Source organism: Benincasa hispida, chromosome 12, assembly GCF_027475165.1.
Source record: "Benincasa hispida cultivar pf3 chromosome 12, pf3_genome.v1.1, whole genome shotgun sequence".
Classification (NCBI taxonomy): Eukaryota; Viridiplantae; Streptophyta; class Magnoliopsida; order Cucurbitales; family Cucurbitaceae; genus Benincasa; species Benincasa hispida.
Window position 1 is genome coordinate 87,179,188 of NC_143489.1, and position 72,089 is coordinate 87,251,276.

Consider the following 72,089-nt stretch of genomic DNA (forward strand, 5'->3'; position numbering starts at 1 on the left):
GGTCTGTAGTAGATGGATAATGTTGGGTACCTTATCCTAGTGATACTACGAGTATAGCTTGCTTTGTAGGTGTTACAATTGTTGTAAAGTGCTACAAATGATCTGATCCTGATCATTCATGTATTAGACATGCGAGCGAGGATATTCTATACAAAGGAGTATGTATAAGACCAGACCACGAAATATTTAGTCTCATTATATAACACCATTCATAAAAGAAACTTATATTTCACCAGCATGACCATAGGTAACATGACCTGAATCCTGAGTGAGTTGTGAACTCCTGTCTATGAGGGTTGTCCTTTGATTTGTATGGGTGAGAGTGGCCAGATCGTCAACTCAACAAGCCTACCATTTTGGGGATTCGTTTGATTGGGGAGTTGGGAACACAACTACACAAGATGGAATTCACTCCTTCCCCGAAGTAGTGGTAAGTAGATAAATTGCTCCCTTAAGGGCTGATTCCAGGTCTTGAACAATGTGGCGTTACATCCTCTCCTGGCCCGAAAGGGGTTGTTGATGCAGCTAGTCCTTCATCAAGAGTTAATGAAGAAGCCAGTACTTCAGGTCTGTCTCGTCCTTTTCAATCGTTGAGAGTGCCTCGACGCAATGGAAGGATTGTTATACAACTTGAGCGTTACTTGGGTTTAACAAAAACTCAAGTTTCCATACCAGATGATGGAGTTAAGGATCCATTGTCCTATAAACAGACAATGAATGATGTAAACAAGGACCAATGGATCAAAGCCATGGATCTTGAAATGGAGTCTATGTACTCCAAATCAGTATGGGAGCTTGTAGATCGACCTGAATGGGTCAAACCCATAGGGTGTAAATGGATCTACAAAAGAAAGAGTGATGTAATTAGAAAGGTATAGACCTTCAAGCTAGACTTATAGTAAAGAGTTATACCCAGAGGGAAATGGTTATCTATCAGGAAGCTTTTTCCCTTGTTGCTATACAAGTCTATAAGAATTCTCTTGTCCATAGCCACATATTATGACTATGAGATATGACAAATAGATGTCAAGACTGCTTTTCTAAATGGAAATCTTAAAGATAACATCTTTATGTCTCAGCCCGAGGGGTTCATAGCCCAAGGTCATGAGCAAAACGTTTGCAAGCTAAATCGATCCATTTATAGGTTGAAACAGGCATACAGATTTTAGAACATTAGAATTTATATAACGATCAAATATTTTGGTTCTGATCAAAACTTTGATGAACCTTGAATCAACAAGAAAATCATCAACGATAAAGTATCTTTCTTAGTACTTTATATAGACGATATTCTACTCATTAGGAATGATGTAGGGTACCTAACTGACATTAAGAAATGGCTAGTAACCCAATTCCAAATGAAATATTTGGGAGAGGCGCAATATGTACTTAGGATCCAAATCATTAGAGATAGCAAGAACAGAACGTTGGCTTTGTCTCAAGCAGCTTATATCGACTAAATGTTTACTCAATATTCGATGCATAACTCTAAGAAGGATTTGTTACCTTTCAGGCATGAGGTTCACTTGTCTAAGGAACAAAGTCCTAAGACACCTCAAGAAGTTGAGGATATGAGACGTATTCCCTATGCCTCAACTGTGGGTAGTTTACTGTACGCTATGCTTTGCACTAGGCCAGACATTTGTTATGCAGTGAGAATAGTCAGTAGGTACCAGTTCAATCAAGAGTTAGACAACTGGACTGCAGTTAAGAACATCCTCAAGTATCTTAGGAGAACGAGGGACTACAAGCTGGTGTATAGAGCTAAGGATTTGATCCTTAGGGGATACACTTTCTCTAATTTCCAAATTGACAAGGATTCTAGGAAATCCACGTCAGGATCAATGTTTACTCTGAATAGGGGAGCTATAGTATGGTGGAGTATCAAGCAAAAATGCACTGTAGATTCCACTATGGAGGCTAAATATACAGTTGCTCGCGAAGCAACAAAGGAAGCAGTTTGGTTCAGGAAGTTCCTAAGCGATTTGGAAAAAGTTTCAAATATGTACTTGTCCATCACCTTATACTATGACAACAATGGAGAAGTAGCCAACTCTAAAGAACCTTGCAGTCACAAACAAAGAAAGCATATTGAGAGGAAATATCACCTGATACAAGAGATTGTGCAATGATGAGATGTGATCGTTATAAAGATCGTCTCAAAGCAAAACATTGTTGATCCATTTACAAAGGCTCTTTCGGCTAAAGTGTTCGAGGGTCATCTAAAGAATCTAGGTCTACAAGACATGTACGTTATATAATCTAAGTCATGTGGGAAATGTGTAATGGGTATATGGATGCCCTAGGTCTACGAGGGATTTTCCTTTGATTTGTAAGAGCAAGAGTAACCTGTTTGCTGACTCAATATGCCTACCATTTTGGGAAAAGACCGAGTGAGAAGCTGGAAACATAATAATATAAGATGGAATTCGCTCTTTCCCAATTTCAGGTAAAGTAGATAAGTGTTCCCTTAAGTGATGTTTTCGAGACTTGAACAAAGGGTCATACCCACTCATTGGCATGAGAGAGGTTTCTTTTTATTGGTTGGACCATAAATAGGTTATTCATTAGAGAAGCACTGGTACTTAAAGATACAGGGGTAACCCAAGGGTAAAATAGTAATTTGATCCAGTTGGTGTTATGGACACTTGTAAAGGACTAACTTGCGATTATTGGTCTATATTAGTAGACACAAAAATATATTTGCAGTGAGAAGAATGTAGCTGTGGGTCTTTAGTGGAGTGTACACATAGTTAATGAATATTGATTAATTTGGTTAATGAGTTTAGCCAATTAATCTTATATCGTTGAAGCTTATGATCCGCAGGTCTATCAAATCTCCTTGTTAGCTCATTAAAGGATATTAAAGAGGAATGATTTGAATTGCTCAAATCAATTTGAGGAAATTGTATATTAATGTGATTAATATGTAATTGATTATGGATGTCATCTATAATTTAAATTAAGTTGGAGAGAAATATTTGAATGAGATTCAAATATTAAATTCAAGTGAATTAAATTCATAAAGAATTAATTAATTAAATTAATAGAGGGGTGATGCACATAAATATACGATGTTTATTTAATATATACGTTAAATTGAATTTAATATACAGATGATTATTTAATTAATGTGCTAATTAATTAAATAAACGTTATTTAATTAACTGAACACAAGGAAAAATTGGGAAAGACTTGGAAAAAGGGTTATCCCTTCTCCATGTAAATTCTTCTTTATGGCCCTTTTAAGGCAATAATTCATTTTGGTGAGATTTACCCTAACCACCAAAAAACAACTCTCTCTAAAGAGAAATTTCTCTACCTCTTCCTCTTCCAATTAGTTGGATACCACATATCCATCTATTGGAATCCTTGAGAATAACAAGGTTATTCTCGTGGTCGTGTTCAAGTTTGATTTAGAAGAAGTTCGTGCCAAGATCGAGAGGATTTTTCTTGGGACTAGAAAATCTTCAAAGGTGAGAATGGTTCTTTCTTAGTTTCCCTTCTCCAAAGCATGCTATTTCATATGTTTATCCTTCATATGTTTTATTTTAGAATATTTTTTTTATTTAAAAAAATCGTTTTTTCGAGATGTAAGGCATTTACATGTTTTTGCTCAAGATTCGATCCTTACAAAAACTACCACATTTTTCTAAATATTTTCAAACCCAATATATTGTCCTAATTATTTTTCTAAAGTACAATATTAAAATAAAAGATCCAATTAAGACTATGAAACTAAATAAAAGAAATTTTCTATACTAAACTTATCATTATTATTTTCTTGTTGAGTATATGGTAATAGGAGGTAGGAGAATTCAAATCATATACTTCTGGATTGCTTACACATTCAGTTGAGTTTTGCTCTGGCAATTCACATGAGATTGTTAAACATGTTTAAATAAAACTATGTATAATTAAAAGTATGGGCTATGTATGTGGATTAATATTTTATCACATTAGGTTACTTTATTAGATTGCACTCTATTATGTGATCTAATTAAATAAGTCCCTAGATTCTTAATGGGTAGAAGCCCATTCCTAGTTGATTAGGGTTTAATGAGAACCTAATTGAACTAGTATATAAAGATATCTTAGGGCTATGATTCCCAATATACTAAAACAATACACGTTTAGTCTTTCTTGAATCCTATCTAGAGAGATCCTACTAAGTGCATTTGGAGTTTTGGTTGAGGAAGACTATAGACGTTTTAAAGTTATCATCAGCCTCTTAATGAATTCGGTATGTTATTTAATCTTTGACAATTTGGCAAAATGATCCTAGAGTTGATCTGTTCAATATAGATTTAAAGTAATTTTGTTAACAAGTGGTATTAGAGCATAAATTTCATGTTAAATAGTTGGTTTTCTTTTATTCTCCATTGGGCGTGAGATTTAACCCTTAATTTCGATAAAGTTGATTAAAAAGAAAAAAAGAGAAGGAGTGATTAATTATCATATAGGATCCTGGGCGACTAAGAATTATGATCCCACCAAAACCACTGATATGAAACGTTCATCGGCCATAGGATTTTGTTTGCTTCTTTCCGTGAGTTTATGTTGCAGATCTTGTTGGAAGATTTTATTTATTTATTATTTTTTCTTCTTAATTTCGATGTATCCGATAAAGTGGGGCTTATTAGTTGAGTTTTACCTAGTGTACAATTCGAGAATGATTACATCTTAAGGGGCTTTTTGGGGCGCAAAATTGAGATAGGATGTCTGGAGTTCATATGTTTGTATTTGGAGTGCAAAGTTATTTAGTCTGAATTCATATGACATACTCTAAAAGGGAGCAAGGAGGAGGGGGTTTGTATTTGGGGTGTAGAGTTCATATATCTGGGTACTGATACAGTTTTTTTTTTTTGAAACTTTTTTATTCAATAATATGCTTTTATGGTTACTATTTTTGTTTTGAAATTTTTTTATTCAATAATTCTACCCATCTTTGTTGAATAAAATATGGATTACAATTTTTTCTTTTAATTTTTAAATTTTTTCTTTTTTTCTTTCTTTCTTTTTTGGGCAATGAACAACAATCAACCCAATACATTTCTTGTAGAAATATATTTAAATAAAATAACAAACCATAGTGAAATTAAAATTTTTTATTCTAGCTAATTTTTCTCCATGAATTTCATTATCATCTTCTTCTTTTTCTTCTTCTTCCTATTGTTACTCTATAGGAAGAAGAAGAAAAAGAAAGATTAGCAGGATGGGGTAAAATCTATTGGTTCTAAATGGATCTACAAAAGGAAACAAGACCAAGTTGGTAAGGTGCAGATCTTTAAAGCTTGACTGGTGGAAAAGGGTTATACCCAGAGAGAGGGGGTGGACTATGAAGACATCTTCTCCCCTGTTGCCATGCTAAATTCGATTAGAATAATCTTGTCCATTGCGACATTTTATGATTATGAAATTTGACAAATGGATGTCAAGACAGCCTTTCTAAATGGCAATCTTGATGAGAGTATCTATATGGCTCAACCAGAAGGGTTCATTGAACAAGATCAAAAGCAAAAGGTTTGCAAGGTTAAATGATCCATTTATGGGTTAAAAAAAGCATTTAGCTCTTGGAACATAATATTTGACACTACGATCAAATCTTATGGATTTGAATAGAATATTGACGAACCTTGTGTCACAAGAAAATTGTCAAAACCATTGTAGTCTTCCTAGTATTGTATGTAGATGATATCCTACTTATTAGGAATGATGTAGGATTTCTGACTGACATTAAGCAATGGCTAGCAACCTAATCCCAAATGAAAGATTTGGGAGGGGCTCAGTATGTTCTTGGAATCCAAATCATTCAGATTTGTAAAAACAGAACGTTAGCGCTATCTCAAGCATTGTATATAGACAAGATGTTGCCTAGATATAAGATGCAAAATTCCAAGAGGGGTTTGTTGCCTTTCAGGCACAGAGTTCATCTATCAAAGGAACAGTGTCCTAAGACACCTCAAGAAGTTGAGGATATGAGATGATTCCTTATGCATCAGTAGTTGGTAGTCTGATGTATGCCATGTTATGTACACGACCTGACATATCTATGTAGTGGGAATAGTCAGCAGGTATTAGTCTAATCCAGGATATGATCCTTGGACTATCGTTAAAAATATCCTCAAGTATCTTAGGAGAATGAGGGACTATATGCTTGTGTATGATGCTAAGGATCTGATCCTTACAGGGTACACTGACTCTGATTTTCAGACCAATAAAGATTCAAGAAAATCTACATCGGGATCAGCATTCACTCGAAACAAAGGAGCAGTTGTTTGGAGCAGTATAAAGCAAGGTTGTATTGCGGACTCCACCATGGAGATGGTGTACGTAGCTGCATGTGAAACAGAAAAGGAGGTTGTATGGCTTAAGAGATTCTTAACAGATTTGTAAGTGGTTCCAAATATGCATCTGCCCATCACCCTCTATTATGATAATAGTGGCGCAGTTGCAGGTTCTAAATAACCCAGAAGCCATAAGCGCGAGAAGCACATTGAGCGCAAATATCATCTCATCTAGGAGATTGTGTAATGAGAAGATTTGATTCGTCAGACAGATAGCCTCGGAGCACAACACTGTTGACCGTTTACATAGACCCTCATGGCTAAAGTGTTTGAAGGACATCTAGTGAGTCTAGGACAACGAGTTATGTAAATCTAGGGCAAGTGGGAAAAACCATGGGTATATGATGCCCTAGTTTATTATATTTATGTTTTTCTCTCAGATTCAACATGATATGTATATGACCCCACTGGAGTTTTAGTCCATGTGGGAGTTTTTTGGGTTTTATATCTTAAAACTCGTGGTTTGTAAACAATAAACGAATTCTATTTTACAATAAAGTTGTTATTGAGGTGTATTCAGTAAACATGTTATTGAATATGTGAATTGTATTTAAGAACCCTATATTTAATAAACTAAAAACACAAGGCTATAGCATGAATACTTGGACTATATGTGGAGACTTAAAAGTAGATTAAGTTTGAGTAAATAGCCAAAACAATCAATAGTATATGGATAAGGTTGGGCACCTTATCCTAAGAACATTATCGATATGACCCACTTTGTATTTGATACAAACGATCTGATCTTGAATCGTTTATATGAAGATATGCGAGTGGGGGCGTCCTATGCAATGAGTTTTCATAAGACCAGACCGAAAAATAGTCACTTTTATTTTATAATGTTGTTTACTGTTAAGATTGACTATTTTAATACGATTCCCCAGGTAACTCGATCTTAATTCTAAGCTAACTACGAACTTCTGTTTATACGGGATTATCCTTTAATTTTCATGGATGAGAATGGCCTGAGTTTGGGACTCAATAAGCATACCGTTTTAGGGATAAGAACGGGTAGATAGCTTGGGACATAGTCTTGAAAGATGGAACTCACTCCTACCCGATTTTAGGGATAGTAGATAGGTTGTTCTCTTAACTGTTGACTTTGGATCTTCAACAAGGGGCCCACTCTCTCATTGGTCCGAGAGGGACTCAGTTTGGTGGTTGGACCACGAACCAATTGTTCATTAAAGGATCAGTGGGCTTAAGGAACAAGTTGTAATTACAAAGATAAAACAGTAATTTTTACCGAACTGTAATTACGAACAACATATGAAAGATCGACTTACTAATCATGGTTATGTTGAGTGAGCTATAGTAGAGTGTCTCGGTAGTTAACGAATGTTGGTTAATAAAGACTTCCTCGACTAAAGTGTTCGAGAGTCATCTAAAGAATCTAGGTCTATGGGATATGTACATTGTGTAATCTAGGGCAAGTGGGAGATGTGTAATAGGTATGAGATTCCCTAGTTTATTGTATTTTACTTTGTATTTGTAACATCCTCATTGTTCCATGTAATGTACAACTCACTAACTAGAGTTTTAGTTCAAGTGGAGTTTGTTGGGTTTTATGCCCTAAAACTTGTAGATAGTGAATGTAATTAAATGTCTGTCATTAATAAATAGTTATTAATCTTTTTATCAATAAGTGTTATTGATGTTTTATTTAATTTTGTCTTATTAACCTTAAAATTCAATAAACTAACATCCTAGGTTGTCTTATGAGTCTTGAACTATATGTAGAGACATATAAGGATCAATATTCAAGATACAGCCTAAAACATCTATAGTATAGGGATAAAGTTGGATACCTTATCTTGGTAACACTATGGATACATGATAATGGGCAGAAATGCACGTTATTACAGCGCAAAGTCATAAAACAATGCAGGATTGCGATGATAAAAATATACAATATTGCGTCCGAGAGCATTAATTTACAACATTACGACCGCATGCGTCCATCGCATTAAAACAATTAACTTATGTATTTTTGTGCAGGAAAATACGTTGACGCAAGGCGAAAATGTGATCCGAAGAAATTAACGTTCGAACGCATAAGAGATTACGACCGCAAGGCTATACGATCGTTTGTGTTCGAAAATCTGCTCGAGAAGGTGGCCGCATAGAGCCGACGCATCATGGTGGGCGCATTTGGGTGAAAAGCTTAATAAATCACGATGGGACAGAAAGCTCATGACGGTCGATTATGAATTAAGTTGACAAGCCATTAACAACCTACTGTAGCAAGTACACTCAACTTTTTGATGACAAATATTTGGCACATCTGATAGAGAATTAATGCCATCCCATAAGTACAATAATAAGAGAGAAGAAGCCTTTCATCCCGAAGCTCTATAAATACCAAAGGCCACCTTCAGTGAAGAAGTTCGTTCAGTTTAGAGAATTTTCCCTATAGATAGAAGTAGCCTTGTTCATAGTTTTCTTTTACTTAGAAGGCGGAAGCGAGTGAAAGGAGATTATACTAAGAGATCGTTCCGGTGAACTTGGAAGAGTGCCGGGAAGTGTTGAAACCAGAGAGAGGGCCGACACTTGCAGAAGCAAGAATATCTTTTGGGTTGAATAGAGATAACACAATGTAAAAGCCCTGGGAAGCAAGAAATTGCTACCAGGCTCTCTACCGTTATTTCCATTGTCATTTTGTACTCTGAACTCATTTATAGAAATGAAAATTTCATCTTTATATCTGTTCACTCTCTGTATATTACGCATGAGAAGCTAAGTCTGTCCAATAGGTTGAAAAGCACTTAGCTAGCATAACCTGAGATCTTCATTCTATGCGATTATCTTGTATTATGTATGCGTCATTTGTCCATAAAAGATACTCGAGAGGGTAGTCTAATGATAAAATCTAGGCTTGGAAAAGTCAGATTAGAGTCTAGGCTCGAGAGATCAGATTAGAAACGCATAATCAAGAGATAGAAGCTTAGGAATAAGTTCTGTTTGCTATTAACGCATCGCATGCACCCTAGAGATAGGTTATGATTGTATGTAGTCACCTTGTCCTTGTGTGCATCTTGTATCATCGCATAGGCAAAAAGTAGAGACTTAGGAATAAGCTCTATAGACATTATCGCATTTATCGCATGCGTCGTAAAATTAGGAGTCATCGCATTTGCATTCGAAAATGAGTGCGGTCGCATGAGTGTAGCATGATCGCATAGCTTGAACGAATTCTCAGGAAACGCTAGCTAAAGACCTTCTCAACCCGTTCCTCCTCATAGTTAGTGTATCTGTCGCATAATTACTCTTTTCTCAAATCCGCCGTATACTTTTTATACTGTAAATAACAAACCAACCAACTCCTTGATTTATTTGTTACCGCAGAGTGATCTAAAAATTACCACCGCATATTGTTTTTCTTAGTCCCTGAGTTCGACCCTGGGCTTACCAGGCAACTCAGTAGGATTTATACTTGGATCTTACTGAGAAAACTTGCATGCTCAACACATTTTCCACCAACGCAATCCTTACCATTATTTCATCGCATAAAATAACGCATCAATACAACCCACTTTGTATTTGATATAAACACAGTGATCTTGTGCAATGAGTTTGCACAAGACTGGACCACGAAATATTAACCACTAGATGTAACTTCATTGACTAGTTTGGTTTCTATTTCAACAAGATGACCTAAGGAACTTAGTCTTACTCCTGAGTATATTATGAACATTCAAGAGGGATTTTTCTTTGATTTGTATGGGTGAGAACGTCCAGTTTGCTGACTCAATATGCCTACCATTTTAGGGATAAGACTGTGTGGGTAGTTGGGAACATAATCATATAAGATGGATTTCACTCCTTCCCGACTTCAGGGTAAGTAGATGAGTGTTCCCTTAAGTGGTGTCTTTGGGACTTGATCAAAGGACCCCACCCTCTCACTGGTCCAAGAGAGTTTTTATTTAATGGTTGGACCATAAACAGGTTGTTCATTAGAGAAGCTTTGGTACTTAAGGATGTAGAGGTAACCTGGGATAAAACAGTAATTTGACCAGCTGGTGTTATGAACATTCATTAAGGAGTAACTTGTTGTTATTGGTCTATATTCATGGACATAGAAACATATCTGTAGTGAGAAGAGTGCAGCTGTGGATTTTTAGTGGAGTGTACCCACAGTTAACGAATATTAATTAATTTGGTTAATGAGTTTAGCTAATTAATCTCACATCGTTGGAGCTTCTGATCTGCAGGTTCGTGAGGTCCCTTTTCTATCTTGTAAAGGGTATTGGGGTAATTTGTCATTAAATTGAATTTGAAATGTTCAAAGTCATAATTGGGAATTTTTTTAATGTATGTTGATACATTTTAATATAAAGTTAGAATTTATTATTACTTTTGGATATGATTCAAAATTAATAAATGAAAGAACGAAATATTTAAAATGAATTCAAATATAAATTTAATATGAATAAGATTCATATTGAAAACTACAGGTTAAAAATAATGTACATTAGATGTGCATTAAAACTATAGATTAAATGAGATAAATGTTTTGAATATGATTCAAATTGGAAATTAAATTAAATATATGATATTTAATTGGATGATTAATTAATTGAAGAATTAATTAGTTATTTGATTTAATTTAATTTTAAATTTCATTAAATTGATTAAATCAAAATTATAGGTTAAATTTGATGTACATTAGATGTACATTAAAACTATAGGTTATGTGAGAGGAAATCATTTAAATATTTAGTTTAATTTAAATTAAAAAATTAACTCCCCATTTTAGGGAAGTTCGAGAAAACGTGGGATCAATCCCACGTTTTTCTCTTCTAATTTCACCATCCCTCTCTCCAACAAAAAGGTTTTGCTTTTGTAGGAGGATGAGGCCCTCAAGCTGTGTGTTTTTCTTCTTCCTAAGAAAAGAAAGAAAAAATCGTTCTCTGATATTCCCAAATCCCAAAAAGAGAGAATCCCACAATTCTCCATAGTCTCAATTCCCTGCAAGAATAAGGAGGTTACAAGTGGGGGTGCCCAATCCTAATTCAACAGAGAAATTCTACATAATTGTCAAAAGGTTTGCAAGATAGGGTTTATTCCCCTTTGTAATTAGTCTTTTTTAGAATAGCACGCTTAATCTTTATTACCTTTTATTCCAATGCAAAACTTGTTTTGAATTTAAATGCCAAATTGAAAAAAAAAAAAGAAAAAGAAATGGTTAAGTGTTTTGGCTTCCACTGTGCCTTAGGGATTTCATCTCTTCACTTTAAACACCTCAAATCCCACTTACGGTTGATTAATTTGGTGTCGTTTTGAGATGGATTTAATTTTGCATAATTTCTTCTTTAAATAGAAGAAATAATTGCTGGGAATTAAGTGATGAAGGTTGGTTTTTAAAGTTGATTCTTTCCTATCAAAACCATAGCTCTAACCTCTCTTAAACACTATTTTCCTTAAAATTCATCACGTTTTTGGATCCCACAATCCGTTTTAAGATTGAAAAATAGTGGAGAAGATTCTAGTAGTGGTCTATGAAGTGTTTGTGATAAAAAACAGTCAAAGGATTGCTTCAATATTGAGTTGCATCAAGGTTCATTCTTCAACTGTTTTTATAGTTTTGAACAAGCATGCTTAATTCATAAAATTGATGTAATTAGAGTGCTTTAGAACCAAATTTCTTCTGTTTGCATGTTCTTTACTCCTACAATTGGTATCAAAGCATGTTTTAAGCACTCAATTTGCATTAATTTAAGCTTGATAGGTGAAACTTCATGAGATGAATGTTATTGGTTGCTAAAGTTGGATATATTACGATTTTGGCATCAAATTGAGCTTCAATTTGTTGTAATTATTGTGATTGCCCACTTGTATATGGACTTTAATGTGTGAGGAAGGATATGTCATTTGTTAGAGTCATTAGAGTTGAAATTAAGTTGTAATTTGAAGAAATTTGGAGCAAATCTGAAATAGGGAGCTGGAACCCAAGAGTGTTGCGACGCTGATAATCTTTTTTTCAGAAATGCACGCACGAGGAAGAACACTCCAATAGGACAGGTTCAGTCCGATTCAACTCAATTCCAAACAGTTCTGCCCTATTTGAAGCCTCGGAGGTTCAGTTCTAGCTATTTTCACTTGGTTCAGGCTAGTTCGAAGTGTTCAGGAGTGGTTCAAGATGGTTTTCAATTATTATTGTAATAATTTAGTTGTTTGATAGCCTAGGATGCCAAGACCGATCCACTTTAGTGTGTTCAATTAATTATGCATTATGAATATATGTTTTAATTAAATTAAATTTTTTTGTGCACAAAGTATGTCATATAGATTTTTAGTTTGAATTTCAGGTTCAACAATGGGGACTTCAATGTTTTCTTGTTCTATAATTGGTTTAATAGAGAAGTTAGGAATTGGAGCCTAAACATCATCTATAACCACATTAGGAAAAGAATCTAATTCCTCTTCAAAGACAACTTTTCTTATGTTATCTTCCTCTCCAAACTTAACATCCTCAAGAAATCTGGCATTTCCTGTCTCAAACAATGATCTAGAAGTGGGATCGTAAAACTTGAAACCTCGAGAGCACTCAAAATACTCAACAAAATTGCAGCTAATAATTATTGAGTCCAATTTTCTTCCGTTAGGCCTGTAAGGCCTACTTTCAACTGGACAACCCCAGATGTGAAGATGCCTAATACTGGACTTCTTTCCTATTCATAAATCATAAGGGATTTTAGCTATCGCTTTACTAGGTACCCTATTGAGGATATATGTTGTAGTCTTTAGTGCCTCACCTAGAGAGATTATGGTAAAAAAGAATGACTAACTATGCTTCTTAGCATATCCTTAAGTGTTCTATTTCGCATTTTCGCTACACCATTCATACTAGGCTTGCCCGGCATAATGTATTGAGGGACGATTCCACATTCCTCTAGGTATTTGGCAAAAGGCCCTAGATGTTGTTCACCTAATCCATCATATCTACCATAGTATTCACCACCACGATTAGACTTGACAACCTTAATTTTCTTTCCAAGTTGATGTTCAACTTCAACTTTGAAAGATTTGAAAATGTCTAAAGATTAAGATTTCTCATAAATTAAATATAGCTGCCCATATCTTGAATAGTCGTCTATGAACGTAATGAAATATTGTTATCCATTCCAAAAAGCTGTAGGGAATGGGCCACAAATGTCTATATGTATTAGTTCTAAGAGACTGAGCTTCTGTTGGTACCTAATTTTCTTATGTTGTTTTCCTTTAATACATTCCACACAAACTTCAAAGATACTTAAATAAAATGAATAAAAAATTCCATCTGATACAAGTCTCTGAATTCTATAAACATTCATTCCATAAAATAGCAGACTAACAAAAACCAATAACAATATCTTGTTAGATGAAGCAAAGAAATCAAACATATATAGATTACCAATAAAAGAACCAGTACTAATAAGCTTGGAATTTAAAAGAGACTAACTTTGTCATTTCCAAAAGAACAAGAAAAAACCAAATTTGTTCAAACTAGAAAAAACTAAATTCCATCTAAATGACGGTATAAAAAAAGTCTCATTGAAATCCAAATAACAACCAGTTTTTTAAAGTAATTTAAGATTCTCAATAGCTTCAACTGGAATTACTTTGTCATCGCCCATAGATGAACCTTTCAGCATCACTTGGCAATAGGCTCCACAAGCAACCCTGCATAGATATACTTATGTGAGTAGTAGCACTAAAATCTATCCACCAAGTATCTGTAGGTATAGGAGCTAAATTAACTTTGGAACAAACTAAAGTTAGAAGTTTATCCTTCTTTACATGCCACTTGGCGTATTTGAGATAATATATCTTGAAGTGGCCTTCCTTTTTATAGAAAAAATAAGGATTTTCAATAGCCTGCTTCTTGTTTCTATTCTGCTGAGAAGTCCTTTCTGCCTTAACTTTAGATTTTATTTTTCATCTTATCACGAGAGTCAGTTGCCAAGTGAGCACTTTTCGTCCGGTCTCTCTTGATTTTATCTTCTTCTTACATATTGTGAGATAAACTCATTGGTATTCTATTTATTCTTCTAAGTATTATAATTTATCTTAAATTGAGTGAATTGTGCAGGAAAAGAGATAAGTACAGAATGTATGAGTAAATTTTCATTTATCTGGATATCAAGTACCTTTAATTTACCTATGAGATTGGACATTTCCATAATGTATTCCCGTATGTTTCCATTGCCCTATACCTCATGGAAGTTAAAGAAGCCGAAAGACTACTTGCTTCTTCTTTTCATTTTTTAGCAAAATATTTCTCAATTTGAGCAAGGAACTTATTGGCATTTTCACTTTCTGTGATAGAATTTCGAAAAGACTCCAGAATGGAGTGCCTAATGATAATCAGACACATGCGATTTGACCATTTTCACTTCTCAATATTAACCGTACTCGACTATTCCTCAGTAGAAGTAGGTTTAACAGTTCTTAATGCAAGGTCCAGATCCATACACCCAAGAAGTATCTCTGAACTTTCCTTCCAAATCTTGAAGTTTGATCCATTCAAGTTAGGGATTGAACTTAGATTTCCAAATATTTTAGTAAGATCGACTGAAACAATAAACAATAAAACATATACTCATAACTAAAATATGACAAAATAATTTCACATGTATGGTGGTCCTCTTTTATAAGATACCTAGCACAACATTGATATCTATCCTTTGGGCAAAAACACCAATTGTAAATGGTAATCTCAACGTAGTAATCAAAATACTGACAATAAACTCTATAAAAAAATAACGTTTCTTTGGACCAACTATTTTTTCACTGAGCAATCTTTATAATTGTCACATATTCATTACCACATACGTATCCATAATTTGGCCAAATAATTATCTTTCTTTAGGCCATTAATCATCAGCATAAATCAATGAATATGCACATCTTATATTTTAGAATTAAACTAATCTAGATAACAGATACTACTTTGGTAATATATTATTTTGACCAGTTCAATCTAAAAAATAAGACAGATAATATAATAATATTATTGTAAAAAAATAATAGAAGAATAACACCAAATAGTCCTTACTAAAATTTACCTGATAATTGCATACGTAGAATACAATAATACAACATAAACATGTGAATATCACACAAATTATCAATAAATTTAAATTTAATTTTAGGAAATTATCAATTAAATTTAAATTTAAATCACCAAATTATCAATCAAAATTAAATTTGAACTTAAATTTATTGAATTTTTCGAATAAAACCCCTTTATCCCTATCCTAATTTTCAACCAACTTCCACAACAATTGAGTCCAGAAAAATGGATTGAGTTCCAGGGAATCCATGACACATAAACAATGACATACAGACAATCAGAAGCTTTTAATGATGGACAAAATATGACAATAGAAGTGTCTTGCATAGAAACCTCTCGGGTCCACACTCCAAATTCCATTTTTCACCTCTGTTTTGAGCCTTTCTCACAGTAAAAAATTTCCACAAATGACACTGGCTTACATGACTTGATTTACAAATAAATTGCCCAAAGCAACGGGTTTGGACAATGATCAAATCAAGATTAAACTGTATATCTAAGATGTTAAAAAACCAAAAACATCTATTATACAAACCTCAAACTTTTTTTTTTTTTTTTTTTTTATCGAAAATTGAATAAAAAACAATACTAAATGATAAAATTAACATGAAATTCTGCTCTGATACCACTTATTAGCATAACTACTTTAAATCTGTATTGAATAGACTAACCCTAAGATCATTTATGCCAAATTGTCAAGAATAATTAACCTATCAGATTCCTTTGAGAGATTGATGATAGCTTCAAAATAATAATAACTTTAAGATGACTATTGTCTTCCTCAATCAAACTTCAAATGCCCTTAGTGGGATCTCTCTAGATGAGATTCAAGAAAGACTGACTACTTATTGTTTTGGTATATTAGGGACCATAACCTTAAGATCTTTTTATATATTAGTTCAATTAGGGTTCCCATTAAACCCTAATTAACTAGGAATGAGTTTCTAACCATTAAGTCCATACTCAATTAAGAATCTAGAGCTTTGATTAATTAGATCACATAATAGGGTCCAATTTAATAAAATAACCCAATGTGATAAAATATTAATCCATATACGTAACTCATATTTTAATTATATGTATTATTATTTAAAATACGTCTAAAAAGATCCAGTAGTAATAAATTCAAAGAAGCACTATTTTAAAGGGATAAAAAAAATGAAGGTTTGTTTATCTAATTATAGAAAAAGGGTGTATATGCTACTATTTCATTAATCCTTTGGTAGTAAGCCGAAAAAAAAATTAAGATGTCATTCAAATTTTAATGTTTTTCTATTTTCTATTCCAACATTAATTTAATGGTTAATATGTTTATTGAACGTTTAAATTTATTCCTTTTTTCCCTTTAACTTTAAAATGTTTGTTTTAATTTTTGAGCTTTAAAAAGTAACAACATTTCAAAATTTAGAAGAAAGTCAAAAGACTTGAGAAGAAGAATAATACCATGAACTATACAAAAAAATTAATGGAAGGAAGATAAAATTCACTCGAATGCTTAATTATTGATGGTGTATCTGGAAAATAATTTTGAAGTTAACTAGAACAGAATAAATAATTATACCGATTAAATATAAAAAACAAAAGATATGTTAGAACATGCATAATTCAACTAATGAAAATATAAGTCATCAATGGATGAAGAAATTAGAGATTCTGTTCCACCTTTATTTTAAATGGAGATGGTTAAAATCAAAAGAGAGAGAGAAAAAACGGAAATGATTAGATGATATATATATATATATATATATATGTATGTATGTATATGTCACCATTTTATTATGAAGAATGAATACTTATATAGCCTAAAGGAACTCAAAATAATAATAATAGAAAAGAAAACTAAAAGAATCACATTTTAACTTATAGCAAGAAGGTTAGAAAAAAAAACTTATAGCAAAAGAAATGACAACCTCCTCTATATACAAACGACAACATATATAAATATATATATGATATATCAAGCGATATATTTCATGTTGTGCAAATTCTGCTTAGAGATTTTTTCCTTTATATGTTGAAGTGTGTAGCATAGATGTCTTGCTTTTCTATTCTTATGGATAATGCTTTCCTTCCATTTTTTCAAGGTTAAGTCATATATATTGTGAGTCTTATTTATTTTTAGGGTTATCCCTTTCGAAAATAATGTGTGTAGTTAGAATTTTGGGAGATTATCTAAACTTTAATATTTATGCATTGTTCGTAATATTTATAAATTTGTAATATATAGAGAATCCAAAGTTAAAAAGTTGAGCATACATATTTAGCACATGGGTTTTGTTTATTAAAAAAACGAGAATTTGCTAAACTCATGCTTTTGAAAAATTCAAATTTTATGCTATATACTATGTACGAACTAATCGTCTAATTACACAACTTCAAATTTTTACAACTCATTCCTTTAATTTGTATAATCCAAACACAAAATTATACGAAATTATAAATTCATGAGTCAAAACGTACGACCTCTAATATTAAAGACAACCACAGGGGAAATGACCAAAATATTCTTGGGATTATATAAAGGATGCTTGCGTTGCAAAACACCAAATAAAAATTGAAAAGGGATATGAAAAAGGAAATGAAGAAGGGTGCAAAAATTTAATAGGAGAAAGAGAATGGGCAATTGGGGAAAGACATCAATGAATGCATAAGGTAGCAAAAACCCTCTCCCTCTCACACTCTCTATGCATAGACTAAAGTTGAGAAGCAACCCAAAGAAAATAACATTTTGTATGACTCATAAAAGGCCACCATAACTCACCCCCTTCCCCTTGAAGGTAATTGTGGTGAGCTTTTCTTTTGTGGTCCAAAGTCTAAGAAAGGGTCTAGGGTTCACCCAAGATTATTTGGCTTAATAACTTCTTTAGCTTTTAAAACTTTGTCAATTTTTTCAACCCTTAGCTTTCATCAGATTGCTCACTCCCTCATCTCTTCCCCCCATCCCCACCCCTTTTTTTACTGCTATTCTTGAATCTTTGTTTGATAATCTTTTCTGCCATTTTAGAAAATATTTTTCAAAATATTATTGTGAATGTTGAGGATTGTCAAGCCAAGATCCAAAGCTTTGAGTACTAGGAGGAGGCATAGGAGAACTCACGCCCCAAAAGGAAAAAGTTAGTGCCTCATAGTTTTGGCCAATCAATCGAGCTTTGTAAATATATACCAATCGAGAAATAACTGAGTTGCATTCGGTTTGACACCCTACAATCTTGAGCACCATAAACAACCCTAACATTGTCGACATTGTACGTAACAAAGGCAAATTCTAAAGAAAGGGCCTACAAGCAGCCCCCTCAACGACTTCTAAGGCAGAGAGTAAGTAATCTCCAAAGGAGAGCCCTGAATTACTTTTTGTATACTTAGCTGAACTATACTAACTTAGGCATCAGAGCGTGATAAGTATTGCAATGCATCAATACAAGGATCTCTTACACAGATTAGCTCGAAAAGCAAGACCAAATCGAGAGAAGTAGGTTGAAGGTCAAGCCAAAGCGCCAACATTTGATGTTGTTTGTGGGAACGACATTATCGAGAACAATTGACCCAACGCTACCTAGATCAGCTGGTCAATCGAACTCGAATATATATATATATATATATTTTGTTAAATTGTTGTAATACTATGTTTTGAGTTTAAGTAGTATTTATTTTTTTCTAGTACTAAAAGAATATATATTTTTTTAAAGAAAATAACATCAAATGAATAAACTAACAAAAGTGCAATAACACAATTAAATTTTCATTCCAAATTAATATTTAATAATATAATAATAATAAATACTTAGAGATATTTGGAGTATTGAGTTAAGTTGTAAAGTTTGAAGTTAGAAAGTAAATTTGTATTAGAAGTATTAAAGTTGTTAGATGGAGTTTTTTCCATAAATGTGCAAAATAGAGAAAGAGTAGAAGATGAAATTTCTCAAAATGTATAAACTTCAGTTGTATTTACTATTGAAGAATTATTTAGCACCAAGTTATGAAGTTGGTTGACCAAACACACTTTCGAAGCAAGATTACGAGATTTAAAAAACCAAAAAAAAGTAAGATTACAAGGCTCTCCCAAGCTAAATAAATCTAAGTCATATGACTTAAAGAAATAATTCATCTTTTATATTACGTAGTAACTTTTGAGTTTAATTAGGAAAATTTACTCTCTTTTTTTTTTTTTTTTTTTCAAAAGGGAAATTTGAATGCGTAGTTTCACTTTTTCAAAATATTAGTAAATGTATTCTTGTAAAAGTAATTATAAAATATTATTATTATTATTATTATTTTATTCATTTTAACGGAAAATGATGTAAACATGTATGTTGAAGTATAATGATGAAAATTTACAATGACTTGATCATAACTTGCTAATCTATTCTTCGTAACAATAAGAATAAGAATAACAATAAGCTGCTTTTTTTTTTTTTTTAATAACTTACCATGATAAATAAATTACTACTCTAGTATTGGTTATATTTGTAACTATTTTATAATTCTATTTGTTTTTATTATCATTTTGAGATTGTATTATTTACAGCTCAAACTAATTTTTTATAAACTCAAACTCAAACTTTTATAAATGAATCCCTTTAAAATTATTAAAATTTCTTTTTAAGAATCATTAGTATATAACTTTCAAGAATGGACAATACTTCTTCAAACAATGCAAGAAGAAAAGCAAATTATATACAAAGGATGTAATCAAGTAAATACTATTTTTTTGTTTGTTAAATAGAAAATTTGGATCAATGCATTGTTTGAAAAAAATGTTAGGGTTCCGTCTCTATAATTTGATAAAACTTTCATAAATAGGTAATACTTTAGGTGCAATTTATGATTTTTTTTTTGGATGTATATCCTAAAACGGTGTAATATTTAGATAAGATTAATTATTTATGATAAAACTTTAATGCATTAGTTAAAGATTGCTTAATTATTTTATTTACAATAATAAAGTATCCACTATAATAAAAATGGAAGGTTATTAGTAGATAAACTAAAGGATAAATATAGTATTTAGATAAGATTGGAAGGTTATTCTTTAAAAATTGTGAAAAAAATATTTTCGTATTATCTTAAAAATATAGAGATAGGTTTAAAATGGATGAAATATAGAGAATTAAAAATAGATGGAAGTAATATTAATGTAATATGGAGAAATAGAGGAATGGAAATGATAATTGAATGAAAAAAAAAAAATTAGAATAAAAGAAAAGATGTGAAAGAGTTGCATAATTTTAGGGGAGAGAGTGATACAAAAAATGTGCAGTTCCCAAAGTGAGAGAGTGAGACATGGAAAGCAATAGATAGATATGATTTGTAAAATGTATATACAAACATAGATTTATATATAAATTTAAGTTTATTATTTTGGCGTTGTTGTTCACCACTGTAAGGCGTAAGCGTATGACCTCTCTTCTTCTTCCTTTGTTTCACTGCCATTCACAGACTTTGGGGAAAGGCGATTGAGAGTCAACCGCAACCCCTTTTCCTTTTTGGATCTTTCTATTTGTAAGGCTTCGAATAGTCCACATATTGCGTTTTATCTTCTCTCTCTCTCTCTCTTTTTCTTTTCCTTCTTCTCCCTGCACAAATCTTCAAAATTAAAATTAAATTTTAAAAATAAATTTATATAAAACTCCATTTCTTTTTGGATTCTCCAAGTTTTCTGCTTGCCTTGAAAGGGGTTTTTGAGTTTTTGAACATGCACACACACACTCGAATACTCCCCATTAATTAACTAGGGTTCTTCTTCACCTTCTTCTTTTCTTTTTTCTTTTTTTTTTCTTTTTTTTTTTTTTTTCTGAAGAGAGAGGGAGGGAGGAACAAGTAGCACAAGGGTTTTTCCATTTCACTCTCTCTCTCTTCTTCTTACTGTTTTTGGTTTTCTGGGTCTCTTTCTTTCTTCCGGGTTTCTAACCAAAAGCCTTCATTTCATTCATTTCTCTATCATTTGGGCTAACTTCTTTCTAAAATTTTGATAAAACCCCCAAAACGGTAGCGACTGGAAGAAAGGGGAAAAAAAGGGCAAGTTTTTGAATCTTTGATTGATGAGTTTTGGGGGTTTCCTCGACGGCGGCGGCGGCGGAGGAGGCGGTGCTGCTCGAATCTTAGCCGATTTACCTTACACAAATAACTCCACCACTAACGCCAACAATAACCCCACCGGCGGCATAGGCGGCGCCGGAAATATGTCCTCCGGCGCTATCGCTCCGCCGCGCCTCATTACACAATCCCTCACCAAATCGATGTTCAACTCTCCCGGACTCTCTCTCGCTCTTGTACTCATTTCTTCCCCTCTTTTCGTCTTCGTTATTCGTTTCGATTAATCTTGTGTGTTCTTGTGGCGATTTCTAATGGCTTTGAAAATCTTCAGACGAACATGGACGGCGGGCAGGGGGATTTAGCTGCCCGGCTGCCCGAGGGTTTCGAGCATAATGTTGGAAGAAGAGGCAGAGAGGAAGAACACGAGAGTAGATCTGGAAGTGACAACATGGACGGCGGCTCCGGTGATGACCAGGACGCCGCCGACAACCCTCCGAGGAAGAAGCGATACCACCGACACACTCCTCAGCAAATCCAAGAGCTTGAAGCGTACGACAGCTTCTTCTTTTTTTTTTTTTTCCTTCTCTTTCCCCTTTCTTTCTTCATCAATCCGTTTTGTAACCTGTTATTTATGGGGTGCTTTGTTTTGTTAGTGTCTTCAAAGAGTGCCCTCATCCTGATGAGAAGCAACGACTCGAGTTGAGTCGGAGGCTGTGTCTAGAAACTAGGCAAGTTAAATTTTGGTTCCAAAATCGGAGGACCCAAATGAAGGTAATAGATGAACTGCTCCTTTTTTGGATTTGTTGGGTTTTTCATATTTGTAGCTTTAGATATGGATGATGTGTGTTTTTGATGTCTTGGACCAGACCCAATTGGAACGCCATGAGAATACTTTGCTTAGACAGGAGAATGATAAACTTAGAGCTGAGAATATGTCGATTCGAGATGCTATGAGGAATCCAATCTGTTCGAACTGTGGCGGTCCGGCGATCATCGGCGAAATCTCACTGGAAGAACAGCAGTTGAGGATTGAAAATGCTCGGTTGAAGGATGAATTGGACCGGGTGTGCGCACTCGCTGGGAAGTTTCTTGGCAGGCCGATTTCCTCGCTGGCTAACTCCATTGCACCTCCATTGCCGAGCTCGAGTCTGGAACTGGGAGTTGGGAGTAATGGGTTTGGGAGTTTGACCATGGCGACGTCAATGCCTATTGGGCCTGATTTTGGAGGTGGGCTGTCGGGTAGTCTGGCTGTTATTCAGGCACCTGCAAGGCCAACACCGGGGATGGGACTTGATCGTTCAGTTGAACGATCTATGCTACTGGAGCTTGCTTTGGCTGCCATGGATGAATTGGTCAAAATGGCGCAGACTGACGAGCCACTTTGGATTGGGAGCTTGGAAGGTGGAAGAGAAATACTGAACCAGGAGGAGTACATAAGGACATTTACTCCTTGCATTGGAATGAAACCAAACGGTTTTGTCACCGAGGCGTCCAGAGAAACTGGCATGGTGATCATCAACAGCTTGGCTCTCGTGGAGACATTGATGGACTCGGTAAACATTAAAAAAAAGGCCTCTTGAACGATCATTTTGTTAAGTTCCAACTGCTTTTTGTTCCTGATTTCTCAGTCTCCTGTGCAGAATCGATGGGCTGAGATGTTTCCGTGTATGATCGCTCGAACTACAACCACTGATGTGATCTCTAGTGGCATGGGGGGAACGAGGAACGGTGCACTTCAACTGGTAAGGGACTGCTGAAATTGCAGACTACCTCTTTCACAGTTCATGAAGATCTAAGATTGGTTTTGTTTAAACTCAGATGCACGCAGAGCTTCAAGTGCTCTCGCCGTTGGTGCCAGTCCGGGAAGTCAATTTTCTGCGGTTCTGCAAGCAGCATGCCGAAGGGGTATGGGCAGTCGTCGATGTATCGGTTGATGCCATGAGAGAGACTCCATCCGGTGGTGGTTCATCATTCGGCAACTGCAGAAGGCTTCCTTCTGGGTGTGTTGTTCAAGACATGCCCAATGGGTATTCCAAGGTAAGAACATGAGAAAACCTTTTCATAATTTCTCCATGAGATTAGGATAATTAATCTCACATTTAATGTCTTTTCCATGAAAATTAAATGTTTTTCCCATGGAAGGTTCCATCCAAGAGCCATTTTCTGTGGTTTTTGATGTTTCTGGTCCTCTTACATTTATTTTACCTTTTTCCATTGAATGCCATTTTCACATTCACAAGTGAAAAACAACTTAGTCAAGTGAAACGGAAGAAAAAAATTAAGGGATCAAAATTCAAAGCCATTCCCATTCTCCAGTTGCTCATTTCCGAATTTCCAATTCCCAAGTCAGACTTTAAAAGTTTAGTGATTATTCACCATAATCACTAATCTGTCAGTAGTGCATTATTTTAAACAAAATAACGCAATATTTAAGAATCTGAACCTTCCAAAATAATACAATAGGTCATTGGGATGCTTCAAATCTTTTTGACAAAATTTCTCTCTAGCTAGAGCTTGGATTTTCAACATCTGGGGTTGCTTAATTTACATTAAAATAATGTTTGGAAATCGAGGTTCCTGTTTTGCTACTGAAATTTCTGTGCCTCGAGCACATTAAATTGTATATTTATCCATATAAATAGTTTGCCTCATTAGTTAAATGAAAACTAAGGGATTTTGATGTTTCTATTCGAATCTAGTTTGGAGGCTACTACTTCGATTATGCTGTGTTTGGTTTTTAGATGAATGCAACTGTGTCTGAACTGGTTCCAGCCTTTTTCATGTGTCAGTGTCTTTTTTTTAATCCAAACAAGGACTATTTAGTCAAACTCTAATGACCCCCTTTCTCTCTCTCTCTCTTTGCCTGGTTTTTTCTTGCTTTTGCCTTTTGGACATGCAAAATTGTTCAAATCTCAATGTGTGTGTATCTCTCTCTCTCTTCTCATCTTTCTGATTTCGACGACGGCCAAATAAAATACCTTTTATTTTTTTACCTATTTGTTTAATGTCTTGCTTCAATTCTTCCACCATTTCTCCAAATTTGATTCCTTTGTTTTGTTCCAAATATTCATCTGACTTCTTACTTGCAATTTTTTTTAAAATATTAAAATAAATGAAGTTGGTCAATCTGCTGGGATCATGCTTTGACTTGCTGGAGATATTATTGCGAATAAAATATATGATAGTTTTTAGATGTAGAAAAAAGAGTCTATATATTATTATGAATATTTAGTAACTTATTGTGATGTTACGAGTATGGGAGCAGGTTACGTGGGTGGAACATGCAGAGTACGATGATAGCCAAGTGCACCAGCTCTATCGTCCCCTACTCAGCTCTGGTATGGGCTTTGGAGCACAACGGTGGGTCACCACCCTTCAACGGCAATGTGAATGCCTTGCCATCCTCATGTCATCTGCTGTACCAATTAGAGATCAAACTGGTATCTTATCGTCTCACATTTTTCCCTTTTAAGACAACTTAAAGTTCTTGACGACTGGTTGCTATTACAAGTTCAATTTGTAAAAGTTTGTGAATGGTTTTCTTGGTGTAGCCATAACCGCAGGTGGGCGGCGGAGCATGCTGAAGCTAGCCCAACGAATGACAGCCAACTTCTGCGCAGGTGTGTGTGCATCCACAGTGCACAAATGGAACAAGCTGAATGCTGGGAGCGTAGATGAGGATGTCCGTGTCATGACGCGGAAGAGTGTGGATGATCCTGGGGAGCCTCCGGGCATTGTGTTAAGTGCTGCCACGTCAGTGTGGCTCCCGGTATCGCCCCAACGGCTCTTTGATTTCCTCCGTGACGAGCGGCTGAGGAGTGAATGGGACATCCTATCCAACGGCGGTCCCATGCAGGAGATGGCCCATATTGCCAAAGGCCAAGATCATGGCAACTGCGTCTCTCTATTAAGAGCCAGCGTATTATTTCTCTGGGACTTTTTTCTCTCTCTACCTGAATTCTTATTATTATTATTTTGGATTTCCAAACGATGCCTTTTTCCATAACGCATGTGCCCCTGAGTTGGAGATGTATCTTTTGTGGGGATCAGAGGGTCGACTTTGGGAATTGGAAGTATCCATGAGGACATTTTTTAGAGTGGGGAGGGGGCAGGCAAATTAACAGAGCCCCATTTGTTTGCTTTTGTAGCTTCTGATGGAAAAAAAAAAAAACAAAAAACAAAAAAGTCAACAAAAAGGCAAAAACAAAAAACTTGTCAACTTCTCTTCTGAATTCTGACTCACTTTTCTTTTCTTTTCTTTTCTTTTTTTTTTCCTCTGATCCATTCCCCCACCTTTTAACTTTCTTCTTCATGCAAAAAAGAAAAAACAAAAAGTTACCCTTTTCTCCATCTGGTTTTGACTTGTAAACTTTGAGTGGCCTTGGTTGTAAATTATTCAAAGTTGAGGGATTTTTCTTTTTATGTTTTTGAAACAGGCTATGAATGCGAACCAGAGCAGTATGTTGATTCTACAAGAGACATGCATAGACGCGGCGGGGTCGCTTGTGGTTTACGCGCCGGTGGACATTCCGGCAATGCACGTCGTGATGAACGGCGGCGATTCGGCTTACGTGGCGCTTCTGCCGTCAGGGTTTGCGATCGTGCCTGACGGGTCGGTGACAGTGACCAATGGGAGCAGTCCAAGTGGCGGGGAGGGTCCACAGAGTCAGAGAGCGACAGGCGGCGGGTCCCTCCTCACCGTCGCATTTCAAATCCTCGTGAATAGCCTCCCTACGGCCAAGCTCACCGTAGAATCGGTTGAAACGGTCAACAATCTCATCTCTTGTACCGTCCAGAAGATCAAGGCCGCTCTTCAATGCGAAACCTGATGCCGATCCCCACCTGCTGTTGGGTTGAATTTTTTAGGGTTTTTTTCTTTTTTTCTTTTTTAAAAAACTTGTTTTACTTATTTTATCCCTCCCTGAGTAATTTGTTGTTATTATTATTGTTATTATTACAACTATACTAGGGTTGTCACAACAGTGTGTGAGAAGGAAAAAAAAAGTGTGGATTAGTGTATGAGATGTAATGATGGTTTTGAGGTGGCTGGCTAGGGGGTATTGAGTCAAGAACGAACCGCCCGTGTTAGACTCCGAGTTTGTGGCTTGGGAAAGAGAAAAAAGGGGATTTTCTTTCAAACTTATATATATAGTAGGGGTGGTGGTAGTGGTTCGGGTATTGACTCAAGTTTACCCTCTCGAGTTTTCTGACGAAGAGAAAAAAAAAAGGGTGTTTTGTTAATGATGTATTTGAATTTATTTCTCCTTTCATTAAATGGAATTTGTAATCTTCCTAATCTTCCTTTGCGTGTGTTTTGATATATCTTCGGTAATAGGCATTGGATGATCTGTTATTCTAAGTAATAAAAGCTGTGCACAGATTAGTGGCCAAGACTTCATCGTGATGGAATAACTTGGTTGTCCTAGAGTAATATTGTTGGTTGAAATTAATATCTTTATAGGGTGAGGTAGAGTCACGCGCCGCCGATGCGGGTGGAGTTGAGAGGTCAGATCTGTCTGGCAATGTAATAAAGAAGGTGGCAGAAGCTGTTGGGAGAAAAGTGTAGGTTACATTTAATGTCAAGTTTTTCGGCTTGTTTCGATTGGCCAATCAGGGGTGAACACGTGGTGAACATAGGTGACAGTCGGGGAGGGGGTGATGATGATGAACGGCGTTCTTGAGAGAGACGTTTTTTTTTTTAAAAAGAAATTATTATTATTATTATTATTATTATTTTTGTAGGGTATTTAGATGGAGACTGGTAGATTGGGTGTCTAATCTCGGGGATTCCGGGACCGTAAGATTGGATATGGGCAAGAATTATGGGCTTATGGGAGTGTTTGCTTTGTACACTCTAACAAACTTCTCTCTCCTTTCAAATCCCTTTCCCACCCAATCACAATTTCACCTCCGGTGAGATTTAAAATTAAGATTAAAAATAGGTTGCAATGATTTAGTCCCTAAATTTTTAATTCTATAATAAATTAATCCATGCATTTTATTAAGTAATAATTTAGTCATCGTACTTTCAAATTTATAATAAATTAATTTCTATTAGAAAAATTAATCTTAAAATTTAATGAGATTTCTTATCTAAATAAAGGTCTGTTTGGATTGACTTAAGAATGTTTTTTAAAAACTCATTTTTATTTAAATACTTTTGATAAAAACAAATTAAAATATATTTGAAAAACTATTTTGAGTAGTTGTCGAACACTTCAATTTTTTGCAAATTGACTTATGTTTTAAATTAAACACTTGAAAATGTAATTTAAACACACCTTAAATCGATAAACTAATTTAAGACTTAATATTTTTATAAAATAATAAGTCTACATCATAAAATAATAAATTTTGACATCAAATTTGGACAAATTTTTTTACGTTAGAGATTAAATTGTTACAAATTTAAAAGTACGAGAACTAAATTATTACATACTATAGTTTAGAGGGACTAAATTGCTACAGAACTGTCTCGGGACTAAATTGTTACTTTTATGAAAGTTTAGGAACCAAAAATGTTTTTAACCTAAAATTAAATAAGAAAAAAAATGGCAACAGGTTAAATTTGGTGAGTTTGAGATGCTATACTAAAACATCTATTTTATTTCCATTTTTAGTACTTTAATTTATTTTAACCAAACATTCTTATTTTTTAATATATTTTTTTAAAAAGACTTAGATACAGTTGGACTGCACCCATCTCTTGTATAGATAGTCTTTATTGTACTCAATGAAAAGTTCGTATGTGTCAATTTTTTTAATAATTAAAAAATAATTTTTTTTTTCTTTGAAGTTTGTCTATAAACATTTTTAAAACACATGCTAAGACAGGCTCTTAGTTTTTAAGATGGGTGAAACTCACCCACCTTTTTTTTTTCTACCCTCCTATTCTCTTTATCAAAAGATTCGCCCAAAAATTTACATGCCAAGAGAGGCTCTTGCTTCTTTTTTTTTTCCACCCTTTTTTTCTACACTGAAATTCATGGAAAACACATCATTGATAAAAAGATCTAAAGGATAGAATTACATGTCTATTCAATCTCTAAACTTTACGATTTTCAACTTAAAAATTTGATACTTAATTGTATACAATTATCTAGTTATATTTCTCATCTCTTTGTAATATCACCTAAAGTAAGGAAAAACTAATCACACACTAATAAATAAACACTTTATCTTTTTAAATAAGTTAAACTACCAAAATTAATATTAATTATACTCTTTTTTGTTATTTCTTCTATATTTTGATATTTTTAGTGAAATGAAAACATCAAATTTACCTTTGATGTCAAAATCGAACAACAAACATGTAGAAATGTCAATAAAAATTTAATACCATAATGTAAATTCCTTTCTTTATGTTAATGATATGGGTATGGAAGGCCATTCTAACCGCTGTTTGTTATTAATTTCTTTCATTTTAATAGTCTAATAAAGTAGTTTCTGGAAGGGAAAAAACAAACCAAAAAGAAAAAAAATTTAAAAAGTTGGTAATTAAGGAAGATGAAAAGGAAATGGAAAAGTTGATAATTTAGTTGATGCAAGTTGAAGAGTGAGAATATATATTGAATTATTCAAAGGATTTGGAATAAGGTCTCCATCCTGTCTCCCAATTCATACCACAAAACGTACACGTGAGCCTTCAAACGAATAAAGGTTAAAAAAAAAATGAAAATGAAAAGAATTAAAACTTGTCTACACACTGAAAACGAAATGCAGTATATTAATTATGGTTAAATTATGCAAAATCAGAAATAACCTTTTTAGGTTTTTTACACTACAAAACCAACCCTCTTTTTGTAAAGTGGTTAGAATATTGGTCCATCTCGCTTGAGATTGGCCATCGACATTTAGTTAAATCTTTTTTCTAACTTATCGATTTTTTTGGATTTTTTCGTTACATCTCGTCAAATTATACACCGATATTTACAAATTTGGTATGTAATCTTCCCAAATCTTAAATCTTACATCTTTCCAAATTTTCTCTAAATTCGATTATCTTTACTAAATATTATATCAAATTAGTTCCTAAATTTTCAAATCTTTAGCATAATTTATGTTTTCACAATGGTATGAATTTCCAAAATTTCAAACGAGTTTTCCAATTATCAAAATAGATTTTCCAAATCAATTCAAAATAATTGCATTTCATTTTTAAATTTTGGAAAAGATTAAATTTTGCAAAAAATTGGATAAGATTTGATATATATTGAATCTCGATATTAATCTTGTCCGAGGTTTCAACGAGAAAGCTCAAATATATCATTTTCGTGTTAATTATGCCCGAGTTTCACTGAGAAAGCCCAAATATATATAATATAGGTATTATTTTGCCCGTGATTAACACCGAGATCTACATAATTACACGAGTTTCTAAATTAATTAACGATTATCTAAATAATTTATTAAGATATAAGACTCAAAACAATCGATAAATTAAAAAAAAAGTTATTTTTTCTAACAATCTCGATGGTCGATCTCGAACGAGATAAACCGAGAAAAACTATTCTAATGATTTTTCAAAAAAACGTGCTAGTTTTGTGAGGTGAAAACTTAAACGCGTTATTTTTAACAATTTCCCCCTAAATTTTATACTTTGTGTCAAAAATACTTTTGAACTTCCAAAGATATCAAAGTACCCTGAAACTTCCAAAATGAGTTAAATTAATTTTTGGATGAAAATCGTTAATGTTTTGTGTCAAAAATACCTATAAGTTTCAATATATCTTTAAACCTTAAAAAAAAAAAAAAGTTTGAAATACCCCTACTATTATATACATAGAAACCGTTAATACCGTCTTATTTCTATGTTTTCCATCTTTCCTCACCCATCCCTTCTTCGATACCCGTTGTTCTCCTTTTTGTTAATCGTTTGACATTTTTTTTTATAAAAAATAAGTAAATAAATAAAATTGCACACTTCATTAAATTATATGGATTATAATAAGTAGAAAGAGAATAAATGAATCATCAAAGAATTTTTGGACTTAAATATTTTAACAAAGTTGTATGTTAGTAGTTAAGCGTGTGTTAATAGCCAAACACTATTTATCGTTTTGATATGTTTTAAATGGAGATTTTGACTTTGGAATTTTGTGAGATTTTATATTTTAATTTGAAATTTTGGTTGATGAAAAAATTGGTGGAAGATAAGAATTGAAAAGTTGACGAGAGAAAATAAAATTATCTATATGAAAAAAAAATGAGGATATGTATATAATTTGTTTTAAAATTGGATTTTCAAACTTAAGAAAACTTTAAACAAATTGATCATCATATTAATTGTAGGAGCATTTTAAAACTTTTTTCCTTCAATTTTAAAACTATTTTTGTAAAGAGGTATTAACGATTTTTGTTTATATACTAATTATGAAGATATTTTTTTTTAAGTTAAGGATATTTTTGAAATTATTGAAAATTTAGGAGAATTTTTGAAACAAAACCTTAACCGTTTCCATCCAAAATTAATTAGAATAATACTTTTAAACTATTTACGTAAGTTTTAAGGATATTTTTAAAACTTTTGAAAATTCAAAGTATTTTTCACACCAAGCATAAAGTGTAGGAAATTTGTTTATAATTTAGGCATTTATTATTGGTAGTAAAATCAATGGACAATTTTAAAACACGAAGAAAGTAATTGAAAAAAAAAAATCGTATATAAAGAATAAAGTAAATTGTTTTTATAACTCGAGTATAAAATTGAGAGTTGTCTAAAACATTATTGGTTATTTTATAGAGCAAACTTTGGGCCCTTTTGCAGCCAGCCACGTGACTCGATCTTATGGTACCACGTTTTAAGCTCTATTAAGAAAAGAAATATGTATATACATCTATACTATATCTAAAAGGGCCAAAGTAGAGAATCTTTATGTTTCTATTTTACCACTCATATCTAGACATATATCTATTATACCCTTGCTTAGTTATTTATACGTGAACATTTGCACCTTCTCTATAGCATCCTTTCATTTTGTCTCTACACGCATCAAAACCCTCACACACCTTTCTAACAAAGTGATAATTTATAGAAATACTAGTTATTGTTCTCTCAAAATTGGAATAATTAAGATTTTTAGTGATGTAAATGCATTCATTACAAAAGAAAACGCATGAAATTCTACATATACGATAAATTCGTACAAAAATATCCTTTTAAGTAAAAACTGCTTCACTAATGCACTTTAATGCAGGCATTAGAAAAATCTACCAAGTGTTGTAGATGAAGCTAATACAAGGGGTATGCGTTCAAGACTACTCGACACATGAAGGATTCATTTGGTTCTTGTATTTTATGTTAAATCACAACTTGCAGGTTTAGACATCTAACTGACAACGTCTAATTGAATCAGAGTGGCAGACGACTATCTCAGGGTATGGAATTTAATGCAACCACATCACCAAGTTGCTGAGAGGTTACCTATATAAGGAGAAGTCACCTACAAGAAGAAGTTAGTCAGTTAGAATTTAGAAAACAAACAACCAGTAGTTTGAACTTTTTAACCTCTGCCGTTTGCATGCAAGGAGTAGGAGGAACAACCACTATTTTTCCATCGTTGATAAAGAAGTGTTGCCGAAGAGAAGCTTGAGAGAGATTTCTTCTTCAACTCCTCCACTAAGTTGGTCATAGCAAGCATTAAAAATAAGCCAAAAAGGACAAGAGATTGAACTATGCAACTTGGTTTCTTCCTTTTTACTTTGCATTTCCACCTACTATTCCATTCAATTATATTGAACTAAGATTGTTTATATCAACACTTATTATCTTTAATTCAATCTTATTTTCGGCCATTTTCACCTCTCCATATGTTTACTTTCAAAGTCATTTGTGTTTGTGAACTTTCTAGCTTGATGAATGCATGAAATTTGTTGCTTGAATCTTCTTGATCAGTAGATTGAAGTAAAATAGTGGTTAAGTCACTCGAGAGAGTAGTTTAACTGTTGAACGTATCAAGTCAGGGCGTGAAATAATTTTAGAGATTCAATTGTTCATGTCTTTTGTTTGTTCTTTGTAACTAACGCATGCACCCTAGAGATAGGATTATGTGTGGCATTCACATCGAGAGATGTTCAACATAGCATGAACTAAAGAACAGATTTCCAACGCATAGCAAATATACTTAGATTGTAAACAATCATGTGTACCATCTTCATTCCATTATCATTGTGCTGATCATATAGGCTTGTTGTTCTTACTAGGAAATCAACGCATACCATTTACACTTAAAGTCATTCATCCACGAACCTCTTTTTCCCTCTCAGAACTCCTATTTCCCTCTTGCATGCATGCCACTAGCTTAGTGTAAATAAGTAATGCCTATCAGTTAATCAGGAAATCTCTGTATTAGATCCGAAAACACAAACCCTGTGTTAGTATACTCTAGAATCCCTGCTTTCGACCCTGGGCTTACCAGGAAACTTAAGTTAGATTTATACTTGGGTCTAGTTTAAGAGAACTTATACACACTAACATGGTTTGCACACATCAAATCTTTCACCAACACATCACATCATTTTCATATCAAGAGTAAAAAATGCAGTGAACACAAAGCATTTTTTTTTATTCAATATGTATTTCATCTATGTGATGAGGATTAAAGATTTTAAGGGCAATTCATCTCTTCCAAACAAAGGTAACTACCGTGTGTGTGTGTGTTTTTTTTTTTTTTTCATTTTTGTCAAGTTATAACTCTAATCACTACCACTTTCATTGGGTCATCGGCAACATCGTCAAGAAAAAACAAACATCCTCAATAGGACAATGTAAGTACTCATTTTGGTTATATATTTTTAATGCGTGATTTTTTTTTTGGCCAAATGGAGAATCATTCCCTTGTTTTTAGTATTGAAAAGAGAAGGAAGAGAGTAGAGACAATAGAGAAGAGAGGAGTGATCCTGAATAAAATAATGCAAGTGTTTATTTTGATTATATATTCTAATTATATGATTATTATTATTTATTTGCTTTTATACGAAATCAAGGAAAAGAATGAGGAAAGTTGAGACAACAAGGAAAGAGAAGAGTGAGAAATAGAGGAAAATGTTGAGAAAATGTGGGAAGATAGAGATATAGAAGAAGAAGTTAGAAAATTGGAGATACTTTATGTTTAAATTTTCCTAATTTCAACAACACAACTATTCATTTCTTTCATTTTTCAAAATTTTATTGTTAATTTAATTAGTATATCTGCTATACTCTCATAATTGTGAGTTTTCTGTACGATTTTTTTTTTTCATTCTCTTCTTATTCCAATAAAAGAACCATGTTTAGAAAAATAAAATATTTTCATAAAAAATAAAAGTAGTTATTTGGTTGTTTAAGTTAATTTGAATTGGTTGAGAGAGAGATGTGATACTTAAAATATGAGAGAGAGATATAAAGAAGTTAGAGAAAATTAGAAAATACAGATACATGGAGAGGGTTAGTTTATAATCTTCGTGATTTAAAATTTAAGGTGGTTTGCTAAAAGAAAATTTAAGATTTTTAGTATGATTAATTATATTATATTGATTCTTTTGTCAAAAAAAAAAAAAAATTATATTATATTGATTCTCCCTATACTCTTATTTATTTTCATTCTCTAATATAAATTTTCTTGTATTTATTCTTAATAACATATATTTTTTTTGCTATATTTACAAGATGGGTTAAAGCTCTTTTTATCTTTTTTTTAAATTAATAAAATCAAATATTCATTTTAGGTGTTTTGTTACTTAATTTAAGATAGAGGTATTAAATTCTTCTAAAAAAAGATAGAGGAATTAAATAATGAAAGAATGTTTTGATGGAATGTATCATTAAAAAAAAAAAAAAAAAAAGCTAGCAAACTCTCTTTTTTTCCCTTTCCTTACGAAATTAATAAGATATTCATTTAAAATAATAATAATAAATAACGATAATAATTAAATTGTTCATATATGTTAGCATAACTATTAAAAATATTAAAATTTTGAGATTTTTTAAACAAAACTTTTTGTTTAATTCTGTATTTTTAAAATTTAATTGAAGTATCTATCTTACAATTTTAAACATAACAGGAAATGATTGATAAAAAAAATATAATAATGATACGGGGTTTTTCATTTGAATACATAAAAAATTTACATAATTTTAACCTATTTTTTTACAAAATCTTTGGTAAAAAAACTGTATAAACAAAATCTTTGGGAAAAAAAAAACTACAGCGGTACATAAATTTTCAAAAAATTAAAGGAAAATTAAAAGATTTATCTAATACATAATATGTTAGAGGCATAATTTAGTTCAAAAAATATTAAGGAGTCAATATTGATTTATGTGATTTGTAAAAGGTATAATATTCACGTAATCTATGCGTTTCGCTAAATATTCTCCATCTTTCAAAATTTTAATTAAGACTATGAGATTTCATATACACTGCATATGTTCCTTAACTAGTATATATTTAGTCATCTATTTTTATGTAGGTTACTAGTCACTCAAATAAAATTTGCTGCACCAAATTATTGTTAAAAAATCTTTGAAAAAAATAAAAATAAAGGAAAATTATTAATGACAAAACTACTTAAACTATTTATAAACACAGTAAAATTTAAGAATCTATCAAGACAGATATCTGTAGACTATCAATGTCACTAACAGACATTAATAGATGTTTATCAATGTCTTTCAATATTTATCGTTAATAAATTCTAAAATTTTGCTATTTTTGTAAATATCTTGGTTCATTTTTCTATATTTGAAAATAATCTAAAATCTTATTTATTTATTTTTTAATTTCGTTTTTGTTTTATTTTTCTTTTGCCTTTTCTAACGTTTTTTTAACCCTTTTTTCATTTTATCTTTACATTTTTTTACCTATTCATTTACGAAATAACATTTTATATGTCTATATTAAAAAATAACATTGTTTTTTTTTTTTACAACTTCCTCGATATATTAATTTCAAACGTCATTGTCACATTATTATTTTAAACTGTTAAATTTTAATTGATTAGTTGAAAATAAATTGTTTTTGGTATTGGAGAAAACGATAACAATAAAAAAGAAATCAAAATTAAAAATTAAAAATTTGTTGTGAATTTGAGGAGCACGATGAAAACACGGATGCCAATAGAATATAATATTAAAATAAATAAATATAATGTAAATATGTGAAATTAAAAAATGAAATAAAAACAAAAGTAAATAAAATAACAAATTATGAATTTTTCCACTTTCTCCAAACGTTCATAGAATTTTCCCAATGTGTGTTTCTCAAAACCCACAAAATGTCATTATTTATAGATAATTTGACAAGTACGAGGTGGATTACATGGACACTAACTTGGCTTTGATACTAATTGAAGGAACTCTTATTCAAGAGAACCCAAGAGTAGAATCAAGATCTTTCCAAGCCCTGACAGAATTAAAGACATTCACAAATATATAGAACAGTTATACATTTTCTAACAAATAACAACATGCTTTAGAAATTAAATACAAAAGGAATGAGAGACATACCTTTGAAGAACTCTTCTTCTATTAATCTCTTGCTCTTGTGAAGACTGGAACAACAACCTCTAGTTGCCGCTACAATCATCTAGCCAATCTCTCGCTGTCGCTTAGATCACAAACAATCTTCTCCACGAACAAGCAATCCTTTAGACACTACCACTCGACAACTTTGGTATTCTCAAAGTGAGAATCTAGGAGGTGTGGGCTCTGTTAGATTTGGTAGAGGGATGGAGGAAGGCAACGATCGAACCAAATGACCAAGCAAGTGGGAGAATGTACTGTCTATCGCATAGACTTTGTGTGCTTGATCGTTTAGTAAATCTTGCTAGGTACACGATTTTTTAGTTAAACACTCTTGATCGTTTACACGATCGTTTAGAGAATCTCGCTTAGCACATGATCACTTAGTAAATCGCTTTACATGATCGTTTAGTAAAAGGCGTTAGTACACGATCGTTTAGAAAATCATTTGAAGGCTATTATGTAGTTTCTCGTGAGCTAAATGATTAGTAATGCACTTAATGAAGCGATTTCTTTCAAAATGAAAACATTTTTCATTTTATCTTCCAGTTAAGAAAATTGAGCATAACCTCCCACTTTCACACGATTAAAGGAGAAACCACCCAAAATTATCATATAATTGTTTTAATTATAAATAAATATAATAACTAACTTATCATATTGTATTTATATCCTATAGTTTTAATATCACATCATATGCAACATTTAAACCATAGTCCTTTTCTCCTTTACTTAATATAAATCACATTTATATCAAATTCCTCCAATTAATGTATCTCATACATTGTATCAATTATATCACATACAATTGAACCAGTTTAATTATATCATATATAATCAAACTCCCTCTTGTTAATTTGAACATTTCAATCTAACCAAAAAAACTGATTCTCAACTTGAATCCATTGAGCTACCAAGTGGACCTTATGGACTTGTAGCTTGAAGCTCCAACGGTACGTGAATAGCTAACTAAACTCTTTAATCACGAGATCCACCATCCGTTAACTGTCAGGCACTCCACTAAAGACCGATAGCTGCACTCTTCTCACTACAGATATATTTCTATGTCCATCGGATACAACCAGAACCTTCCACAGATCGCTCGTAAGTACAGTTGGGTCAATTTGTCGTTTTGCCTCTGTAGTTACATCTAACTCCTTAAGTACCACTGATCCCTCTAATGAACAATATATCATAGTCCTACTATGAGTGGACACCTCTCGGGCCATGAGAAGGTCTGTGACGCCACATCGTTCAAGCCCCGGAATTAGCTTTTAAGGGAGCAATTTATCTACTTACCCCTGCTTCGGGAAAGGAGTGAATTTCATCTTGTGTAGTTGAGTTTCCAGCTTTCGAATCAGACGAATCTCCGAAGTGGTAGGTTTGAATTGGCAATCTGGCCACTCGCACCCATGCAAATCAAAGGACTGCCCTCATAGATAGAAGTTTTCAACTCACTCAGGATTAAGGTCATGTTACCTATGGTCATCCTAGTGAAATGAAAGTCTCTGTCATGAATGACATTATATAATGAGACTAAACACTTCGTGGTCCGGTCTTATATAAACTCCTTTGTATAGGACACCCCCGTGGCATGTCTCCATATGAATGATCAGGATCAGACCATCTGTAGCACTTTACAACAATTGTAACATCTATAAAGCGGGCCTTATCCGTGTGTCACCAGGATAAGGTTTCCCTCATATATCCATATACTATAGACCATTTAGGTTATCAGTTAAGGCATGATCCATTTGTATGTCTCCATATACATGCTTAAGTCACAACGATAATCAGGGATCTTAGTTTATTAGTTTGTGGTAAATACAAATAAATATATCATATTTCATAGATAAGAGTGAAGAAAATATCTCATATTATTACATCACAAGCATTTGTTCATACAGATGTTTACAAACTGCAAGACCCTACGTGATTTAAGGCATTAACCCCATATATATATATATATATATATATAAAATATGTCTCGTTAAAACTTTACTAGGAAAAAATCCTAGTGAAGGAAAAGTAGAACATATTTCATGTAATCTAGTACTCTTAAAAAGATTACAGTATATTTACTCTCCCTCATGGAAACATCACTTGAGATTTCTGAGTTTCTGCATTTCAATGTTGTGCACCAAATTTTCAAAGGTTGCTGTAGGTAATAACTTTATAAATAAATCAGCTAGGTTATCCTTTGAACAAATTTATTGTATAGTGATGTCACCATTTTCTTTAAGATAATGAGTGTAGAAAACCTTTGGTGAAATATGCTTTGTTCTATCTCTTTTAATATATCCTCATTTGATTCGAGATATGCATGTTGTGTTGTCTTCCTATAATATTGTTGGAATATTTTTACTAGAAACAAATCACATGTTTCACGAATGTGTTACGTCATTGATCTTAGCCATACACATTCTAGACTAGCCTTGTGAATTGCAAGAATTTTAGCATGATTTGCGGAATGGTTGTTATGGTCTATTTCACTGATCGCTAAGATATAACAATTCCTCCACATGTGAATAGATAATCTGTTTGAGTTCTAGCTTTATGTGGATCAAATAAATATCTAGAATCTGCATAACCAACCAGATCAAAATTTGATTTATTTGAATAAAAAAAAAACACATATCAATCGTTCCTCAGAGATAACGGAGTATATGCTTAATTTCGTTCCAATGTCTCTTAGTTGGAGATGAACTATATCTTGCTAATAAATTTATTGAAAATGAATACTGGTCTTGTATTATTAGCAAGAAACATAAGTGCACAAATTGCACTAAGATATGGTACTTCACGACCAAGAAGTTTTTATTATCATCTCGAGGTGAAATATATCTTTTCTCACATCTAATGAACGAACTTCTATTGGAATGTTCAATGGATGTGATTTGTTTATATAAAATATTTTCAAAACTTTTCCTATATAAGTTGACTGGTGAACAAACATCCCATCTGCTAAATGCTCAATTTGCAAGCAAAGACAATTTTTTTCCCAAGAGCTTTCATCTCAAATTCTTTCTTAAGATATTCTATTGCTTTTGAAAACTCTTCATGTTGGGATTAGTGTCCTAATTTTCCCAGAGCTTCGTAGTTTGTAAACTGTACACATTGTTATGAATAAAATAAGAGTTATTTTATTTGACATTTACTCATATCCAATAAACAAAGATCCATGGTTATTGTATGTAAATTTAAGCATGTATATGAGATATACAAGTGGATCATGCCTTAAGTGATAACCTAAAAGGGTCTATAGCATAAGGATTAAAGAGGGATACTTGATCCTGGTGACACTATGGATACGACCCGCTTTGTAGAGGTTTACAAATATTGTCAACTACTACAGATGGTAGATCCTAACCATTCATGTGGAGACATGCGAGCGGGGGTGTCCTATACAAAGAGTTTGTATAAGACCATACCACGAGATGAATATTCTCTTTATATAACATCGTTGATACTTGAGACTTACATCCCATTTTAACGACCATAGGTGACACGACCTCTGTTGGGTTTTATGTCCTAAAACTAGTGGTTTGTAAACAATAAAACTTATTCTGAAATTTCAATAAGTTGTTATCGAATATATGTATTGCTTATTAGAAATTCAATAAACCTAAAAGACCCATGACTATTACATGAGTACTTGAACTTTATGTGGAGACATAAAAGTGGATCATGTTTGAGTAAATAGTCAAAATGGTGCTTTATTCTGGTAATACTATTGGATACGGCCTACTCTATAGTTGTTACAAAGAGTTGTAAAGTGCTACAAACGAAGTGATGCTAATCCATACATGTTATGACATAAGGAGTGAAGGCGTCCTGTGCAAATAGGTTTGTACAAGATCGGACTACGAAATCAGTCACTCTTACTTTATAACACTGTTTACTGTTTAAGACTGACTATTTCAAAGCGATGACCTAGGTAACTTGACCTTAATTCTAATCTAACTATGAACTCCTGTTTATTCGGGATTATCCTTAGATTTACATAAGTGAGGGTTGACTCAACAACGCTGGCTCAATAACCTCCTGTTTCAGGGGTAAGACCGGATAGATAGCTGGGGACATAAGGTGCAAGAAGAAATTCACTCCTACCTGCTGTTAAGGATAGTAGAGAGTTTGTTCCTTTAAGTGCTGATTCTGGGTCTTGAACAAGGGCCTCCACCCTCTCATTGGCCTGAGAGGGACTCGATTTGTTGATTGGATCACAAATCAATTGTTCATTAGAGAATCCGTGGGACTTAAGGAACAAGAGGTAATTTCGGGGGTAAAATAGAGATTTGACCCAACCGTTATTATGAACAACCTATGAAGGGTTAACTTACTAATCATGGTTATATCGAGTGGACATAATATATCTACAGTGAGGAGAGTTCAACTATGGGCTTTAGTGGAGTGACCCATTAGTTAACGAATAGGGGTTAGTTCGGTTTAATGAGTTTAGCCGATTAATCTCGGATCGTTGGAGCCCATGATCTGTAGGTCCACGAGGTCTCTCTACTAGCTCGGAAAATGGATTAGCTTTAGAGTAGCGTTATAAGTTAATTTGAAACGTTCAAATTAGAATTAAACGAAATTGGAGAATTAATATTTAAATATATGAAGGTGGATTTGTGTAAAATTAATTTAATATTTGATATTAAATTAATTAGAATTATTTAAATCGTTTAAATAATTATTTATTAATTTTTTTAGAAGATTAATAAATTTTGATTTTTGAAATCAAATGTAATTTTAAAATCAAATTTGGATAAGTTAGAAAAATACACAAATTGGAAAATGGTTTTTCCATTACCATCTTGAAGTAGTTCACCTATAACCCACCAGCTTTGAGCTTCAATTACTCCAAGCATGAGCTGCATCTCATGCAGCTATCTTTCTTGCATGATGGTCTGCAATATATTGAAGAGATTTGAGTAAATTTGAGGCAATGCAATTGATAGAATTTTTCTTGAAAAATTCGGTCAAAGAAGGAGTTCTTCAAGTGGGTTTCTGTTGAGCTATTCTCCAAGTTCCCTTGATTCTAGCTTATTTTGAGTCCCACAACTTAATCTAGAGCACCAAGAGAATAGTGGAGAAGATCTTGTGGTGGTCTACAACAAGATTTGGAAAGATTTGCAGTTGAAAATCGAGATATCAAGAATTCTTCAAAGTATGACTTGAAACTCATTTATTATACAAGATCATGCTTTATATTAAGCCAAAATTAATGAATCAGAGTGCTTATCGATCCTTGTCACTTCTGTTGCGTGCTGATACAATCCAATAACCTCAATCCTGAAAGGGACTCCGTTTGCTGATTGGATCACAAATCAATTGTTCATTAGAGGATCAGTGGGACTTGAGGAACACGAGGTAATCTCGGAGGTAAAATAGACATTTGACCCAGCCGTTATTACGAACAACCTGTGAAGGGTTAACTTACTAATCATGCTTATATCGAGTGGACATAATATATTTACAGTGAGAGGAGTTCAACTATGGGCTTTAGTGGAGTGGTCTATTAGTTAACGAATGAGGGTTAATTCGGTGTAATAAGTTTAGCCAATTAATCTTGGATCGTTAGAGCCCATGATTTTTAGGTCCACGAGGTCTCCCTACTAGCTCGTAAATGGATTAGCTTTAGAGTAGCGTGATAAGTTAATTTGAAACGTTCAAATTAGAATTAAACGAATTAGTAATTATATGAGATATAATTATACGTTTAATTTTAAGAATTAAACGAAATAGGAGAATTAATATTTAAATATGATTTAAATATATGAAGGTGGATTTGTGTAAAATTAATTAAATTGTTTAAATAATTATTTATTAGTTTTATTAGCAAAATTAATTTATGAAATTAATTTTGTAAAATTAATAATATTTTCAATTTTTGAAATCAAATTGTGTCTTTTGAGATCATTTAGAAAAATTGAAAAAGTCTGAAAAACACAAAAAATGAAATTTTGGTTTTTTCCATTAAACCTTCAATTAGCTCACACCAAACCCCCTTCTATTTGACTTTAATAACTCCAAGCATGAGCTGTATCTCATGCAACCATCTTCTTTGCATGAAGGTCCTACAATATATTAAGAAGATTGGAGTGAAACTGAGGCATGTATCTATAGAATTTTTGCTGAAAAATTCGTGTTGAAAAAGGTATTCTTCAAGTGGGTTGCTACTGTGAGTTCTTTTCCAAGTTCCCTTCATTCAAGCTTATTTTGAGTTCCACAACTCAATCTAAAGCTCAAAGAGAATAGTGGGGAAGATCTTGAGGTGGTCTACAGCAAGATTTGGAGAAGCTTGCAGCTGTGAATCGAGATTTGAAGAAGTTCTATAAAGGTATGACTTGTAACCCTCTTGTTTTAGTATGAGCATGCTTTAGTTACTGCCAAAATTAATGAATTAGAGTGCTTGTTGATCCTTGTTGCTTCCACTGCTTGCTGATATACTCCAACAATTGGTATTAGAGTATCATTCAAGCACTCAATTTAGTTTAATTTTCGTGTGGTGGGTGTTTTTTCATGAGTTATATCAACATGGTGCATTGATATGATTTTTTGAGTTTTGACATTTTACTTCTCTTTGATTTTTTGATTAAATTTGTAATTGGTTCTTGATTGATGAGCTTATATGTGTTCTCAAGAGTCTTTAATTTATTTGGAGTCATCAGAATTGAAATTAAGATGTAATTGAAGAAACGAGTGAAGAAGGCCGAGCTGCAGATTCCAGTTTTTCAACATTTACTCAAATATTGTCGTTGAGGTATAAACGCTAGACGATTGTGTAGCTACAAGCGTTATACGATAGTACTACACGATTGTGTAGCTTTGTGTATGCGCTGAATGATATGAAGAGGTGCTATACGATAGCACTACACGATCGTGTAGCTTTGCACGGACGCTGAACGATGTGTAGAGGCGCTATTCGATAGCACTACACGATCGTGTAGCTTTGTGTGGACATTGAACGATGTGAAGAGGTGCTATACGATAGCACTACACGATCATGTAGCTTTGCGCGAGCGTTGAACGATGTGAAGAGACGTTACATGATAGCACTACACGATCGTATAACTTTATCCAGTGCTAGATGATGGCGATACATGATAGTTGGAAGACGTTGGCGCTACATGATCAGACAGACACTAGACGATCGTTTTAGACGATAGTCGTCAGTGCTACACGATGAGCCTCAGCAAGATTTCGAGCATGGAGCGAGAGCAGCCGGTTCGACCAGTTTTTCTTGAGGTCCTGTCCGATTCAGCCTCAAAAGGTTTTTGGCTGGTCTGATTCAGGCTATTCTTGTTCGGTTCAAGCCGTTTGGGTTTGGTTTGAAGCGGTTCGAGCAGTCCGAAAGCGGTTTTGATGTTGTTACTTGTTTTTTTTGTAATAATTAGGCTTTTGTTTGCTTGTTTATGCCAAAACTAAAACTATATCAGTTTGTGTTTAATTATTTATGCATTTGATGTATGTTATAATTAAATAAATCTTGTATGAGCATACAGTATGCCATATAGATTTAAAATTCCACCATAGGAAGCATGTTACATGCATTGAAAATATGTTATAAAAGGTTATAATATATAATATGCATGTTTAGGGTTTCTTCTATTTAATATAATTTTTATATTAAATATTGAATGCCTTTGATGTATGTTGTAGATGTTTAGCATGTCTAAAATTTTATAAGCTGTTATAAAATTGGGCTAGACGTTTAAAATCTATAATAAAGAATAGTTACATGCTCATGTAGGTTAACCACTCGTTTTAGTAGTTAAAATAGATCGTTAAACTTGTAAAACTCGGGTTACAAACTCAACCGGTATATAATCCTATCTAAGGTTGGGGGTACTTAAGTTGACGGTCTACGGAACACCTCCTATCTGGGGATTATGGCCACATTATTGAGCGTTGTTAACCGGTTTTATGAGCAATACGTGAGCGATGTGAGGTAATAAAACTGTTATCACCTAGACATCGTAGGTTTAAATCCATTTATAAGTGTTATACTTGAATAAACCACATAGACTTAGGGTAGTTTGTTTAGCCGAAATGAACCTAAGTATAAATTTACCCAATTAGTAGAACACTTCAGTGGGAGTTTAATAACTTCTATATGATAAAGTTATTAGAACACTTCAATTGGAGATTAATAACATATACGATACGTTATTTTTAAATCTCACGTCCCTAAGAGTTCACAATCGAGATTTAAGTGGTACGAAGTGACCCCAATTCGGAAAGTATTTTTTTAGCATAAATCAAGATTCTGGTGAATAAGGGAAAGTCATTCAAACACAAATCAAATGTTTGATACATAGAATTTTAACTTCTATGTCTCCATATAGTTCACACCGTGAGATTCATATGATGCTTCCTGTCACCCTGGAAGTGACCTCTATTCGAAAAGTGTTTGTATAAGTCAATAACAAGGTGAATGGAGGAAGTTGTTTATAGTAAGTGAGAGAATGATATGTGTAAACATATCCTGCAGTCTCTTCCGTTAGTTTGGACCATGAGATTCCTATGTTGCACTTGCTGGTTTGCTTTAAGCGGTCCTTGCTAGTCGTTTAACGACGGTTATCCCCATGGAGAGTTGTAACAAGGATTCAAAACAACTCAAACTCTAGAAATGGATATGATTTCTTAAGTCCATTCCCAACCTTGACTCTCCATTTCGGTAGCATAGTTGGGGCCAACCTCTGACGTCTGAAAACAGAGAGTTACACTTATAGAATTATTAAGAGTGTTAGTAATTTCTGACCAAAAACGGTAGCTAAATGACTATCGGAATATGAGTTATTCTGGAGATAGTATTTAGTTAAGAATATCTTGTTATAGTATCATTGCAAAAGAATAAATCTTTGGTATATTATTACTTTGCTAAAACTTGATTGGATTTAAAAAGCAATTCACTTATAGAATTTGTTTATAATTTCAGATTGACGAGTTCACTAGTATAATTGTTGGCGTGATAAACTGATAGGGGATAATTATGAAACTTGAAAATCAAATTTGAATACTATATTGGTGATAGACGATTTACGATTCTTCTTAACAGAAGATTGACCTCCCATTTCGAGCTCTAACACAAAATGAACTGTTTGGGATGCATATGATAGATGAATTAGGGCAAATGATAAAGCCCGTGCTTATATTCTCGCTAGCATATATGATGTTTTGGCGAAAAAAACATGAGAATATAGGTACTACCAAAGAGATTATGGAATCTCTACAAGGGTTGTTTGGGCAACTGTCCTTCTCTCTAAGGCATGATGCTATAAAGTACGTTTACAACTGCTGCATGAAAGAAGGGGCCTTTGTTCGTGAACATGTCTTGGACATGATTGTTTACTTTAATATGGCAGAAGTAAATGGCGCTGTTGTTGATGAGAGAAGTCAAGTAAGTTTTATTCTAGAATTTCTTCCGAATTTCCAACAGTTCTGCACGAATGCACTCATGAATAAAATTGAATACAGTTTGACTATTTTGCTGAATGAGCTACAGGCTTACCAGACTATGTTGAGAACTAAAGGTCTGAAATCAGAAGTAAATGTTACTACTGCTGAAAAGAAAGGAACGTCCTCCAAAAAGTCTGATGTTGCTTCCTTTTCACAGAGTAAGAGTATTCCTGCTAAGAAGAGCAAAGGGAAAGGAAAGAAGAAACCTAATAGAAAGAAAGGCAAGAACAACGCTGCATACAAAGGAAAGTGTTTTCATTACAACAAAGAAGGGCACTAGAAGAGAAACTACCCTCAGTACCTTGCTAAGAAGAGAGCAGAGAAAGCAAAACATGCAAATTAGTTCCTGAAGACCACTTGCTCAGCTTAACCAGTGGGAGATGTTGTTACTTGATGATAATCTTACTTGCTTTTGTTATCTTGTAAAGAACAAAATGTATATACTTTTGTTGTAAATGAAATGTTTATTTTTGAAAATTATGTTTGTTCTATCTTATAACAACTTCTGTTAAGAATCAAACTAGTTAAAGGCCATTTGCAAATATTCAGATATTTAAAACGGCTAGAAATCAATTAGAACAAAGTATAGAAAGTTTAAAGATTTCTAGATCTATTAACACTGTTAACAAGAGTTGTTAAGATAGGTCAGATGCGTCTTACTCAAAAAGTTGAGAGTATCTTAATGTAGTGGGAGGAAAGTATGACTTCCTGGTCATTATTGAGAATAAGATGCATTTCCCATATAGTTTAATAAGAAGTTTATTGTACACTAACGTGTTTACAATGATTCTCTCGGCTAAAGTGTTTGAGAATCACCTAATAAGACTAGGAATACTAGGTTAATAACCTAGGACAAGTGGGAGAAATATCGGGTATGGGATATCGAATAGTAAACCAAGGATATGGGATGCCTTAGTTTATTGTATTTCTCTATAAAACTCAGAAACTCAGTCTTATATATTCGTATATATGAGTTACCATGGAGTTTTAGTCCATGTGGGAGTTTGTTGGGTTTTATGTCCTAAAACTCGTGGTTTGTAAACAATAAAACTTATTATAAAAATTCAATAAGTTGTTATTGAATATATGTATTACTTATTAAAAATCCAATAAACCTAAAATACCTATGACTATTACATGTGTACTTGAACTTTATGTGGAGACATAAAAGTGGATCAGGTTCGAGTAAATAGTCAAAATGATCTACAGTATATGAATAAAGTTGGGTGCCTTATTCTGGTAACACTATTGGATGCAACCTACTTTGTAGTTATTACAAAGAGTTGTAAGTGCTACAAACGAAGTGATGCTAATCCATACATGTTATGACATGAGGAGTGGGGGCGTCCTGTGAAAATGGGTTTGTACAAGATCGGACCACGAAATTAGTCACTCTTACTTTATAACGTTGTTTACTATTTAAGACTGACTATTTCAAAGCGATGACCTAGGTAACTTGACCTTAATCCTGAGCTAACTATGAATTACTGTTTATTCGAGATTATCCTTATATTTGCATAGGTGAGGGTTGGTTCAACAGTGCCGGCTCAATAAACCTCCATTTCAGGGGTAAGATCAGGCAGATAGCTGGTGACATAGGGTGCAAGAAGAAATTCACTCCTACCTGCTTTTAGGGATAGTAGAGAGGTTGTTTCCTTAAAGTGCTGACTTTGGGTCTTGAACAAGGGGCCCCACCCTCTCATTGGCCCGAGAGGGACTCAGTTTGTTGATTGGATCACAAATCAATTGTTCACTAGAGGATCAGTGGGACTTGAGGAAGAAGAGATAATCTCGAGGGTAAAACCGACATTTGACCCGGTCGTTATTACAAACAACCTATGAAGGGTTAACTTACTAATCATGGTTATATCGACTGGACATAATATATCTACAATGAGAAGAGTTTAACAATGGGCTTTAGTGGAGTGATCGATTAGTTAAAGAATGTAGGTTAATTCGGTGTAATGAGTTTAGCAAATTAATCTTGGATCGTTAGAGCCCATGATCTGTAGGTCCGCGAGGTCCCCCTACTAGCTCGTAAATGGATTAGCTTTAGAGTAGCGTGATAAATTAATTTGAAACGTTCAAATTAGAATTAAAGGAATTAGTAATTATATGAGATATAATTACACGTTTAATTTTAAGAATTAAACGAAATAGGAGAATTAATATTTAAATATGATTTAAATATATGAAGGTGGATTTGTGTAAAATTAATTTAATATTTGATATTAAATTAATTAGAATTAATTAAATTGTTTAAATAATTATTTATTAATTTTATAAGAAAAATTAATTTATCAAATTAATTTTGTAAAATTAATAATATTTTCAATTTTTGAAATCAATTTTCTTCAAAATCATTTGGAAAAATTGAAAAAGTTTAAAAAACACAAAAATGAAAATTTGGTTTTTTCCATTAAACATTAAACTAGCTCACACCAAACTTACTTCTATTTGGCTTTAGAACATAGCTGGTGCATTTAAGCTAAATAAATATTTTAATGCACAACTATCATAAAAGTTGTAATTGATAAGACGTACCTGGCGATGATGAGGAATCCGTTCATGGGCCACAGGGACAATCTAGACTTACATAGTAAGTCAGTCTACAAAACCCAAAACATGAGCTTTGATACCAACTGTAACGACCCGACCCCCTAGGACTTAAGTTAGGCCGTTACTAAATACATGCATGCATGGAACTCAAAACGACACTCGGTTATGGCGAAATAAATGCTAATTAAATAAGGTAAGTTCAAAATACTTTCATTAAATTCAAATACTAAATCAATAGTAGGGTACCCATAAATCATAAAGGATAATAAATAAGTTTGAAAAACGATTCTTAGAAGTAAGTTTTAAACATCAAAACTAAAAGTTGAGAGAAACATGAATAGAACTCTAAATCTCATGATGCGGAAGCGTAATAACTAGTCCCAGTGGCTCGATCACGAATTCCGCTTGTCAATCACCGGTGCATCTCTACTCTTACCTGAAACAACAACATGAGAAAGAATGAGTATAAAATACTCAGTAAGTAACCCCACTACTGGGGTCAGGCTAGGTATCTATGTCCTCTAGATACCCACCTCTGGTGAAACATATAAACTTCTCTAGTCCTCATGGGACACATATGCACATGAAACAAGAAGGAGACTGAGTCCTATCCTACTGTAGTTAAGTACCACTACCTCTGGTGAATCCCAAAGGAGACACAAACTGGTGAATCCCGAAGGAGACACAAACTGGTGAATCTCGAAGGAAACACAAACTGGTGAATCTCGAAGGAAACACAAACTGGTGAATCCTAAAGGAAACACAAACTGTGATTTATTTAATTTCTTTGCATCTATAAATGCATTTGGTAACTGATTTGCTATGTTCACATTGATTTGTACAGGCATGTAAATGAAACAATAACGATGCATTCCATGTAATTTCTTTTTCTAACTTTTTAATTCCTCCCCTAAATGTTGGAAAATTTGTCTCATTAAAATGACAATCAGAAAATTGTGCAGTAGACATATCACCCTTCAGGGGTTCAAGATATTTGATAATTGATGGGAAATCATATCCAACATATATTCCTAACCTCCTTTGAGGATCCATCTTAGTACGTTTTGGTGGAGCCATTGGAACATATACTACACATAAAAAAAATACTCAGATGAAAAATATTTGACTCATGGCCAAGAGCTAATTGTAATGACGAGTACTTATGATAAGCTACTGACCTAATGTGTACAAGTGACGTTGCATGCAAAATAGCATGTCCCCATATAGATGTAAGAAACTTAGCTCTCATAAGCAATGTTCTAGCAATTAACTGCAAACGTTTTATGAATGATCCTGCTAAACTATTTTGTGTATGAATATGAGCTACAAGATGTTCAACACTTGTCCCAATTGACATACAATAATTATAAAAATCTTGGGATGTAAATTCACCAGTATTATCAAGACGAATAGTCTTAATTGTATAATCAAGAAATTGTTCTCTTAACTTAATTATTTGAGCAAGTAATCTTGCAAATGCAAGATTTCAACTTGATAACAACCACACGTATGACTATCTGCTGGATGCATCTATTAATACCATAAAATATCTAAATATTCCACTTGATGGGTTAATAAGTTCACATATATCACCATGAATTCGTTCTAAAAAGGCAGGTGATTTAATCCCCACTTTATTTGGTGATGGTCTAATTATCAATTTTCCTCGAGAGCAAACATGACATGATAGTTTATTAGATTGAAGAATCTTCTAGCTCTTTAGTGGATGTCCATTTGAATTCTCAATAATTCTTCTCATTATTTAGATCCTTGACCCAATCGATCATGCCAAATTGTAAATATGTCTAGATTCATGAATTTCAGTTCATTGTTGCATATGTTAACTCGTATATAAGTATAATATAATACAGAAGATAAAGCAAGCAACTCTTTCAGTATACGTTTTTTATTTGAGACAATAGTTATGATATATAGATATTCCACATTATTTTTACAATCAGTCTCAATATGATAACCATTGCAATATATATCTTTAAAACTAAATAGATATTTCTTTAATTGACTAGAGAACAATGCATTGTTAATTGTAAATTTTGTTCCTCTAGGCAAAATAATATGCTTTTCCAGAGCCTTCAATCAGATTTGCAGAACCTGATATTGTATTGACTTTTTCTTTTAGCATTTTCAGTTTGAAAAAATATTTTCTACTTGTGAGTATTGTATGTGTAGTTGCACTGTCTGCCAGACATAGATCTTCTTTAATCATTTTTGAGTCACCCAACATATGAAAACGATCCATGTTTCTTCATTAAAAGAAAATAATTAGAATAAGAAAAATAACATTTGGAATATATAAAGGTTAACATCTACTAAGAGGAAAAAAAAAAAAACATGAAAATGAAACAAAAACATTAAATCTAGATATTTTTAAAGTCAAACGAAACATTTGATGTTCTATCAATTCTGCTAATTTTCTTTTCAGGAGATTCAAAGAAGTTTGCCACATCCAAATTTGTCATATGAGATGTGTCAAATATGTCACTATCCTAGTATGCAAAATTTGCTTCCACATTTTTCTCTTTTTCCTTCAAGGAGACTTGATAGAGATCAACTAAGTGTTTTGACGTACGATAGGTATGTAACCAATGCCCAATCATTCCGCATTGAAAGCATTTATTTTTAACACTTTTTGAACTCTTATCTTGTGGAGCTTTTCCTTTGTAATCATTATTTTATGTGGTTCTCTTGAAATTTGAATGATTAGGATGACTACCACAAAAATAATAATTATTTCTTCCCCTTTCACGGTCACGACCTCGACCATGATTATTATTTAAATTCACAGCGTTCACTTCAGGGAATGATCCTGTAGAAACAAGTGGGTTTGATGACATACCTTTGTAGAACTTCTTCAAAGCTCGATCTCTAGCTACAATCTTCTCCAAATCTTTTTGTAGACCTCCTTAAGATCTTCCCCGCTATTGTCTTAGTGCTCTAGATTGAGTTGTGAGACTCAAAACAAGCTTGAATGAAGGGATTTTGAGAAGTGATCACAACAATAATCTTGTTGAAGAACACTTTCTTCACCACGAATTTTCAGCTAAAATTCTCTCGATTGTATGCCTCAAAATCACTCCATTCTTCTTTATTTATTGCAAGTGAACATGCAAAGAAGAATATTGCATGACTTGCAGCTCATGCTTGGAGTTAATGAAGAAGAGGAAATGAGTTTTGTGTGAGCATGAAAAAGATGGATAATAAAATATCTCAATATTTCATTTGTGCATGGTTTTTCCAATTTTTCAATTTATCTCAAAATCAAAACTTGATTTTAAAACTGAAATTTTTTTATAGAATTAATTTCATAAATTAATTTTTAAATAAAACTAATTAATTTAATATCAAATATTAAATTAATTTTTACACATATCCATCTTTATATATTTAAATCATATTTAAATATAAATTCTCTTATTCCGTTTATTTCTCAAAATTAAACACGTAATTATATTTCATATAATTACTATTTCCCTTAATTCTAATTTGAACGTTTCAAATTAACTTATCAAGCTACTCTAGAGCTAATCCATTTATGAGCTAGTAGGGGGACCTTGCGGACTTACAGATCATGGGCTCCAACAATCCAAGATTAATTGGCTAAACTCATTAGAACAAATTAAACCTCATTCACTAACTAATGAGTCACTCCACTAAAACCCATAGTTACATTCCTCTTACTGTAGATATATTATGTTCACATGATTTAACTATAATTAGTAAGTCGACCATTCACAGGTTGTTCGTAATAATGGCTGGGTCAAATATCTGTTTTACCCCCGAGATTATATATTGTTCCTCAAGTTCCTACTGATCCTCTAATAAACAACTGGTTTATGATCCACTCACTATACCAAATTCTCTCAGCCCAGTGAGAGGGTGGGGTCTCTTGTTCAAGACCTAGATTCAGTACTTGAGAGAACAACCTTTCTCCTATCCCTAAATTGGGTAGGCGTAAACTCGTCTTGCATCCTATGTCCTCAACTATCTATTAGGTCTTACCCCTGAAATGGGAGGCTTATTGAGTCGGTGCTGTTGAGCCAACCCTCACCTATGCAAATCTAAGGATAATCCCGAATAAACAGGAGTTCGTAGTTAGCTCAGAATTAAGATCGAGTTACCTAGGTCATCTAAGTGAAATAGTCAGTCTTATACAGTAAACAATGTTATAAAGTAAGGGTGACTTATTTCTTGGTCCGATCTTATGCAAACTCATTGTATAGGATGCCCCACTCCTCATGTCATTACATGTACGAATTAGGATCACATTGTATGTAGCACTTTACAACTCCTTGTAACAACTACAGAGTAGGCCACATCCAATAGTGTTACCAGAATAAGGTATCCAACTTTATTCATGTACTATAGATCATTTTGACTATTTACTCGAACCTGATCCACTTTTATGTCTCCGCATAAAGTTCAAGTCCTCATGTAATAGTCATGGGTCTTAGTTTATTGGATTTAGACTTTCATGTATACAATTTATAAAATCAATAATAAATTTATTGACTATAGAAAATGTTTATCATTTTACAAACTGCGAGTTTTTAGGACATAGAACTCAACATTCTCTAACATATTAACATTAATAATTTTCTCTCCACATAATAAAAATTTCGAACTAATTTTAAATAATGCAGAGTTGTAATCACTTACTGATTTGAAATCTTGTAGCCTCAAGTACATCCACTCATAACGAGCTTTAGGAAGAATAACTATTTTTTTATGATCATATCTCTTTTTCAAAGTTTTCTACAAGATACGAGAATCTTTGATTGTAAAATACTCAATTTTCAATCCCTCGTGGATATGATGACGAATGAAAATCATAGCTTTTGATTTGTCCTGACTGGATATTGTATTTTCTTCTTTAATAGTCTATCCAAGATTCATATCATCCAGGTGGATTTCGGCATCAAACACCAATGACAAATAATTATTATCGGTATCAAATGCGACAAATTCTAATTTTGGGAAATTTGTCATGACAACACTATCATAAAATATTGTATTTATGTTAGAAATTTATTAGATATTAAATTATTGCGAAATTTATTAATTATAACGAAAAAGGAAAATCGACATACCTTTATGACCTACCTTTAGCAAGAAAAACGACAAAAACTCATGCTAATAATGTATTGTGAATTTGAGGAGCACAACGAGAATAACATTTAATGAGCATCTATTTTCTATAATATTTATAATAAAATTAAAATTGATTATGAAACAGGTGGTCATTTTAAGCTATGAAACGTATCTCTGACATTGTTTTTTTTAACTTAAAAATTTAAGATTTACGGTTGGCCTAGTGTGTCAATTTATGGTGGAGACCTGCCTATGATTTAATATTCTACGAATTTTCTTAGCACCAAAATGTCACAAGGTCAGAGAGGTATTTTCGTGCGATAATCGAAGTGCTTGTAAGTTGGTCTAGACACTAAAAAAAATATCAAGAAAAAAATTCACAATGTTCAGTTGATTAATTGAAAATAAATAGTGTCGTGTATAAAATAATATAAAATAAAGGATGAAATTGATTATGAAAACACTATTAACTTTAGGTTATGAAAGGTTCACCCATTATCTTAAATTCAGAATTTTCAATTGATTAATTAAAAAAATGGTATTTTGTATAGGAGAAAAGAAAATAAAAAGAAAAATAAAAATGAAAAGAGTACTTTTTTTTTTAGTCCCCAAATTTTGATGATATGAATGTATGGTTTCTGAATTTTAAAGTGTATCTTATTAATCTTAGAATACATTTAAGAGGTCCACAAAGTAATTTTTTATTATTTAAAATAAATATATGATATTTTCAATTAGAAAAATAAATTTTCTCAACTCTCTCCAATCCTCATTTGCTCCCCTCGCCTTCCCTCTTCTTCAATTTAAAAGAAAGGGAGGAAAGGATGATTAAGATGCAAGCAGGAGATCAATTAGAGTTGATATATGTGTATTGGGAATTGATATGAGGACTTTTTATTGGGTTGAAAATAGGTTTTGTATTACCATCAATTTGTTGATTTTGATCGGGTGGTTTCCAATTTGATGTTCGTGGATTGGGCTTAGTACATTTGGGTTGGGTTGTTTCGGATTATTCAAATAATTTATTTTAATTTTTATTCTAAAAATAAATAAAATGTTAATCTGTAAAATTTTTTAGGATAATTTTTAAAAATATAAAAATAAGAAAATTATTTACACAAAATAACAAATTTTGATCATTTTAGACTTCTATCAGTTTTAATTACGGATAGACTTTTACCAGCTTTTATCAGTGAGAGACTTCTATCAATTTTTATCATTGATAGACGCGGTTAGAATTCTATAATTGTTTTTTTATTATTTATGTAAATAGTTTGACATTTTTTCAATCTGTGAAAATTTTTTTAAATTTTTATTTAATTATTTAATATTTTGAATTGAGATTAACACTACCTTTCATTTACATTATAAAGTTTTATTTCCAAAATAATAAAAACTTAATTTTAGGAGTGGATGGAAAATAAATTTTCAAAAGAAAACATAAAGTAAATTAAATATATATATATAATTATATTATAAGAAAAAAAACATACATTTTAAAATTAATAATAAGTTCGGATTGATTTAAGTTGATTTGGGTTATTTAGATGGACTCTTGAACCAAACCATCTCACAAAATTTTCAATTATTTGTACTCAACCAAATTCAAATGAGTTGATAAGTCAACTTGAATCATATTGATTAGGTTTTTTGGGCCTATCAATTTTTTTAACACTCCTAAAATCCAATAATTTACATTTATAAAAGAGAGAAAAAGGACGCAAATGTATGAAATAGAAATGAGGGAAGAGAGTAAAACAAAAAAAACCCATGTCCAATGAAAATAAGGAAAAAAACCACATTTATCTTTGAAAAAAAAAAGAAATGAAGTCTAGTGCCAATGTCAAGTGATGGGTCCCGTCCTTCAAGACTCAAACACCGACGTATTTAGTATAGATCCAAGGAGACTAATTTTATGCTCTTTATATATAATATATATAAAAAACTTACATACTATGGTGTTCAAACGACCCGACAACCCGAACAATCCGAACTATCCAACTTAAATTGTAAGAGTTGGGTTGAGTTAGTTTTGATTTCGAGTTGGGTTGGGTTGAATTTTTTTATGATTCTTTCGGGTTGGATTGGGTTCAGGTTACAACTTTTTAAAATTCGGGTTGATCCAACCCAATCCGAATTTATAATATTATTAATATATATATATATATTTCTACTCATATATATGATGTTTATTTGAAGTTTGTAGTGGAAATCTTGGATTTGATATTTAATATTTGAGTTTTATGAAATTTTAGTTATTAATATGTGAGGTAGAATTTAAGTATTTTAAGTTAATAAAAAATGTAATTAAAAATGGAAAAAAAAAAATAAATAACCTGACAACCCAACCTGAATTTTAAGGGTTAGGTTGGAGACCCTATTCGGGTAGCCAACTCAGCCAACCTGAATTTTCGGGTTGGTTTAAAAAATCCTTCCAACCTAACCCATATACCACTCCTATTACATAGTAACAATATTAATAGCCAGATTAGTTATAAATAAAGCTTTCAATCCCGTCTAGATCTAGGTAAGTCTTACTTCATATCTTCGCTTTTTTAGATTTTTTTTTTCTTTAATAGACCTTGGATTATAAAATCACCGTCACCAAAATTTATGGATCCACCACTCAGCTCATCAACCGGGCATCCCACCGGCGACTCCCCCATTATTATGCCCCTTCCATTTATATCCTCTTTTTCTTTTTGGTTCCTTCCTTGACTACCCACAACCTTTTTGTATTTATGATCCTCGTCTTCATTATTAATTTTTAATTTCTACTTTCCTTAAATATTTTTTTAAAAATATATTTGTAATCACATCAAGTTGACTTATCCTCATTGATTATTACAAAATTGCGAAAACAGAATCTTCTTAATAACGTTGTTTTCTTTTTCTTTTTAATATATACTTTTGATTCAGTACAAGTTTGTAGTGTGATGATTCTTAATGTTTCTAAAAAAAACTAGTTTTCAGTCCATTTAATTTTAATAAATTCGGGTTCAGTCTTTGTCTTTCTAGGTAACCCTTTGACTTCAGAGATCAAATATTATTATTTTTAGTTCTCCAAAATATTTAAGAACACGATTAGGGTCTAATAAACATTAAAGGAGTGTTCGGCTTACGGGGTTGAATTGATAATTGTTGTCTGGAGATTTAAAATATGTAGGAAGTTAAATTGTCAGTGTTTGAGGTGCAAAGTTGAGTTGAGTTGAGTTGATAATTATTGTCTGTGTTTGAGGTGTTGAGGTGAATTGAGTTAGAAGTCTATGTTTGGTATGCATAGTTGATGAGTTGATAATTATTGTCTGTATTTGAGGTGTTGAGTCGAATTGAGTTAGAAGTCTATGTTTGGTATGCATAGTTGAGTTGAATTGATTTGAGATATCTTGTACAGTTTTTGTAAACAAAATTCATTAGTGGAATCTTTTATCTGCTTATTTTTTAAAAAAAATTTCCAACTTTACACGTATTTTTCTTCAGATTTTTAACACTAAAAAATTCTTACTTTTCCACTTCTTAAAATTGGAATTTGAAACACTCCCCAATTAGACGAATCCCTAAAATGGTAGGCTTATTGAGTCGGCGAATTTGGGCACTTTCACCAATATAAATCAAAAGATCGCCCTCATAGGTAGGAGTTCACAACTCACTCAGGATTAATGTCAAGTCACCTATGGTCATTCTGGTGAAATGTAAATTTTTCCTAGCAACGACGTTATAAAGAGAGACTTAACATTTCATGGTTCGGTCTTTATACAAACTCTTTTGTATAATATACACCCGCTCACTTGACTCTAGAAGAATGATTAGGATCAAATCATTTGTAGTACTTTACAAGAATTGTAACAACTACAAAGCGGGTCGTATCAGTAGTGTTACCAGGATAAGACACCCAACCTTATCCATATACTAAAGACCATTTAGGTTATCACTTAAACATGATCCACCTGTATGTCTCCATATACATTTTTAAGTTACATCAGATAACCTTGAATCTTAGGTTACTAGATTATTACACAAGTAATATAAATTAGTCAACCATTGATTCAACTAACATAAAACTACGAGGCTATAGGGCATACACCCTAACAATTTCCCACTTGCACTAAAGCCGAGGAAATATGAGCTTGTGAGACATGTATCCTAGGGCATACACTATACCCTACATGCTCTCCCACTTGCCCTAGCACACTAGAGACATGTCTCATAGTCCTAGATGTTGGATTTATGTCCTAAAACTCGTAGTTTGTAAATTAATAAACATATTCTGTTTTGTTTTTCGATAAAGTTGTTATTGAAATTGTAATCTTGAATCTAATAAACTAAGGTCCTGAGGCTATTTAATGTAGTTTGAACTTTATGTAGTGACATAAATGTGGATCACGTTCAAATATATAGTCAAAATGGTCTATAGTATATGAATAAGGTTGGGCGCCTTATTCTGGGGACACTATGGATGCAGCCCACTTTATAGTTAGTACAAACGATGTGATCCTGAATCGTTCATATAGAGATATGTGAGTGGGGGCATCCTATTCAATGAGTTTGCATAAGACTGAACCATGAAATGGCCACTTTTTACGTTCTAAATGTCGTTTAATGTATAAAATTGACTATTTCGTTAATTGATGACCTAGGTAACTTAATCTTAATCTTGAGCTAACTATGAACTCCTGTACACTCGAAATTATTCTTAGATCTGCATAGATTAGGGTGGATAGCTGAAAACATAGGGTGCAAGACCGAATTCACTCCTACCCATTATAGGGATAGTAGATAGGTTGTTCCCTTTAGTACTGAATCTAGGTCTTGAACAAGAGGCCCCACCCTCTCCTTGGCCCGAGAGGGATTTGGTTTATAGGTTGGATCTTAAACCAATTGTTCATTAGAGGATCAGTGGAACTTAAGGAACAAGATGTAGTCTCAGGGGTAAAATGGTTTTTATGACTCCGAGATTACAAAAAACCTGTGAAGGATTAACTTACTAATCATGGTTATATCAAATGGACACAAATATATCTATAGTAAGGGGAGTGCAACTATGGGACTATAGTGGAATGACCCGTTAGTTAATGAATGTTGATTAGCTCTGTCTAAAGAGTTTAGCTAGCTAATCTCGGATCGTTGGAGCCCATGATCTATAGGTTCATTAGGTTCCCCTACTAGCTCATATGGAATAAACTTAAAACAGTATGATAGAATAATTCGAATTGTTCGAATTAGGTAGAGAGAGAGAAATCGATAAGTATATGTGATATAGTGGTCGGATTTTTCACTTTAGAGATACAACTTTAATATTTAAATGTGATTTAAATATCAAGAATATGAATATGTTCATATTCGGAAGTTCGAAAATAAGGGAAATGGTCAAAGATGTAAAAAGTCAAAGAGTTGACTTTTGACTTTGAAAAGTCAAATTTTGACCGATCTTATATTCAAATGTGATTTGAATTTCGAGAAAATGAATGCGGATTCATGCTCGGGAGGTCAAAATTAGTCAACATGGAAAAAATCATTAAAAGTCAAAATGTTGACTTTTTGGTCAAAGTTTGACTTTGACCAAATGACTATTTTGCCCTTTGACTATAGTTAGTGGGAAAATCTAAACTTTTGTTGGATAATTTCACTAACAAAATAGTGGGTTAGGTGTTGGCTTATAGTGGAGACATTAAGCCCACTAAGATAGTGGATTATAGGTGTTGGGTTTTTTTGGATTTGGTTCATGCAATTATTGCATGGTTTTTTCTATAAATTGGGCTTTTCAATTTAGTTGAAAAACTTTTGCCATTTTGCCAAAAGAGTTTTCTAAATTTGGGCTGGAAAATTCTCTTTTCTTTAAGTGAAATAAAAACCCAAACCCAAATTTATTCTTATTTTCCATTTCTTTTCTCTCTTGGTTTCCTTCATCCACCGGGTCCCACAACCCGGTTCTGAGTCCAAAGGATAGTAGATAAACTCTAGTGGTGGTTCGGAAGAGTTTGGGTCGAGATTCAGCGAGGAAAAGCGTTGTTCAGGAGCTTTAAAGGTTGTTTCCTATCCACTTTTATTTACTGTTATTCCTTCAATTTGCATGCTTTTTTCCTTTAAATTCAGAGCAATTAGAGTGTAATTAGATCGTAATTCCGCTGCGTATGTCTTGTGTTTCATCATGTGGTATCAGAGCATGCTAGAATTACGCTCAATTGCTTTTGGTGGGTGTTTTTTTCATTTCTATTCAAGTGTTGAATGAAATATGGACTAAAGTGAATTTATTATGATTTTGACATTGTTTTTCTTTAAATTTCTTGTGAAAATTTGTAATTGCTCACATGTTTATGAGCATTAATGTGTGTAAAAGGATTTGTAAATTTTTTGGAGTCAATAAAGTTGAAATTAGGCTATAATTTCTTGATTTCGGGAGAGAGGACAGCAGCAAAATTGATGAAAATTGCATCATAGACACGAATTTGCCCACCAGACCTGAGAGAAGGCTTCTAGACCCGCCCCGACCTAGTTCTCCACTCAGATTCTCTCACATACGTGCCTGGCTTGCACGTTTCCCACCCAGATCCGACCAGTGCCCGCCGATCCGCTTCGCTCTCTCGCGACCTGCGACCCGATCCGATCCGCCTGAAGCTGCCTCGCTTGCACCGTTCGCCCGCGACCCGACCCACCCGCGCCTCCGTTGACTGCACCAGCGGCCGTTGACCAGCCAGTCCAGACGGTCTGGACCGGTCCATTTGACCTGGTTGAGCCGGTTTGACCGATTCAACTTGGTTTTTGTGTTTTTGGGCCGGTTCGGGAGTTTTTTTGGGCCGATTTGAGAGTTTTTTGGTTGGTTCAAGATGGTTCAAAGTGTTTGAAGTCGATTCCGGAAAGCTGGTTGCTGAATTTTGTAATAAATTAGTTATTTATTTATTTTTAATGCCAAAATCGGTCCACTTTTGTGTTGTTTACCTATTATGCATGTGATGTATAATGTTGTTTGATTATGTGTGCATATAGTATGCCATATAGTTTTAAAACCCCACCATAGGAAAAGCATGTGACATGCATTTATTATATCTTATAAGTGTTATAAAATATATACTATGCATGCTTAGTTTGAATATAAGTGTTATATTAAAGCATGTCTCATTGAAGGAAGCATGTTATAGATTAATGCTCTAAGGTTATAATTGTTATAATTTATTTTATAATTGTTATAAAATAATCTAGACTTCTAAAATCTATAACAAAGATAAGATGCATGCTCACTTAGGTTTAACCATCGAGCAATTCCAATTTTCATAGAAAATAGGTCGATATCTTGTAAAACCGAAGTTACAAGAAAACTCACCCGACAAGATCTTGCAAAAAGTCAGATAAGATGACTAAGGTTGAAGTTTTTAAGTTGACGGTTCACGGAATATCTACTACCTGGAGATCGAGCCAGCGTCTGAGTTAGGTTAAACCGATTTTATGAGGATGCGTGAGCGGTGTGAGGTAATAAAATTTGTTTTTCACCTAGACATCGTAGGTTAAAAATCCAGTATAAAAGTTATACTCGGATGAATCACCTAGACTTAAGATATGTTTAGTTAGCCGAAATGTATCGCTAAGTATTTTATACCCTATCCGTCTAGAACACTTCAGTTGGAGAGAAGTAATGTACTTTAAGCTCTAACGTCCCTAAGAGTTCCCATCGCGAGATTCATGCTTGGCTTTGGGCCGTCCTAGGAGTGGACTCCATTCGAAGAGTGTTTGCATGAGTCAATACCAAGGTGAATAGGGGAAGTTGTTCATAGTAAGTGGGAGAAGGAAGTGTGTCAACACATCCTACGGTCTCTTCCATTAGGTCTCACCGTGAGATTCCTATAATGCACCTGCATGTCTGCCTTGGAGCGACCTTACCAATCGGAGGGCTTTATTATAGGATTCGGAACTCTGCGAACTCTAGAAATTGATAGGGTCTCTCAGGTCCGTTTTCATTTTTGTCTTTCCAACTTTAGAAGCATAATGATTCCGATCTTTGAGGTCTGAAAATGGAGGGTCACAGTTACGAGAATTACTAAATGTTAGTAAATTCTAGACCAAAGTAGCGATAACTGAGTTACTATAGGAATAAGAGTTATTCTGGTGATAGTATCTAGTCAAGATAGTCTTGGTTCAACAGAGGAATAGTCGATCACCGCTCGGTGAAGGTTTTTCTAAACCGTTGAAATATCGTTGCAAAATATAATAATGAAGGGTACATTATTAGTTTTTTTTTTTGCTAAAATTGATTGGATTTAAGAAATTAATGTTTTTACTAAAAAGGATATGTTTTTCTTTTCAGCATGACTAGCTCTTTAGATCAACTCTTAGCATCCGAGAAACTAAACGGCGATAATTACTAAACATGGAAAAATAATCTGAATTCAACACTAGTAATAGATGACTTGAGATTTGTCTTAACTGAGGAATGTCCTCAGGCCCCTGCCTTGAAAGAAGCATAAGGTAAATATGATTTACTAGTTCCTTAGACATGTTTAGTGGAGGATGATACCTCAACTTGGATATTGGATTCAGGAGCCACTAATCATATTTGCTTCTCTTTTCAGGAAACTAGTTCTTGGAAAAAGCTTGAAGAAGGCGAGATCACCCTCAAGGTTGGAACAGGAGAGGTTGTCTCGGTCGAAGCAGTGGAAGACTTGAAGTTGTTTTTCGATGATAGATATATCATACTTAAAGATGTTTTGTATGCAACTCTTATGAAGAGGAATTTAATATCTATCGGTTGTATTATGGAACAAATGTATAAAATATCTTTTGAAGTTAATGAAGTGTTCATTTTCAGAAAAGGTATTCAAATTTGTTCTGCTATACTTGAAAACAACTTATATAAGTTAAGACCAACTAAAGCAAAATTTTTCTTAAATACTGAGATGTTTAGAACAGTCGAAACTCAGAATAAAAGACAAAAAGTTTCTTCTAATGCCTATCTATGGCACCTAAGACTTGGCCACATAAATCTCAAAAGGATTGAGAGATTGGTTAAGAATGGACTCCTAAATCAGTTAGAAGAAAATTCTTTACCTCCATATGAGTCTTGTCTTGAGGGAAAAATGACTAAGAGATCTTTTACTAGAAAAGGTCTCAGAGCCACAATACCCTTAGAACTCGTATATTCTGACCTCTGTGGACCGATGAATGTCAAAGCTCGAGGTGGGTATGAATATTTCATCAGTTTTAGTGATGACTATTCAAGATATGGTCATATTTACCTAATGCATCACAAGTCTGATTCTTTTGAAAAGTTCAAAGAAAATAAGGCTGAGGTTGAGAACTAGTTAGGTAAAAAAATTAAGACACTATGATCAGATGGAGGTGGGGAGTACATGGACTTAAGATTCCAGGACTATATGATAGAACACGGAATCAAGTCACAACTCTTTGCACCTAATATGCCTCAGCAGAACGGTGTATCTGAAAGAAGAAACAAAACCTTGTTGGACATGGTTCGCTCAATGATGAGCTTTGCTGAGTTACCTGATTCCTTTTGGGGACATGCATTAGAGACTGTTGTCTATATTTTGAATAATGTTCCTTCTAAAAGTGTTTTAGAAACACCTTATGAGCTATGGAAAGGGCGTAAAGGCAGTTTACGTCACTTTAGGATTTGGGGATGCCGGACACACATGTTGGTGCAAAATCCTAAAAAATTGGAAAGTCGTTCAAAACTATGCCTATTTGTAGGTTATCCAAAAGAAACAAAAGGTGGTCTATTTTACGATCCTCAAGAGAGTAAAGTATTTGTATCGAAAAATGCTACATTCTTAGAGGAAGACCACATAAGAAGTCATCAACCTCGCAGTAGACTAGTATTGAATGAAATTTCCAAAAACGCTACAGATAGAGCTAGTTCATCTATTAAAGTAGTAGATAAAACTAGTACATCTGGTCAGTCACATCCTTCTCAAAAGTTTAGAATGCCTCGACGTAGTGGGAGGGTTGTTCATCAGCCTGACCGTTACTTGGGTTTAACAGAAACATAAGTCGTCATACCTGATGACGATATATAGGATCCATCGATCTATAAACAGGTGATAAAAGATGTGGACTGTGATCTTGGTCAAAGCCATGGACCTCGAAATGGAGTCTATGTACTTCAATTCTGTTTGGGAACTTGTAGATCAACCAAATGATGTAAAACCAATTGGTTGTAAGTGGATCTATAAGAGAAAACGAGACCAAGCCGGTAAAGTACAGACTTTTAATTCTCGACTTGTGGCAAAGGGTTATACCCAGAGAGAGGGAGTGGACTATAAAGAAACTTTCTCTCCCGTTGCCATGCTTAAGTCGATTAGAATACTCTTATCCATTGCCACCTTTTATGACTATGAAATTTGGCAGATGGGTGTCAAGACAGCCTTTCTAAATGGAGATCTTGAGGAGAGTATCTATATGGCTCAACTAGAGGGGTTTATTCCACAGGGTCAAGAACAAAAGGTTTGTAAGCTTAAAAATCCATTTATGGGTTGAAACAAGATTCTAGATCTTGAAATATAAGATTTGATACTGCGATCAAATCTTATGGCTTTGAACAGAATGTTGATGAGCCTTGTGTTTACAAGAAGATCGTCAATTCTACCAGAGCGTTCTTAGTTTTATATGTTGACGATAATCTACTTATTGGGAATGAAGTAGGTGACCTAACTGACATCAAGAAGTGGCTAGCAACGCAGTTCCAAATGAAAGATTTAGGAAATGCGTAGTATGTTCTTGGGATTTAGATTATTCGGAACCGCAAGAACAGAATACTAGCCATGTCTCAAACAACTTATATAGATGAAATGTTGTCTAGGTATAAGATGCAGAATTCCAAAAGAGGTCTGTTACCTTACAGATACTGAATTCATTTGTCAAAGGATCAATATCCCAAGACACCTCAAGAGGCTGAGAATATGAGACGCATTCCCTATGCTTTTGCAGTAGGGAGCCTGATGTATGCAATGTTATATACTAGACCTGACATATGCTACGAAGTAGGGATAGTCAGTAGGTATCAGTTCAATCCTGCATATGATCATTGGACTGCCGTTAAGAATATCTTCAAGTATCTTAGGAGAACGAGGAACTACATGCTCGTGTATGGTACTAAGGATTTGATCCTTACTGGATAAACTGACTCTGATTTTCAAACTGATAAAGATGCTAGAAAGTCTACATCTGGATCAGTATTCACTCTTAATGGAAGAGCAGTAGTGTGGAGAAGTGTGAAGCAAAACTGTATTGCTGACTCCACAATGGAAGCTGAATACGTAGCTACTTGTGAAGCAGCAAAGGAAGTAGTATGGTTGAGGAAATTCTTGATAGATTTGGAAGTCGTTCCAAATATGCATCTGCCTATCACCCTATATTGTGATAATAGTGGTGCAGTTGCAAATTCAAGAGAACTAAGAAGCCACAAGCGCGACAAGCATATTGAGCGCAAATACCATCTGATCCGGGAGATTTTACATCGTGGAGACGTTGTAGTAACCCATATATCTTATGAGCAAAACATTGCTGATCCTTTTAGAAAGGCCCTCACGGCTAAAGTGTTTGAAGGTCACCTACAGAGTGTAGGTCTACGAAGTTTGTAAACTCGGACAAGTGGGAGAACTTTTGGGTATATGCTCTAGTTTATTGTATTCATATGTTTATTGTACTCATATGTTTCTCACTTAAATTCAACATTGTGATACTCCACTAGAAGTTTTAGTCCAAGTGGGAGTTTGTTGGATTTTATGTCCTAAAACTCGTAGTTTGTAAATTAATCTGTTTTGCTTTTCGATAAAGTTTTTATTGGAATTGTAATCTTGAATCTAATAAACTAAGGTCTTGAGGCTATTTAATGTAGTTTGAACTTTATGTAGTGACATAAATGTGGATCAAATTTAAATATATAGCTAAAATGGTCTATAGTATATGAATAAGATTGGGCGCCTTATTCTGGGGACACTATGGATGCGGCCCACTTTGTAGTTAGTACATACGATATGATCCTGAATTATTCATATAGAGATATGTGAGTGGAGGCATCCTATGCAATGAGTTTGCATAAGACTGAACCATTAAATAGTCACTTTTTATGTTCTAAATGCCGTTTTATGATAAAATTGACTATTTCGTTAATTGATGAACTAGCTAGCTTAATCTTAATCCTAAACTAACTATGAACTCCTGTTTACTCGAAATTATCCTTTGATCTGTATAGGTGAGGGCAGCTTATCATCGCTGGCCCAATAAGCCTCCCATTTCAAGGGTAAGATCGGGTGGATAGCTGGGAACATAGGGTGCAAGACGGAATTCACTCCTACCTGTTATAGGGATAGTAGATAGGTTGTTCCCTTTAGTACTGAATCCAGGACTTGAACAAGGATCCCCACCCTCTCCTTGGCCCGAGAGGGATTCGGTTTATAGGTTGGACCTTAAACCAATTGTTCATTAGAGGATCAGTGGAACTTAAGGATTAAGATGTAGTCTCGGGGGTAAAAAAGTTTTTATGACCCAGCCGAGATTACGAACAACCTGTGAAGGATTAGATTACTAATCATGATTATATCAAATGGACATAAATATATTTATAGTGAGGGGAGTGCAACTACGGGACTATAGTGGAATGACCCGTTAGTTAACAAATGTTGATTAGCTCTGTCTAAAGAGTTTAGCTAGCTAATCTCGGATCATTGGAGCCCTGATCTATAAGTCCATTAGGTTTCTCTACTAGCTCATATGGAATAAACTTAGAACAATATGATAGAATAATTCGAATTGTTCGAATTAGGTGAAGAGAGAGAAACCGACAGGTATATGTGATATAGTGGTCAGGTTTTTCAGTTTAGAGATACAACTTTAATATTTAAATATGATTTAAATATGAAGAATATGAATATGTTCATATTCGGAAGCTCGAAAATAATGAAAATGGTCAAAGATGTAAAAAGTCAAAGAGTTGACTTTTGACTTTGAAAAGTTAAATTTTGATCGACCTTATATTCAATTGTGATTTGAATTTCGAGAAAATAAATGAGGATTCATTCTCGGGAGGTCAAAATTAGTCAAAATGGAAAAAATCATTAAAAGTCAAAATGTTGACTTTTTGGTCAAAGTTTAACTTTGACCAAATGACTATTTTGCCCTTTGACTATAGTTAGTGGAAAAATCCAAACTTTTGTTGGATAATTCCATTAACAAAATAGTGGGCTAGGTGTTGGCTTATAGTGGAGACATTAAGCCCACTAAGATAGTGGATTATAGATATTGGGTTTTTATGGATTTTGTTCATGCAATTGTTGCATGGTTTTTTCTTTAAATTGGGCTTGTCAATTTAATTGAAAAACTTTTGCCATTTTGCCAAAAGAGTTTTCTAAATTTGGGTTGGAAAATTCTCTTTTCTTTGAGTGAAATAAAAACCCAAACCCAAATTCATTCTTATTTTCCATCCCTTTTCTCTCTCCTTGTTTCCTTCATCCACCGGGTCCCACAACCTGGTTCTGAGTCCAGAGGATAGTAGGTCAACTCTAATGGTGGTCTGGAAGAGCTCGGGTCGAGATTCAGTGAGGAAAAGCATTGTTCGGGAGCTTCAAATGTTGTTTCCTATCCATTTTTATTTACTGTTTTTCCTTCAATTTGCATGCTTTTTTCCTTTAAATTAAAAGCAATTAGAGTGTAATTAGATCGTAATTCCGCTACATATGTCTCGTGTTCCATCACTAGATAGTCTAGGAGATCCTCTCATACAATAGCCTAAGGAATCATTTTATTTGACAGAAACAGTTATGTTAATAAGAACTATCTGTTCACCAACGACATGTACTCACATTCTAAGTTATTCCTTCCACTAGGTGCTTACATATGGTCTCTGGTGAGAAAAATTAGCCGTCAAAGACTTGATGACCAAAATTAGAGGGACACAATATGTGATGCATGTCTTAGGTTATGTATTGATTATCATGCGTTGGAATGAAACTATGCGTTAACGAATGTATGCGATGACCATGCATTGCCGTCACAAGTTTTCTTGAGCTCACACCAAGTATAATGCGAACGCAAGTTTCTCGGGTGATCTGAGGTTGAACTCAAGAACTTCGTATGTGATAATGTGTATGCAGCAGATGAATAAAAGAATGATGAGGGGATTTAAGCTACAACTACTCTTACTCCTAACTAACAGACAACGCAAAGAGAAGTATGATTGAGAGGTAGAGACACGACAACTGGACAACTGTTGACGTGAAGTCAATGGATGAAAAAATAGATAAAATGTGAAGATGTTTTCATCGCAACCCTTAAGAGTGACCACAAGGGTAACCTCAGCCAACGCAAGCTATGGGTTCATGCTACACACACTTGTGCCTAAATCTAGGACGTATGCGATGTGTATGCGAAATGTCGGGATGACCGCACACTGCCACTATATCCTACTTCTTGGACGCATGCAATATCCTCTCCATAGGGTGCATACGTTGTGTAAGAGCAAACAAAGCTTATTCCTATGTTTTCCATTCTTGCTTATGCATTCCAATCCGCTCTCCCGAGAGTTAAATTTGGTTTTTAGACTACTCTTCTAAGTAGGCCTAAATGACGAATGATGCACTCATAAGACAAGGTAACCGCATAAACTTGGCTGACGTAAGATAATTTCTATCTCTAGTGAATACTGCTTACATTGCTTAATGCAACCAACCACTTACCCTCCCGGGTAGTTAGTTGTCTTTGACTTTACTCATAGACAAGCGTTGCGTTCACCTATAGACAGGCGTTGCTACAGCTTCCCACAAAGCAAATAAGGTTTTCTCACTCATTCGCACAACACACACCTTTCGGTAGTTTGCTACATGCTTTATATCTCTAATTCGCATGATTAAGTATGCGACACTTTAACAGTCTCACTAAGTGATGTAATGAATGTTAAAGGTGCTAAGTAAAGAAAGATGGAAATGGAATCGAAGGAAACACAGAAATGCATTGAACACACAATGTATTAATTTCTAATCTAAAATGTAATACAATATAATATAAGAAAAGAAGAGAAAATGAAAGGACCAGCTGGAAGCAATGTCTTGCTTCCAGCGGACGTGTGTCAAGGCTACCGGTGGCGCCATGGAAGGGTGGTGGAGCTGACTCTCTCGAGATCTAACTCCGGCAAAGGCTCCGATCGTCACTAAGAATGGATGAAGGAGATGAAGAACTCTCAAGCTTTCTTCTAACGCGTTCGTTCGGATCACAAAGATCCACACGAAGGTAGGAAACCTTGGGTGAAAACCCCGGATCCCTTGAAATTCTGATCAACGGCTTCTATTTTTAGAGCTTGATCGTCGACAGCATTAATGGACCTGCTCTGATTTTGACATTCGCGGCGTGTTGGTCCTTTTCTGAATCTTAGCTGCTAACGGCGTGGTAGGTGAAATGTCAACATCATCTTTTGATTTTTTCGAAATATACGTTGATGCTTTCATTCCCCCAACCTTGCGGTGATCTTGCTATTATGGTTATCATCGTGTAGCCGCAATCTTGAAATGACCGCAATCGCTTGGTTACCGCAACTTCTACACGATGACCGCATCTTCTATGCGATGATCGCATTCACTCGACGACTGCAATTCCCATGCGATGGACACATTTGCTCGACAGCTGCAACACCCATATGACTGTCGTACGCGATCATTGCATGCGATTAATGGACGGAATATTCATACGTCGAGCGTATGCGATCGTTCATGCGATCGTCTATGCGATAGCCCGGCTTCTGCGTTTGCATTCGATTCCCGCGTTAGCTACAAAAATAGACAATTGAATCCTAAATAACGCATAATAGTGGGTTAGTCGAGATTCTTCATGCTGAACAATGAAAACTCATTTTCCTATGAATTCCTAATATAATTTTCGCATATTATGCTTAACAGCCCTAATAATTCTTAAATATAGGCCTAAGATGATGTGCATTTCTGCATGTCTTCACTTTCCAACTTAATCCTTGAATCACGTTATCGCATAAAGTGAATAGATTAAGTTATATCTGAAACAGTTTTCAAATATCTCAAGACACCTTGAACATAAGCAAAATATTGCCTCTTAGTCTAATAGACATCATCTAGGATAAAACATGAATTTCTCTAAATCCAATACGAAACAGTGTAACTCGTAAAATATAAAATCTTAAACTATATACACTGAAATTTCGTTATTCGTATGTTTTAATTTTCAACACTTAATGGTCATAGCTTCGAATTTCCGATTAAACCAACCGATTGTATATTAAATGTTAATGAAGTCTCATGCAAAATTGATATCCCCTCAACATTTGAGGTGTCTTAGGAAACATTTTCCTTAGACATATCAAGGTCATTGTAGATTGGTACATTATCATTCCATCTTTAGCAATCGTATCAAACGTTAAACAACTACTTTGTCAATGTAAGATGCATGAGACAAATTAAACATGTCTTAAACATCTGTATGTGGATTTTTAATATACAAAATTACTTCAAATCAACTATTTGAAATTGGTTGAATAGTCAAAACTCGCATTATTGATTATTATTTCATTGATAATGAGCAAATATCAACATAGAACAAATAAATATCCACGTTTCATTTTCTTGTCAATACAAGAATATTGTCATCGTTTAAAGTCATTGATTATGATACTATATCAAATAATATTTTGAAATTGTATAGATGCTTTGAACTCCTTTTCATAAAAGAATGTTTTCATTTTTACACATCTCATATGTAATAACGAATGTACTAAGACTCTTTTGTAAATCTTGGTAGAAAATTGACTCATAGTCTATTTTCACCCAAAAGCTCTAGCGTGGGTTTTCACCTAACACCAACAATCTTATTTTGAAGATCTATATCTCCAAATATTACACTTCCAAGCTTTCTTTTCGTAGATTCCTACATATCCTATGGTGTAGCCCAATCAATGAAAGTCTACAAAAAACTGATTGAGGTAGTACAGTACTTCATCTCATAATTATGACTTTAATAACGTTTGTCAACTTCTTTCAATATTTGTCATCTAGTATTTGACTTTCAATAAGTCATAGCATAGGTTGAGCCACCGCATGGCTTTCCCACTACTTTCATAAGTTGTCATTTTGTCATCTTATATGACAATAAAGACTTCTGATAAGCCTTGTTATAAAGGTCGAGTTATCTCATAACTCTCCCACTACCATGAAAACTTATATGTTTAACAGTTAGAAATTGATGTTCAAATGAAACAAAAGGTTAACAACACTTGTTAACTATTACATGGTGTTACTTGAAATAAATTCATGAACACAGTCTGCACCCTTTAACTTTCCAAATAAATAAGTATTTATCACACAAACACATCATTTTACTTTGGAAAGTCCAAAGGAATACTTAGTATCTTTTGAACATTACTTTCAGTAAGAGTTTGTTTTGACACAAATCTCTCAACTTACCCAAAACCTAAAATGGCATAAACAAGTTTTGTAACACTTCCATGATACAACAGTGTTTCCAACACATATTGGCAAAAATAACGTTCAAAACAATGTAATCTATATCTTATTACCTTAATGGAGTCAGACATCAGTGTAATTTAAGAATATTAGGACTTAGTTAAATAGAGAACTTAAAATGTACTAAGTTGTACAGACCATATTTCTCCTACAACAAAATGTCACACAAGTTGTACTGAATGCTCCAAGTGAGATCTCATCTCATCTTTGTCAATTAGGCTTAGTACATTAAATACGATACTAATTACGATCAGATCATAATGTCACAATACGTTTGCCTAAGTGATTTAAACTTTAGTTTAATTTCTTTTGAACATTTCAAAGAAAATAAGACATGAGATGAATTTGAACAGGATATATTTACTCATAAATACTCATCAATCATATTAATGGATTATCTATGAAATCAGACTTATGTTTTTTAACATAGGACCACTTGGGTCAAAGAAAGGAAGTCTAACATTGGCTGGATAACCTTATCTAATAAGATATAATGACAAACCTGCATGAGAAGTAAGACTTTTGACAAGTAATAATAACTTAACTCTAACTCTTAGAGAATTAGCCATAACTGTCATTTCTAACAACCAAAGTCATGTATCCTTCAGGAGAATAAAATTTGTCTTTATTTCTGGATTCATTAATCCTCACACTATCACAGTTGATTAGTCAACGTGTTAACCTTTAACAAACAAAAATGTATATATATAATGTTGAACATATTTTCAAAACAACTTTTGAAAACATGTCTAATCACCAAAACTATCCACACGTTACGATATATTTTAGTAAATTTTTCTTGGAGAAATTGAATGTCTCTCATGGTGATAAAAGCACCATATTCAACATAAATAAACATCATTACATTTTAATGCACAAAAATGCATTTAATAAGCTAAACATGTTTTCAGAAACAACTTTTGAAAAAACATGCCTTATCACTAACTATTCATACACTGTGAAATATTTAGTAATAAAGTTTGGAGAAGTGGAATTTCTCTTATGGTGATAAAAGCACCATATTTAGAAAATCAAATAATATTTAATGCCTCACACTACTTTAATTGAAATGAGCATCCCATTTCCAATTAGTAGAGCTATTCCACTTATATAAGTATTTGCCAAAATTTACAATTTAATTGTAATGAAGGAAAATTTTGATAGTGAATCATTATTAAGCGATCAAGGTGTGACTTTGTATTCTCTACTATGAACTTAGTAAATTAGATTTACTTGTTCTCATTTTTCTTCTTTTTGAGACATTTCTAAAATCCCTCAACAACTGACATCCCAAACTAATTAGGAAACTTTTTCCTCATTAGCTCCAGTCATTATAATTGTCTTGGAACCCCGATGATACTTAACTTTGTAGATCATTTAGCTTCTTATGACTGCAATATACAATATGTTTTGTCATGCTTTTATCTAGACACATTATATGTTATGTAGATAATTACAGTAAGATATCGCTGCAAAGTTTATTCATGAACACTTCATGAAATGACAATAATTCTTTGAAAACATTTCTCAAATTAAAAGAC

General features: G+C 33.5%; 1 protein-coding gene across 2 annotated transcripts; it reads left to right on the forward strand.

The window, feature by feature from the left end:
• Positions 1–20,730: 20,730 nt before the first annotated feature.
• LOC120068850 (homeobox-leucine zipper protein ANTHOCYANINLESS 2-like) lies at positions 20,731–26,731 on the forward strand. 2 transcript variants are annotated; one of them, XM_039020485.2, is made up of 9 exons: positions 20,731–21,671; positions 21,767–21,984; positions 22,089–22,206; positions 22,302–22,988; positions 23,076–23,177; positions 23,254–23,472; positions 24,701–24,875; positions 24,987–25,354; positions 25,872–26,731. In XM_039020485.2, exons 1-9 carry the CDS (start codon positions 21,441–21,443, stop codon positions 26,262–26,264), a joined length of 2,511 nt encoding a protein of 836 aa, XP_038876413.1. In that variant the 5' UTR covers positions 20,731–21,440; the 3' UTR covers positions 26,265–26,731. The 2 variants fall into 2 exon arrangements, with proteins under 2 accessions (XP_038876413.1, XP_090164286.1); XM_090308160.1 differs by having other exon boundaries at positions 20,737–20,901.
• Positions 26,732–72,089: the final 45,358 nt, after the last annotated feature.

Excerpts from the sequence above, each read along its gene's own strand:
- LOC120068850 (XM_039020485.2), top strand. The coding sequence starts at position 21,441 with ATGAGTTTTGGGGGTTTCCTCGACGGCGGCGGCGGCGGAGGAGGCGGT. Across the intron at positions 22,207-22,301 it reads ATCGGAGGACCCAAATGAAG|ACCCAATTGGAACGCCATGA; the intron begins GTAATAGATGAA and ends GTCTTGGACCAG. Across the intron at positions 24,876-24,986 it reads ACCAATTAGAGATCAAACTG|CCATAACCGCAGGTGGGCGG; the intron begins GTATCTTATCGT and ends TTCTTGGTGTAG.